General features: G+C 42.5%; 3 protein-coding genes across 3 annotated transcripts in view; all 3 read left to right on the plus strand.

Moving 5' to 3' along the window:
- LOC120930597 (extracellular calcium-sensing receptor-like) overlaps positions 1-4,288 on the plus strand; it is a 24,683-nt gene extending 20,395 nt beyond the window's left edge. Inside the window, exons 6-8 of the mRNA XM_040341772.1 lie at positions 1,543-1,706; positions 3,148-3,164; positions 3,215-4,288. Coding sequence (XP_040197706.1) covers positions 1,543-1,706; positions 3,148-3,164; positions 3,215-4,125 — 1,092 coding nt within the window. The 3' untranslated portion in view covers positions 4,126-4,288. The remainder of the gene's footprint in view (positions 1-1,542; positions 1,707-3,147; positions 3,165-3,214) is intronic.
- Positions 4,289-23,539: 19,251 nt separating this feature from the next.
- LOC120930598 (extracellular calcium-sensing receptor-like) lies at positions 23,540-57,107 on the plus strand. The gene is made up of 5 exons (XM_040341773.1): positions 23,540-23,820; positions 41,330-42,160; positions 50,207-50,434; positions 54,773-54,890; positions 56,095-57,107. Exons 1-5 carry the CDS (start codon positions 23,566-23,568, stop codon positions 57,003-57,005), a joined length of 2,343 nt encoding a protein of 780 aa, XP_040197707.1. The 5' UTR covers positions 23,540-23,565; the 3' UTR covers positions 57,006-57,107.
- A 12,827-nt stretch (positions 57,108-69,934) lies between these two features.
- Positions 69,935-72,089, plus strand: part of LOC120930599 (extracellular calcium-sensing receptor-like) — a 19,555-nt gene continuing 17,400 nt past the window's right edge. The window contains exon 1 of the mRNA XM_040341774.1: positions 69,935-70,161. Within this exon, the coding sequence (XP_040197708.1) occupies positions 69,935-70,161 (227 nt within the window). The remainder of the gene's footprint in view (positions 70,162-72,089) is intronic.

The following is a 72,089-nucleotide window of genomic DNA, read 5'->3' on the forward strand; positions in this document are numbered from 1 at the left end:
AGTATATGAGAGATGCTTTATCTATCAAAATATGTTGTTCATATAGTTTTTACAAACACAAAAATAGAATATAGGCTGGTCCCATGACCTGTCAAAGCCATGTGGCCGGCCTCTCCACTAAGCACAACACTCAACTCTAAGGCCGCGTACAAACGGTCGGTCCATCCGATGAGAATGGTCTGAAGGACCGTTGTCATCGGTTAACCGATGAAGCTGACTGATGGTCCGTCGCGCCTGCACACCATCGGTTAAAATCCGATCGTGTCAGAACGCGGTGACGTAAAACACAACGACGTGCTGAAAAAAACAAAGTTCAATGCTTCCAAGCATGCGTCGACTCGACTCCGAGCACTCGTGGACCGTTAACCAATGCTTTTGCATACTAACCATCGGTTTTGACCGATCGGTTAGGCATCCATCGGTTCAATTTTAAAGCAAGTTCTAAATTTTTGGACCGAAGGATAACTGACCGATGGGGCCCACACATGATCGGTTTGGACCGATGAAAATGTCCTTTAGTCCGTTTTCATCGGTTTTGACCGACCGTGTGTATGCGGCCTTAATGTCCACTGCAAAACAGATTTTGGCATCTGCTATGCATTATGAATGGAGATCAAAGTTTCTCTTTCTCCCCCAGTCCCTTCTTGTGACACAGGAATGCAGTCAACAGTTATTCACTCTAGAAGAATTTTGGTCATGGTATGCTAATAGAAAACTTTTATCATGCTCATTTTAGACTAAACTGCACTTTTAGGTAGGTGATTTCCAAGAACGTTTTGCATTACCTGAAGAACTCACACAGAGGCCTTGTGAAGATAAAAGTCTTCTTTACTGAAGAATTGCAATATTCAACAGTTACTCAGGCCTTGGTCCAAACATAGTTCAAAAGAAAGAGATTCTTACCAAGAATATTCTTTAGTTCCATAGGTTTGGTAAGGTGTCCAATGTGCCCGTCTTCAGGGGAACCCCTCCAGGGGAAATAACGGCATAAAGTCTCAGTTTCTAGATTTTGCTCCCCTCCTTGGCTCTTCTTCACATTGCCAGCAAGCTGCTCCACTCTAGGCTCCTCCCACCCTATTTAAGAGCTCCTGCCAGGAAGGAAGTGAAGTCACTCTCATTCTTGGAAGGATTTTAAAGGGACACACTCTTAAGTGGGCCATATAGAGGGTCCAACCCAAACCCATACATATAGATATATATATATATAAAAAAAATTCACTGCGGGACATTCTTTAAATTTGTCATTGAAGTTGTTGAGCAGGGGGGTGCCGCGGATTGAAGTTGTTGAGCGGGGGGGGGGGGGTCTTGCCGTGGATCGGATCAAAGTTGTTGAGCGGGGGGGGGGGGCCGCAGATCGGATCGTGTACACAGCCTTTGGTCATGATGTAGCATGTCTCCCCTCAGACCCCGTGCTCCTTCCTTCTTGCACAGCTTCCCGCAGAATCCGTGCGGGTTGGGAGGTATGCCAAACCTACCTAGACAAAGAATACCAAGAACTGCAACATTGATTTGATAATGATTTTGAATATTCTATTAATATAGAGTTCAGTCTGCAGTGAAAGCTGTCCACCAGGATTTCGTAAGGTTGCCAAAAGTGGAAAACCTGACTGCTGTCATGACTGTGTCCCCTGTCCACCAGGAGAGATCTCCAACCAGACAGGTAAAAGTGCAACCATCGAGTCTATTTTTTCCAAAGTCACAATTCCGCAATCTAATTAACCTGGAAAGCTTTTGAACTCCATTATGGAGATTATCAAGTTTGTCATGATTATTAATATTCTAAATATTTTTCAATTTCTAAACATGTAGTGCAATTTTAAGTGCTAAATAAATTATTAAATTTGAATGAAACAATTATTTACTGTATAGTCCCTTTATGTACCTTTAGTAATCCTCAAACTGTACTCCCAGGGAGCACCCTATCCTAATGATACCAGGATCATGGGAACTACGGAAACTTGATTTTTGTCTGCCTTGACACTTAGTACCAGTCTGGCACTTAGAACCCTCTATTTATAATTGATAATTGAGTGTTAAGGATTCTGTGATAATTAATGTGCTTATTTTAATTTGTTGGCACTCAGAACTTAAACTTTAAAATCAGGTGAACAGATGCAGTTAAGTTAAGTTGCTAAAATAATTATTGAAAATAAAAGGGATTACCGTATTGTCCAGCGTATAAGACGACCTTTTGGATGCAAAAAAATGCATCCAAAGTCTGGGGTCGTCTTATACGCCGGTACCTGTCTCCGTCAGGCTGCGGGCATCCATGATTTAAAAGCCGCGCCTCCTCCTAAAACTGTTCCGCGATTGGCAGAACACTAATTTTCCCAGCAGGGCCTCTGTTCAGTGTTCCGCCAATCAAGGATGCCTTTTTATCCTCGGACGAGAGGACATCCGTGATAAGCGGAACACTGAACAGAGACCCTGCTGGGAAAATTAGTGTTCCGCCTATCACGGAACAGTCTGAGGTGGAGGCGCGGCTTTTGAATCATGGATGCCCGCAGCCTGGAAGCCAAAATCTGAAAAGAAAGTAAGGTAGGGAGATCGTCTTGGCCGGCACAGTGGAGGCATGTGGTGGCACAGTGGAGGCATGTAATGGCACAGTGGAGGCATGTGATGGCACAGTGGAGGCATGTAATGGCACAGTGGAGGCATGTAATGGCACAATGGAGGCATGTAATGGCACAGTGGAGGCATGTAATGGCACAGTGGAGGCATGTAATGTAATGGCACAGTGGAGGCATGTAATGTAATGGCACAGTGGAGGCATGTAATAAAATGGCACAGTGGAGGCATGTAATGTAATGGCACAGTGAGGCATGTAATGGCACAGTGGAGGCATGTAATGTAATGTAATGTAATGGCACAGTGAGGCATGTAATATAATGTAATGGCACAGTGAGGCATGTAATGTAATGTAATGGCACAGTGAGATCTGAAAAAAGCCTGTTTCTGTCAGCGGTTGTTCTGGCTACCCCTTAGCTTCCAGAAAGACTAGAAGGAAGGGGGTAGTTTTATACGGCGAGTATATCCAAAAACCCAAATTTTTCCTGGAAAAATAGGGGGTCGTCTAATATGCCCAATCGTCCTATACGCCGGCAAATACGGTATTATTTTTTTTTTTTAATTGTTCCTTTCTAATAGTGAAATGAAGGAATACTGTATAATGACAACAGAAGTAACACTTTTTTACTTGTGAATTTTCTTTCAGACACCATCAACTGCCTGAAGTGCCAGTGGGATCATTGGCCAAATTCTCAGAAATCCAGATGTCTTCTAAAACCTATAGAATATCTCTCAAATGAAGATCCACTGGGACAAATATTAACTGCCATTAGTGTCATTTCCTCTTTGGTTCCAGTTGCCATTATGAACCTTTTTGTAAGGTTTAAGGCCACTCCTCTAGTTAAAGCTAACAATTATTATATCAGCTGTCTTCTCTTGGTCTCCCTCTCATTGTGCTTCCTCTGCCCTCTGATTTTTATTAGTTATCCCCAGCGTGAGAAGTGCCTCCTGCGTCAGATTGCTTTTGGAATGGTTTTTGCTCTCTGTATCTCATGCATTTTGGCCAAGACCTTGATTGTGATATTTGCTTTTATAGCTACCATGCCAGACAGTAATCTCAGAAAGTGGGCAAACCCAAAAGTGTCCTACATGGTCATTGCAATGAGTTCATTCTTACAATTTGCTTTGTGTGTACTCTGGTTGTGTATTGCTCCTCCCTTCCCAGAATACAACACACAATCTAAACCTGGAATAATTATTATTGAATGTAATGAAGGATCACCCGTTGCCTTCTGGACCATGTTGACCTACCTTTTTCTTTTGGCCTTCATTAGTTTTATTGTTGCCTTCCTGGCTCGTAGACTTCCTGACAGTTTCAATGAGGCTCAGTTTATTACCTTCAGCATGCTAGCTTTCCTCAGTGTCTGGATATCCTACATCCCAGCATCCCTCAGTGCACAGGGCAAATATATGGTGGCCATGGAGATCTTCGCCATCTTGGCCTCCAGTTGGGCTCTTATCACCTGCATGTTTTTCCCAAAATGTTTTATCATCTTGTTTAGACCCGACATGAACACTAAAGAATTTCTAATGAGAAACAACATTTATAAAAGATAGCTTATTCGGTGTGTACATGTAATGTGTTTTATTTCTTCAACATGCTAAATTGAGCTCAAGGTTTTATCTGCCTTAGCTTCTACTTAAGTTGTATAAGATTTATAGACTGGTTAATTTATATTTCTAAATAATTATGAGATCAAATATAAGTATGCATTGCAAAGCAAATATGGTACTTTGTCAATAAAATTGGATTAATAGAAAAGCTACCCATACCAGTGGCGTCTTAAGCTTTCATTATTAGGGGGGGGGGGCACATGGGGGGACAGGGACCAAAGTAGGGGGGGCAATTATAAAACGCAATTATATATATAATTGCATATACACACAGGGGCAGATCCACAGTGAGAGTACGCTGGCGTATCTACTGATACACCGGCGTACTTTCAAATTTGAAAGAACGCCAGGTAAGGTACGGCAGCGTAGCATATCTCTGATACGCTGCGCCTATCCATTTCTATGTGGATCTGGCCCACAGTGTCTTGAAAAAGTATTCATACCCCCTTGAAATTTTCCACATTTTGTCATGTTACAACCAAAACAGTAAATGTATTTTATTAGGATTTTATGTGATAGACCAACACAAAGTGGCACATAATTGTGAAGTGGAAGGAAAATGATAAATGGTTTTCAAAATGTTTTACAAATAAATATGTGAAAAGTGTGACATGCATTTGTATTCAGCCCCCTTTAATCTGATACCCACAACTATAATCTAGTGAAACCTATTGCCTTCAGAAGTCACCTAAAAATTGAGTCCACATGTGTATAATTTAATCTCAGTATAAAGTCATCTGTTCTGTGAAGCCCTCAGAGGTTTGCTTAAAACCATTAGTGAACAAACAGGCCAAGGAACACACCAGACATGTCAGGCATAACATTGTAGAGAAGCAGGGTTAGGTCATAAAAAATATCCGAATGTTTGAATATCTCACAGAGCATTGTTGGGGACAGCCGGAAACCCCTGTTGTGTCAGAGGAGGGCGGGGTCACCCGTCCACGTCACGTCCACTTCATGGGTGGCCCCGCCCTCAGTTATTTAAGAGCTGTCAGACGGGTCGCACGTCATTCGAAGGGTGCTTCCTATGGAGGCTGTATGGATCGTGTTAGCGGGTCGTAGTAGGATTACATCGCTAGAATTTAATTTTTTATTAAAGGACTTGTCCCAAGCTGTGTGTGTGTTTTTTTATTTTTTGTCACTTTTTTGGGTAAAACGGTAGGGGTACAGTGTACCCCGTTACCAATTCATATAGGGGGGACCAGGATCTGGGGGTACCCTTTGTTAAAGGAGGCTTCCAGATTCCAATAAGCCCCCACCTGCAGACCCCACAACCACCAGGCAAGGGTTGCGGGGATGAGGCCCTTGTCCCCATCAACATAGGGACATTCTCCCCATGTTGAGGGCATGTGGCCTGGTACGGTTCAGGAGGGGGGCACTCTCACACCCCCCCTCTTTCCCTGCGGCCTGCCAGGTTGCGTGTTTGGATAAGGGTCTGGTATGGATTTTTGTGGGGAACCCCTACGCCATTTTTTTTTATTTGGCGCAGGGTTCCCCTTAATATCCATACCAGACCTAAAGGGTGACCCCCACGCATTTTTTTTTATTATTTTGGTAATGGACTAAGGGGGAACCCATGCCATTTTTTTCAATTACTTTTCTCTGTATTGCCGGGACCCAACAATTCATTATAGCCGAGAGTAGTTTTAACTGACTTTTTTTCCTTTAGAAATTTCATTTTGTGCAGCGACTGTTATAAACATGGGAAACATGCGCTACTTTACGGGCATACTATAGACACCCCCCAGGTACGAAATTTAAAGGAATATTTCACTTTTATTGTTTCACTTTAAGCATTATTATAACCACTTCTACCGAAAAAACAGACGTTTTTAAAACTGTTTTTGCATTGATACATGTCCCCTGGGGCAGGACCCGGGTCCCCAAACACTTTTTATGACAATAACTTGCATATTAACCTTTAAAATTAGCACTTTTAATTTCTCCCATTAACTTTTTAAAGGGTGTTCCGTGGCTTTCGAATTTGCTGCGAACACCCCAAATTGTTCGCTATTCGGCGAATGGGCGAACAGCCAATGTTCGAGTCGAACAAAAAGCTCATCTCTGGTAGGGAAGGCATTGATCATGTGTTCCTGCAAAGCAGGGACACGGGTCTATGACTTCCCTTAGTAAAAGCACCTCCCCCACAGTTCTCAAGCACTGGCTAGGAACATTTAACAGTGCATATTTTTTTTAGCGCTGATCAGTGTATTAGTGTCACTGGTCCCCAAAAAGTGTCAGTTAGTGTCCAATTTGTCCACCACAATATCGCGGTGTCGCTATAAGTCCCTAAAAATATCCCATAGTCTACAGACGCTATAACTTTTTTGCGCAAACCCTACAAAAATACGCTTATTGGGATTTTTTTTTACCAAAAGCATGTAGCAGAATACATATTGCCCTATATTGATAAAGAAATTTCATTTTTATTTATTGGATGTTTTTTATAGCAGAATTAAAGAAATATTGTTTTTTTTTTTCAAAATTGCCAGTCTTTTTTTGTTGAGCAAAAAAACTAAAACAAAAAACACTGTGGTAGATTCAGAAAGCAATTACGCCTGCGTATCCATAGATACGCAGCGTAATTGCTAAGTAGCGCCGGCGTATCTACTTTCTGTATTCAGAAAGCTAGATACGCCGACTGTAGCCTAAGAGACGACTGGCATAAGCCTCTTATGCCGTCGTATCTTAGGGTGCAATCTGACGCTGACCGCTAGGTGGCGCACCCGTAGTTGTCAGCGTAGAGTATGCAAATTGCATACTAACACCGATTCACAAACGTACGCGTGGCCGGCGCTCGTTTTTTTTACGTCATTTGCGTACGTCGTTTTCGCCGTAAGGCTGCTCCTGCTATTAGGAGGCGCAGCCAATGGTAAGTATGGACGTCGTTCCCGCGTCGCGATTTTAAAATTTTGCATCGTTTGCGTAACTCGTTCGTGAATGGCGCTGGACGCCATTTACGTTCACGTCGAAGCCAATGACCGCAATGCACGTCAGGAAATGTTCCCGACAGGGCATGCGCAGTACGTTCAGCGCGGGAACGTGCCTAATTTAAATGATCCACGCCCCCTATGGGATCATTTAAATTACGCGCGCTTACGCCGGCCCCTTTTACGAGACGCCGCAGCAAATTACGGAGCAAATGCTTCGTGAATGCAGCGTAGCTCCAGTAATTTACGGAGACGTAGCGTAAAAACGATGCGCTGCGCCGCTGTATCAGAGCGCGCCCCTACCTGAATCTGGGCCATAGAGTGGTTCAAATACCACCAAAATAAAGCTCTATGTGTGGGGAAAAAAAGACATACATTTTGTTTGGATACATGAACGGGCATTTGTCAGTTAAAATAACGCAGTTCCTTATCCCAAAAAATGGCCTGGTCATGAAGAGGGGGGGGGCAAATCTTCCGGAGGGCAAGTGGTCAAAGTAGGTTTACAATTTTGTGTTGAGCTGCATTCATAGCTTTCTTGGGACGCAGGTTGGACATCCCTGGTGTAGAGCCGGGAAACTTTGTGTCACATCTAAAAATTATAGTTTTCCGCTAGGGAAATTTTCATCCTAGTGGCACCAATTATTTTCCAAGAGGGAAACGCAATTTCAGCTAAATGCTTGGAGTATAGAGACGACTGCATCTCATGTAGGTTACTTACTATACAGACAATTAAGATTAAATGACTGACTTCCTTATAAATAAGACTCCAAGAGACATTCAGGATTTATTATCGCTGAGTCTTGTTATCTTCTTATCTGCTGCCTACTTCTGAGCGATTTTATAAAAATAACAAATCGTATGCTATCCTAGATATCTGTTGATCCATCAATTATTTTGTTATTTTCTGCAGTTTATCTATTTATTTTTGTAGCATAAATCTAACCACTAACCTCTCTGTTAGAGTTTACCAGTAAAGTATTACTGGTATATATATATATAAAAATAAAAAAAAATATTATATTTTTACTGCTTTAAAGAGTTTTTAGCCAAACGCCTTTTTTTTTCTGAGCATCTTTCAATTCAATAATAAACTAAAGGCTGCTATCGAAATGCATTTAATTATCATTTATGAGGCAATTCATTTAATGGAATATCTCTGAAAATCTAGACTGGTGTAATGACAAGGTGAGGACAATTTTTTGCTTTACATTTACATACAGCACATTATGTGTTAATATTTAGACATTATTCCCCATGAGAAAGTAAAGAAACTCTAAAGATTTCTTAAATTAGCAAACATTTATCTGCATTTTATACAGTATATATCACAGCACAATATACAAGATTTATTGAAAGAAAATAACAGGTTATAAAGTGACATTGTTGTAGATATTAGTCAGGGCATATTATATGTGTATATATTTTATATATATATATATATATATATATATATATATATATATATATATATATATATATATATATATATATATATATATATATAAATATGTCATTGAATTCTATATTTATATGCTAGAAATAATAAAGTTAATTGTATATATTTAAAAAAAGAAAAACAGTTTGTGCTTTTTACTTCAATAGAAGTTATTTTGATCAGCTCTGAAAAAGAACCCAAAAAGATGAGCATACTGTACTTTTATTTTATTTAATTTTTTTCATGAGTCAGGAATTGAAAGGGAAATTCTAAAGAATTATTAAAGAGGAAGTTGTGGCCCAAGGTGACAAGCAGAGGACAAAAACTAGCCATCAACATGCAAAGATACAAAAACAAAGTATATAAAATAAAAAATAGTATTACATTTATATTGTATTAAATAATCTACACAAATAAAAAGTGGATAAGACAATATATCAATGCATAAATAAAGATATAAAAACATTAAAATAACAAATGGCAAAAATGCAGTTGAAATAAATATAGGTACAAAAAGCAAAAATCAATACATCAATAATCCATCCAACATTGGTATATTGCTTGATTTATGCATCTTTGTTGATTTGCACTGCGTATTTGTCATTAATTATTTTAATGCTTTTACATCTTTATTTCTCCATTGATATATTGCCTTTTTGTCATTAGATATTTTATTGTTGAAATATGTTCATTAATGCATTGATGTATTAACCTTTTATTTGTAAAGATTTTTTGCTATGATCAAGTAGCAACATGTGAGGTGGAGGAAGCACTGAACCCCAGATTGAATAAAGCAGGGATTTCCTTGCACTGCAGATCCTTCAATACAGCTTCTCCTCCAGCAAGGGGTTGTAAAGGTACAATTTTTCCCCCCCTAAATAGCTTCCTTTCCCCTAGTGCAGTCCTCCTTCACTTACCTCATCCTTCCATTTTGCTTTTATATGTCCTTATTTCTTCTGAGAAATCCTCACTTCCTGTTGTTCTGTCTGTAACTCCACATCGTAATGCGAGGCTTTCTCCCTGGTGTGGAGTGTCGTGCTCGCCCCCTCCCTTGGACTACGGGAGAGTCAGGACACCCACTACCACACAGCTCCTTTCTCTATCTGCAACGTAGAGAGTGTCCTGACTCACCTGTAGTCCAAGGGAGGGGGCAAGCACGACACTCCACACCAGGGAGAAAGCCTTGCATTACTGTGTGGAGTTACAGACAGAAGAACAGGAAGTGAGGATTTCTCAGAAGAAATAAGGACATTTAAAATCAAAAATGGAAGGATGAGGTAAGTGAAGGAGGACGGCACTGAGGTAAAGGAAGCTATTTAGGGGGAAAAAATTGTACCTTTACAACCCCTTTATGTTGACCATACACGGTCACATATTGATTGTCTTTGTATGACTTTTTTATCAACAATTAAAGTGGTTGTAAACCTAAGTTATGAAATATGAACACAAGCAAATCTCTCTATAGTGTGTACTTGTCTCAGTTAAGAGCACTAAGTGTAATTTCTGTCTGCTGTTTCGTTCCTCTGCTATCTGCATGAATCACTTCTGATACATTTTCCTGACACCAAGGAAAAAAAAGGTGAGGGGAGGGATCTCCAGCAGATTGACAGCCTCAGCTTTGTTCCTGTGTGCTGTGTGAAGGGGGATGTGTCCCTTCCCTCCAATCAGCTTTCGAGGTCTCCTCACTGAGCTCTGCAGAATGGAACTTTAGCTTTACGCCCCCTTTTTTTCTGCTAGCTCAGACAAACTGTGTTAGTTCCGGACTTTGAACGGATGTAGAGAAGAGAAGACTGCAGATAGACAAGTACTACTTATGTAGGGGAATTTGTTTCATTTCTGCGTATTACCTGAGGCCAGTCATTTCACTGGATATATGGAAGGGTTTGCAACCACTTTAAAACTATCTTGGACCATTTTATCAAATTTTGGTCTAATGACCCTTTCTGTATTTCTATGATTAACCACTTTACTACCGGCCGCCGTCAATTGATGGCGGCACAATAGTGCTCTTGTTCTGGGAGGACGTCATATGATGTCCTCACCTTGCAGAGCCACTAGGGGGCACGCGCGCGTGCTCACGCCGCGTTACTGGGAACACGATGTGCATGCCCGGCACCCGCAATGTCTGCCGGGCAACCGCGATTGCCCAGTAACTGAGCAGGATCGTCAGGGAAAGGAGACCGATGCTGTGTCCCTTGTACATAGGGACACAGATCGGTCACCTCCCCCAGTCAGTCCCCTCCCCCTGCAGTTAGAACCACTCACTAGGGTACACATTTAACCCCTTGATCACCCCCTAGTGTTAACCCCTTTCCATGCCAGTCACATTTACACAGTAATCAGTGCATATTTATAGCACTGTTCGCTGTGAATGGTCCCAAAATAGTGTCAAAAGTGTCCGGTGTGTACGCCGCAATATTGCAGTCACGATGAAAATCACTGATCGCCGCCATAACTAGTAAAAAAAAAAAAATGTTATAAATCTATCCCCTATCTTGTAGCCGCTATAACTTTTGCGCAAACCAATCAATATACGCTTTTTGCGATTTTTTTTTTTACCAAAAATTTGTAGAAGCCAAAACTGAGGAAAATAAATCATTTTTTTATATATTTTTGGGGATATTTATTATAGCAAAAAGTTAAAAACATTGTTTTTTTTTTTAATTGTCGCTCTTCTTTTGCTTATAGCAACAAAAAAAAAACTGCAGAGGTGATCAAATACCACCAGTAGAAAGTTCTATTTGTGGGGAAAAAATTATTAAAGTTTCATTTGGGTAAAGTGTACATGACCGCGCAATTGTCATTCAAATTGTGACAGCGCTGAAAGCTGAAAAATGGCTTGGGCAGGAAGGGGGTGAAAGTGCCCGGTATTGAGGTGGTTAAATCAATAACAACTTAACAGGGGGTTTTACACTTTCCCTACTCTAAACTTTACATATATTTTACCATTTTTATTGATAGAAATATAGATTTAATCAGCTTAAAATATACCATCCCAGTCTTATGCCGCGTACACATGACCGTTTTTCATGACGTGAAAAGTTTAGATTTTTTAAATTGTCATTTAAACTGATCGTGTGTGGGCTCCAGAGCATTTTTCATGACGTGAAAAATGGGCATTAAAAATTTAGAACATGCTCTAATTTTTTGTGTCGTTTTTCACGTTGTTGTTTTTCACGTCGTGAAAAATGGTCGTGTAATGAGAGAGTGGGTAACCGCTCAAAGAGAACCAGGTAATCTGATTCCTGTGGTCCGAGCCAAGGGTGCAGGCAGTGCAATCAAAATGCAGGTTAGGATGAAGGAAAAAAGCTGGGACAGCCGCACTCCAAAAAAACTCCTCCTTTAATTAAAAATCACAAAATACATGCCACAGCAAAAAACAGCACAACAAAAGAAAAGCTGACGTTTCGCACTATGCCTTAGTGCTTCTTCATAGCTAGTGTGTAAACAGTAAAATGAGTGAATATATACCTTACAACCCAATGAGTGGGAGGGGGCTCTGGAAACAATTAAAGCGGTAGTTCACCCCCCCCCGACACGATTTTACCATCGAGACAGGCATTGTAGCGCGAGCTACAGTATGCCTGTCCCGATTTTTTTAACCCCGGACTCACCTTGTAATCGTAGATTGTAGATTTCGGCTCCCGCGAGGAATGGGCGTGCCTATGGAGAGGGAGGATGATTGACGGCCGGCTCTGGCACGTCACTCTCCCCGAAGACAGCCGGAGTAGGTCTCGGCTCTTCACGGCGCCTGCGCACAGGCTATGCGCACGCGTCGTGAAGAGCCAAGCCTATTTCGGCTATTTCCGGAGAAGCGTGACGCGCCAGAGCCGGCCGTCAATCATCCTCCGTCTCCATAGGCACGCCCATTCCCCGGTATCTTCGATGAACGATTACAAGGTGAGTACGGGGGTAAAAAATTCGGGACAGGCATACTGTAGCTCGCGCTACAATGCCTGATTTTATGGTAAAAGAAAAAAAAAATTTTTTTTTCGTTGATAGGGTGAACCCCCGCTTTAAGTTAAACAGGGTCCCCTGTGAAGTTTGGATGTGTCTCGACAGACAATCAGAGAGTGTCTCATGTGGACTATGTCTCATGCAAATTCATGGTGAATAGTGAACATTGGATAAAAAATGGTCGTGTGTGGGCTTTAACGACGGGAAGAAAGCCTGCATGCTCAGAAGCAAGTTATGAGACGGGAGCGCTCGTTCTGGTTAAACTAGCGTTTGTAATGGAGATAGCACATTCGTCACGCTGTAACAGACTGAAAAAGAATGAAGACTGAAAAGCGTGAATCGTCTCTCACTAAAAACTTTTACTAACGCAAAATCAGCAAAAGCAGCCCAAAGGGTGGCACCATCCGAATGGAACGTCCCCTTTATAGTGCCGTCGTACGTGTTGTACGTCACCGCGCTTTGCTCAAGCATTTTTTTTTTCACGATCGTGTGTATGCAAGGCAGGTTTGACAAGAATCACGTTTTTTCTAGAACATTAAAAATGGTCGTGTGTATGCGGCATTAGTCTGTAGAGTTCAATATTGAGTTGGCCCACCCTTTGCAGCTATAACAGCTTCAACTCTTGTGGGAAAGCTGTCCACAAGGTTCTAAGTGTGAAGCCTTGTACACACAACCGAGTTTCTCGGCAAAAACCAGCAAGAAACTTGCTGGGAGATATTTTTTGTCGTGTGTACATTTTCGTCGAGGAAACTGTCGAGAAACTCGATGAGCCAAAAAGAGAGCAAGTGCTCTATTTCCTCGACGGGAATGGAGAAACTTGCCTTGTCGAGTTCCTCGACAGCCTTACAAGGAACTCGACGAGGAAAACGATGTGTTTCGTCCGTCGAGTTCCTCGGTCGTGTGTACGAGGCTTTAGAGCCAGCAACATAATCTGCATCGACCTAGGCAGTGGCAGCCTGTCCATTAGGGACGCAGGGGCAATGTCCCTCTAATCCAAGCGCCCGGCCCCTAATCTACATGCCGGGTGCCGAATGCATGGATTTCAATGTTTTTTGTTTGTTTATTGAGGCACATGATTAGAGGCTGAGGTTTTAATTGGACTGCCAGCCAAACGGGTCTCAGGACCCATTTCCTTTTCTGGTGGAAAAGCAATGGCCCCCATTTTTACCTCGGCAACCTGGAACGAGGAGCAGCATTTGGCCCTTCTAAGGTAAGGCCCTTATTGCCGCCGGCCATCTCCCACGGGGGGGGGGGGGGGCACTGATTGCCGCCTTTCGTCTCCCGTGGTGGGCTCACTAATCACCACCTTCTGAATTCCGTGGGCCACTACACCTAGGTAGATATGATTCTGCTGAAACAAGAAAAACATACTTCTATTTTAATTACCAGGTTTTTATTACTGATGTAGATATATTTGGAAATCTCTGTCAAGTTAATATAGCACAGTCCAGCTAGAATGACTGATTTGTCCCTGCAGAAAAACACAATTGAAATAATACCCTGACCAAAATAACAAAATAGTGTGATGTGTAATGCCGCATACACACCATCACTTTATGTGATGAAAAAAACCCAACATTTTCTGTGAAGTAAAAAACGACGTTTTTGAAACTTCAATTTTCAAAGACGAAGTTGCCTACACACCATCATTTTTCTCACAATGTTCTAGCAAAGCGAGGTTACGTTCACCACGTTTTTCCATTGAAGCTCACTTCATAACTAGCTTCTGGGCATGCGCGGGTGTAAAAACGTCGTTTTAAACGACGTTTTTTGCTACACACGGTCAATTTCTGTGAAGTAAAAAACGACGTTTTGAAAAACGACACATAAAATTGAAGCATGCTTCAATTTTTTTTTGTCGTTTTTCAGAAGACATAAAACAATGTTTTCCCCCACACACGGTCATTTAACCACTTACCCCCCGGACCATATTGCTGCCCAAAGACCAGAGTACTTTTTGCGATTCGGGACTCTGTCGCTTTAACAGACAATTGCGCGGTCGTGCGACGTGGCTCCCAAACAAAATTGGCGTCCTTTTTTTCCCACAAATAGAGCTTTCTTTTGGTGGTATTTGATCACCTCTGCGGTTTTTAGTTTTTGCGCTATAAACAAAAATAGAGCGACGATTTTGAAAAAAATGAATATTTTTTACATTTTGCTGTAATAAATATCCCCCAAAAATATAAAAAAACTTTTTTTTTCCTCAGTTTAGGCCGATACGTTTTCTTCTACATATTTTTCGTAAAAAAAAATCGCAATAAGCGTTTATTGATTGGTTTGCGCAAAAGTTATAGCGTTTACAAAATAGGGGGTAGTTTTATGTCATTTGTATTATATTTTTTTACTAGTAATGGCGGCGATCAGCGTTTTTTTTTTTCGGTACTGCGACATGATGGCGGACACTTCGGACACTTTTGACAAATTTTTGGGACCATTGGCATTTTTATAGCGATCAGTGCTATAAAAATGCATTGGATTACTATAAAAATGCCACTGGCAGTAAAGGGGTTAACACTAGGGGGCGGGGAAGGGGTTAAGTATGCCTGGGTGTGTTCTTACTGTGGGGGGGGGGGGGGGTGGCCTCACTAGGGGAAACACTGATCCACGGTTCATACATTGTATGAACCGAAGATCAGCATTTCCCCTGCTGACAGGAACGAGAGCTGTTTACACACACAGCTCCCGGTCCCCGCTCTGTACCGAGCGATCGCGTGTGCCCGGCGGTGATCGCTCCCGCCAGGCACACGCACGGGAGTCGGGGGCGAGCGGGGGGCGCGCCCCTAGTGGCGGCTGGGAGAGAGGACGTCATATTACGTGCTCTCGCCCAGCAGAGCCACCTTGTGGACGTATTTCGACGGTGCGCCGTCGGCAAGTGGTTAAAGTGACGTTTTTAAAAACTTCGTTTTTTTCATCACATAAAGTGATGGTGTGTACACGGCATAAGAGCTTTGTACAAAGTTTAGCAAACCATTGAAATCACCATCTGTACGTTCTACAGTATGTCAAAGTTTAATTGGTTACCAAAGACCATTGTACTTTTGCAAAATGCCTAATCATTGGCTACATTAAAAAAAAATTCTACTGTTTCTTGATAATTGTCAGAAAAAATTGTTGAAGAAGATATACGATAAATTACGGCACTGGTGTGCTCCTGCCATAAATGTTGAGTTGTTTAAACGAAGATGCAGAGTTTACATAAAGCCATTTGGATCCTCGTCCTGCATTATTTTATTCTGGCTTTTCATTCTAATGACTCAGCTGACTTGAAGTGCCAGTTGTTAACACCAAATCTCAAGGGGGTGACCCTACCAGGAGATGTCATAATAGGACTTTTATTCACGTTACATGTAGACAAAGTATACTATGAAGTCTCCTTCAAAAAACGGCCTCCAGAGACCACCTGTACAACGTAAGTGAAATAATTTTTGTAGTTTTCATATAATTTAAGACAGTATCTTTCAGATGCAAATTCTGAAGGGAGCCGCCTCAGGCCTCGTACACATGATCGGTTAAACAGAGGACAACGGTCTGATGGACCGTTTTCATCGGTCAAAACCGATCGTGTGTGGGCCCCATAGGCTATTTAACCATCAGTTAAAAAAAAGCCAACTTGCTTTAAAATTAACCGATGGATTCCTAACCAATAGGACAAAACCGATCGTTAGTAGGCACAACCATCGGTTAAAAATCCACGCATGCTCAGAATCAAGTCGACGCATGCTTGGAAGCATTGAACTTCGTTTTTTTCAGCACGTCGTTGTGTTTTATGTCACCGCGTTCTGACACGATCGGTTATTTAACCGATGGTGTGTAGGCGCGACGGACCATCAGTCAGCTTCATCGGTTAACCGATGAAAACGGTCCATCAGACCGTTCTCATCGGATTGACTGATCGTGTGTACGAGGCTTCACCCTTGCCTTTGCTAACCTCTCTGAAACGCACCAGACCGCCTTACTGCTTTTTGCGGTAATCTGGTGATCCTGGAACACACTTGCTGGGAATGCTGGAACACCCTGCATGCTGACTTTTACAAATAGATTTTTCTCATAGTCGACAATCATATTCAAAGCTTTCCTTAGACATGTAAATAAGATTGGTGAAGGAAGAAGCAGACAGAGGGAAGGCTACAAAGGCCTGAGAAAGTACATCTATAGAGCTGTATGTGCTCATTCTACAGGTGATTACACAGAACTTAGTTTAAAGGTAAAGGGCCAGATCCTCAGAGCGAGTACGCCGGTGTATCTACTGATACGCCGGCGTACTTTCAAATTTCCCACGTCGTATCTTTAGTTTGAATCCTCAAACCAAGATACGACGGCATCTGGGTTAGATCCGACAGGCGTACGGCTTCGTACGCCTTCGGATCTAAGATGCAATACTTCGGCGTCCGCTGGGTGGCGTTCACGTCGTTTTCCGCGTCGGGTATGAAAATTAGCTATTTCCAACGATCCACGAATGTACGAGCGGCCGGCGCATTCCTTTACATCGTCTCTAGTCGGCTTTTTCTGGCGTATAGTTAAAGCTGGTATTTTGCGGCGTATAGTTAGACTTGCCATGTTAAGTTTGGCCGTCATTCCCGCATCGAAATTTGAATTTTCTTTTTTTTTTGCGTAAGTCGTCCGTGAATCGGAATGTACGTAAGTCCCGTCTAAGTTAAAAAGCGACGTCATTTAGCGCAATGCACGCTGGGAAATTTTGGGACGGCGCATGCGCAGTTCATTCAGCGCGGGTACGCGCTTCATTTAAATGAAACCCGCCCCCTAATCGCCGTTTTGAATTCCGCCGCCAGAGATACACTACGCCGCCGTAACTTACGGCGCAAATTCTTTGAGGATTCAAAGCAGCCAAAAGTAAATTACAGCGGCGTAGTGTATCTCACATACGCTGCGCCGATCTATTTCTATGTGGATCTGGCCCAAAGTTTCCAGCTTTAGAAAAGTTGCAGTGTTTGATACAATCTGCTCATTAAATTAAGTTTCCCAAAATAAACTGTCCCTGCAAAAAAAAAAAAAGAATAAAAATGCATCTTTTCTGCTGCCTGCACTGCCACGTGCCATTCCCTTGAAGAGCTTGCACCCTTATGACGCGTACACACGACCGTTTTTCGGGTTCTAAATATTTTTTTTTTATGTCATTAAAAACGATCAGGTGTGGGCTCCAGAGCATTTTTCATGATGTAAAAAATGGGCATTAAAAATTTCGAACATGCTCGAATTTTTCAAGTAGTTTTTAACGTTGTCGTTTTTACGTCGTAAAAATGGTCGTGTGTGGGCTTTAACAACGTAAAAAACATGCATGAGATGGGAGCGCTCGTTCTGGTAAAACTAGCGTTGGTAATAGAGTAAGCACATTCATCACGCTGTAACAGACTGAAAAGCGCCAATTGTCTTTTACTAACACAAAATCAGCTAAAGCAGCCCAAAGGGTGGCGCCATCCGACTGGAACTTCCCCTTTATAGTGCCGTTGTACATGTTGTACGTCACCGCGCTTTGCTAGAGCATTTTTTTTCACGATCGTGTGTAGGCAAGGCCGTTTTAATGATCGGGTTGAAAAAAACGTAGTTTTTTAGAACCCGAAAAACAGTCGTGTGTACGCGGCATTAGATTTGTGCATAATCTGAGACTTCTCAAAGTGTAGATCTCCTGCTCCCTAGCTGCTCTCAGTGTTTCCTTCCTGTCAGTTTTTCAGGCGGACCTGAACAGATGCTCCATGCAGGTTTATGGAGTGACGGATGTCAGCGGTGACATGTCCGCTGACATCCGATCCCCTAAATTAAGATGAATGGCAATACGTTCACCATCCGTCTTGGCGGATCGGTTCAGATGAGATCTGATGAAAATGGACATGCTGTCTGTTTTCGTCCGATCTCTCCATAGGAATCAGCAGCACTCGATAGGCCCCTCCCTGCTCAGTGAGCAGAGACAGACCTGGCATGTGCCGGCTCAGCGGAGATCAGCAGGGAGATCTCCTGCTGAGCTGGTGGACTCCGCTGCAATGGATCCGCCTTGTGTGGAAGGGGCTTCTTCTACTTAAAGAGGATGTAAATCCTTACATATACCAAGTGAAGTGAACAGCCTCAGATGATACACAGAGATTAAACACATCCTTATACATATACTTTAATTTGCAGCACTCTCTTCCCTACTCCCCTTCAATAGGGCAGAATCATGTTAAAATCTTTCTTCATCTGTCAAAAGCACAGAGGAGGGGGCAGAGAGGCTGCAGTTACAGTGTGTGAGAGCTGATTGGAGGAAAGGAACATACCCTCTAGACATTTGTTAGTTTTCGTACATTCGGATCAATTCAAACATCCAAAAAGCTGAAAGAACCAAAATACGCAAATTACGTAATTACGAATAGGCAAAATAACGAACAAGCGAAAATATGAACGTACGATTGGACGAAAATGACATCTATAACGAACGATTTGCATTAATTATTTCAAATCATTTGTCTGTTCGAATTTTCATTTGTATGTTTTGTAAATCCGTTTCTTTGTCTGTTCGTCAATTTGTGCACTCGTATCGTTCTTTCGAATGGGCACTGGGCAGTGTAGTTAGTGAGTGATGTATCTTACTTAAAGGGGTTGTAAAGGAAACATTGTTTTCCTAAATAGCTTCCTTTACCTTAGTACAGTCCTCCTTCACTTACCTCATCCTTCCATTTTGCTTTTAAATGTCCTTATTTCTTCTGAGAAATCCTCACTTCCTGTTCTTCTGTCTGTAACTCCACACAGTAATGCAAGGCTTTCTCCCTGGTGTGGAGAAAGCCTCTTGAGGGTGGAGGGGGCGAGCAGGAGGGTCAGGACACCCACTAACACACAGCTCCTTTCACTATCTGCAAAGTAGAGAGTGTCCTGACTTGCCTGTTCGCCCCCTCCCCCCTTAAGAGGCTTTCTCCACACTAGGGAGAAAGCCTTGCATTACTGTGTGGAGTTACAGACAGAAGAACAGGAAGTGAGGATTTCTCAGGAGAAATAAGGACATTTAAAAGCAAAATGGAAGGATGAGGTAAGTGAAGGAGGACTGCACTAAGGTAAAGGAAGCTATTTAGGAAACATTTTTTTTCCTTTACAACCCTTTAATATCTTAGCCAATTAGCTTATCTCTTTTGTGCTGAGTCGACATCGAACATTGTAAAGCCTTGTACACACGATCAGACTTCAAACAAACTTTTCCGTGGATTTTATTACGAAGGGAATTGGCCAGACTTTTGAAACCGAAAAAGTTTGTCCGATGGTGTGTACACACGGTCACATTTTTTGGAAAATGCTCATTTTGAAGTTTGTTGGGAAAAAGTCAGACTCTGTGTACGGGGCCTAAGAGAAAGTCTATCTTAATATGGATTAGCCGCATGTTGAAAATTTAACTAAAATACGAGATTGCAAATGACCGCGCCGCAATGTATTTACTAAAGTCCAAAATTACAAAACCATTAAACGAAAATTATTATCTAACAAAATTGCGAATTTTCCAATTTAACGAAAATAAATTAGACAGAATTAAGAATCATTCAGTATAAACGAAAATAAAACTGTTACGAAAATACGAACGGGTCCGAATAGGAAAACTTGCGTCTTACGAAATTACGAATCTTTACGAATCTACGGGAACGAGACGAAACGAAACAAAAAATAAATAAAAAAGAATTTTGTTATGCAGATGTCTAAAGGCTCGTACACATGGTCAGACATCCAACAAACTTTCCCTTTGATTTTTGTCCTAATTGATTTGTCCGGTCACACCCATAGCATACACACGCTCAGACTTTTCTGCAAACTTTTCTAAAAATTACCTAACATCACGTGGTTTTTCTGCTCTTTTCTGCTCTTTACCGCCACCCTTTGGTTAACTTCTGCTATTGTTGGTTGATTTTAACATTGGTTCTGAGCATGCGTATTTGCATGCGTATTTGCACTTTGTACAAAAGTTGGTTGGCTTGCTGTACACACGGTCAGACAAGGCACCATTGGACTTTTGTTGCCGAAAAGTTGGTCCGTTTGCAGACCCAACTTTTTGTTGGTCCGATGGAGCGTACACACGGTCGGACAAATTAGAAAACTTGCAGATTTTGAAGTTGGTTGGCAAAAAGTGTGACCGTGTGTAAAGGCTCATACACACGGTAGGACATCCAACAAAATTTCCCTTGGATTTTTGTCCTAATTGATTTGTCCGGCCACACCCATAGCATACACACAGTCAGACTTTTCTGCAAACTTTTCTAAAAGTTTCCTAACATCACAGGTTTTTTTTTGCTCTTTTCTGCTCTTTACCGCCACCCTTTGGTTAACTTCTGCTATTGTTTGTTGCTTTTAACATTGGTTTTCAGCATTTGTATTTGCACTTTGTCCAAAAGTTGGTTGGATTGCTGTACACACAGTCACACAAAGCACCATCGGACTTTTGTTGCCGAAAAGTTGGTCCGTTTGCAGACCCAACTTTTTGTTGGATGAAACCCGAAAAAGTTGGTCCGATGGAGCGTACACACAGTCAGACAAATTAGAAAACTTGCAGATTTTGAAGTTGGTTGGCCAAAAGTCCTACCGTGTGTACAGGGCTTATGAGGCTTAATACCCTCCTCCATACAGCAGAAGAACTGTGTTGTGAATAGACAAACTGTGTGCTGAGCTCCCTCCCCGACACAAATTTTATCTCATGTGTCGGGAAAACTTCTCAGAAGTGACTCATGCTGATACTTTTTCGGTTTTCATCGGAAAAAATTTCGCTCTGCTAACAGACAAACTTTTCGGCAACAAAAGTCCTATGGTGAGAAGTCCTATCGTGTGTACAGGCATCCACCTGACTTTTGTTCGAAGTACGAATACGCATGCTCAGAACCAATGTTAAAATCAACCAACAATAGCAGAAGTTGACCAAAGGGTGGTGTTAAAAAGCAGAAAAGAGCAGAAAAACCACGTGAAAATTCCTGCCGTGTGTATGCTATGGGTGTGCCCAGCCAACTCCCTTCAAACAAAAATCCACGGAAAAGTCCGATCATGTGTATGAGGCTTGATAGTGTGTAGGCAAGACTGATAAAGGTTGGCTTCAGCGGAATTCCGATGAAAAATTCCATCTGATTTTATTCCAACGGAAATCCGATTGTGTGTACGCGGCATTAGAGCTTTGGAGAGACATAAGTAAACACTACAGATATATGTGCTTTGCTCAGATTTCATGACTGAGAACGGACTGATGGACAGTTTTCATCGGTTAATCGATGAAGCTGACTGATGGTCCGTCGCGCCTACACACCATCGGTTAAAAAAACGATCGTGTCAGAACGCCGTGGCGTAAAACACAACAACATGCTGAAAAAAATCCATTGGTTAAATTTAAAACAAGATTGCTTTTTTTTAACCTATGGATAAATAACCGATGAGGCCCACACACGATCGGTTTTGGCCGATGAAAACGGTCCATCAGACCATTCTCATCGGTTTAACCGATCGTGTGTACGCGGCATTACACTTTGAATGAAAATTGCACAGTCATGAAACTCTGTACCTTGTTATATATTTTTTTAGGCTAAACAAACGAAAAAAGACCAAACTTTTTGGAAAAAATAAATAAAACATTTCTTAGTTTCTGTTATATATATTTTTTGTAAATAAGTATTTTTTTTCTCCCTCGCTGATGTGCGCTGATGAGGCTACATTGACGGGTACTAATAGGCTGCACTGATGAGGTGGCACTGATAGGAACTGATGAGGCAGCACTGATGAGCACTAATAGGTGGCACTGATGGGCACTGATATGCAGTGCTGATGGGCACTGATAGGCGGCACTAATATGCAGCACTGATGGGCACTAATAGGTGGCACTGATAGGCATCACTTAAGGGGAACTAATAAGTGGCACTGATGGCCAATGATAGGCGCTGACAGGCAGCACTGATGTGTGCATGTCTCCACTGAGGAAAACCACTGATCAGCTCTCCTCTACTCATGCGCTGTCAACGTGAGGAGAGGCATGCCGATAACCAGACACAAGTGATCACATGGTAAGGAGCCATAGGCTGTTTACCGCGATTGGAGGGACACACCGCACCACAGTTCGCCCCTCTATGCACCCCCGGGGGCATGCACACAAAAGCGACCTGTTTTGAAGGACATCATATGACATCCACTCAGAACAGTAAAGCCAAAGCCTGGCCGTCAATCTGCTATAGACTGAATGGGAAGTAGTTAACAATCCCAATTCTGAAAAAATTATATGCAGTGATCATTTCATGCTCTATCCAACGCCTAAACCCTATAGGCAGCCATCACACAAACATACAAAATAAAAATAAGAAAAATAACTCTTATACAATGCAGCGCTAAATAATAATACGCCTAACCTAATGTCATACAAGGTCAAGTGACAAAATGCCCAAAAAAATATAGTGAATTTAACAACAGTGCCTAAGTACTTAAAATACATGCTTAAGATTCACAGAAATTCTAATAAAAGTCCAAATCCATCTGTGTCAGTGGGGATACATACTGTATTAAGCCTTCGTACACACGGTCGGACATCGGACAAACTTTCCCTTGGATTTTTGTCCGAAGTGATTTGTCCGGTCACACCCATAGCATACACACGCTCGAAATTTTCTGAAAACTTTTCTAAAACTTTCCCAACATCACATGGTTTTTCTGCTCTTTAATGCTCTTTATCGCCACCCTTTGGTTAACTTCTGCTATTGTTGGTTGATTTTAACATTGGTTCTCGGCATGCGTGTTTGTACTTCGGACAAAAGTCCGATGGCTTGCTGTACACACGGTCGGACTAGGCACCATCGGACTTTTGTTGCCGAAAAGTTTGTCCGTTTGCAGACCAAACTTTTTGTCCGACGAAACACAAACAAGTTGGTCCGATGGAGCATACACACGATCGGACAAATGTGAAAACTTGTTGATTTTGAAGTTTGTTGGCCGAAAGTCCGACCGTGTGTACGGGCCTTAATAGCGTATGTATTTATTTTAGTAATCATAAGTCTGTTGCTGAAGTTGGTTAAAGTTTTTGTTTTTTGGTCATAAAGGTTCTTGTTGGAAAAGTTTCAAGCACTCCAGGCTATAATGTTCGCCATTGAGGAGATTAACAATAACTCCAACATCTTACAGAATGTAACCCTCGGCCTCCAAGCCTATGATTCGTGTGACGTTCTTCAGCAGAATGTGAAGGCAACGCTACAAATAGTAACAGGACTTGATACAGCTGTTCCCAACTATCGATGTCTTCCAAATTCTCCTCTCACTGCTGTTCTCGGTCCCTCATATTCAACGCAGTCAATGACAATAGCTCATATTCTGGGGCTCGGCAGATTTCCACAGGTAATGGTTTTTCTTATCAGATGGTTCATTTTAAAGCCCAACTCCAGGCTAAACTTTTTTTTTAATTTTGAAGAGAGGACGAGAGATGTAACCTATGTCAGGGGTTTCATTTCTATGTTCCCACCAGGGATGGACTGGCCATTGGCACTACAGGGAGTTTCCCGGTGGGCCGATGGCTCAGTGGGGCGGCTTCAGTGACAGCGGACTGCTGCCCCCCTCCACTCCTCTGTCTCTCCCTCCCCGCAGCGCTCACCTGGGGGGAACAGAGGAGCAGGGGGGACGACAGAGGATCATGAGGGGAGGGGACAGACAGCTGGCTCAACAGCTATCTCACTTCTACCTAATCTTGTGCCATGGGGGGGGGGCACCGAATTGATTCTTTGCCCCGGGTGAAATAATTTCTAGCTTCCCCACTGGTACTGCCTATAAAAGGAGCAGTACCAGCCCTTCTACTCTAATAAAGTAGAATGGCTAGTGGCTAGTGAAGAAGGAGAGGGGGCTTGTGCGGGAGTTGTCCGGCCGCCATGGGAGAGACCTGTCAAAGTGGGCCAGACTGGATGAAGTCCAGGGTCAACTTTCTGTCCCAGTCCAGCCCTGGTTCCCACTGGGATGTTTGCCCTTGCTTTCTGCCTAGGGATGAAGTGATAGCAAAGCTATCCAGTGGGAAAACAGACTGCAGAAAAATCTTTTAATTCTGTAAATTGAGGAATATTACACAGGCCTAGTAATTAGCTGCACGACCCAAACACTTAGGTAGAAGGAGGTCACATGTTCTCCAGTACCTGGAATCACCAGTTATTGTTGCCAGCTGCAATAGAGGAAAGAATGACAGGGGTACGTTGGTGAAGTGAGTTACAATGGGTCAGGTTTTTTTTGTCTTACATATGCAAAGACACCCATTCACTTACATGGATTGGGGGGATCCGCGCTTAGGATAAAGAGATTTTTTTAAGCTGCTGCCTCCCTGACAAGTCTCAAAAAAACCTGAATATATTAATTAATTAGATTAGGGGGTAATGGCGCTGCTTATACTTTGTGTTTGAGTGTCCACAAGATGTCCTATGTTATAAGACGATGTTATATTTGTAGGGGAGCTCCAATTACTAGGAGAGACCAATGAAAGTGGGTCTCCTAGACCTTCTTATCGTTTATCCAAACGACCAGGTGCTACCCTCTGTTATTGCTTATAATCAACACTGGTGACCCAATGATCCGTTGGTTCTTCCAGTGAAATTGGTGCGTGTGTTTCAAAAGGAGTGTGAAGGCAGCCAGTAGATTAAATTGCAGTTCTGGTAATGTCCTATGTGCTAGGTGTCATAGGTGGTTCCAAAGTGTAACTTCAGGGTGATGATATGTGCAATAGGTGCACAGATCCAGTGTTCCGTGATATCCAAATTAAAAAATATATATATAAAACACAAAAAATATATATAAAGTGTCCCCCAGGGCACTATAAGTGAAAGTTCAGGGTTTACCACCCTAAAGTGACTGTAAGGCCTTGTACTCACGACCGGATCTGTGCGCTGGAAACTGTCTGCCCGACAGTTTCCGGCGTACAAGGCTGATTTTTGTTTGGTTCCGCTGGCTTGTACACACCAGCGGACCAAATTACCGTCGTACCGGAACGCGTGCACGTAAACTACGTACGACGTCACTATAAAGGGGAAGACCAAACTTAATGGCGCCGCCCTCTGTTCCTCTTTTGCTAGTTACGGGTTTGCTCGTGTTAGTGAAGGTTTGGTTAGAGCTGATTCGCGCTTCTCGGTCTCCAGGCTTTGACAGCGTGTATTCACGGGTTCAGTGCGTGTGCTTGCGGTAACGTAGTTGTCATTCGGCTATAGGCTAGCAGGTTGTTTCTGCTTTAGCAGTTGCATCCTGTGCGCTCGTATCTGTTTGTCACGCGTTTGTCGCAGGTAGTGCTGGATTTGCGAGTGCTTTCTGTTTGAGTGTGTTCTTGACTGACCAGCCGGCCGGTTTGAAGCCATGATGGAGCAGCAGCGTCAATTTTCGCGAGTTGGTGCTGTTTATGGGATGGCTGCTGGATATGTTCATTTTTCCAGTACTTTGGCCAGAAACAGGGGGCGGAGGCGTTTCTGGACCAAGAATTGGTTGCGCCAGCGTGACCAGTTCTCACATATGCCTCTGCTTAGGGAACTCCAGGAGTATAATCCTAATGACTTTAGGAATTTTCTCCGCATGACGGACCCCGTATTCAACAGTCTGCTGGAACTTCTGTCCCCCTATATCACGAGGCAGGACACTGTGATGCGCCAAGCCATCACGGCCGAGCAGAGGCTTATTGCCACGTTGCGGTACCTGGCGACTGGGAGGAGCCTGCAGGACCTCAAGTTCTCAACAGGCATCTCTCCGCAGGCGCTTGGGGTCATCATACCGGACACGTGTGCTGCCATCATTAAAGTTCTGCATGAGGAGTATATTAAGGTAAGTTTCCTGGCTGTAATAATGTTGCCAACTAACTTTATTTTTAATTTCCCAGATATGCTGTGTGTTTAACTAACGTTCCCTTTTCTCCCTATGCATGTTGATATCAGCTTTACATGTTTTTTTCTTGGCCTACCTGCATATTTGTCCCTTACCCAATATTAACCTGTCCAGCATGCTATCCTAGGGACAAACCCACCTTGCCATTTTTTAAAACAGGACTTTTTGGTTTTTGTGTCCCCCCCCCCCTTCAAACTTTTATTGTCCCCATCAGAGGGCTGTGGAGTCTCTTAATGAAGTGGCCCTATATATTTCATTTCCCAAATTCTCCATGCACATTTTTCAAATGCGATTTTAATACTTTGAAGTGTCACAAGAATGCTTGTAGGGTGTTTTTATTCCAAAGTACTAAATCTCTTTTTTTGTTTGTCCCCACAGCTACCCTCCACACCACAGGAATGGCAGTCTGTGGCTTCCCAATTTGCCCAGCGGTGGGATTTTCCGAACTGCGGTGGAGCAATAGATGGGAAACACGTCCGCATTGTGCCCCCACCCCACTCGGGGTCCTACTATTATAATTACAAGGGTTATCATAGTATTGTGTTGATGGCGGTGGTGTCGGCACAGTATGAGTTTCTATATGTGGACGTGGGGAAGAATGGCCGGATGTCTGATGGGGGAGTGTTCGCACGGACTGATTTCTATGATCGTCTCCAAGCTGGTGGTCTGGCATTGCCACCAGATGAAGATAATGTGGAAGGACTTCCGTTTGTGTTCCTAGCGGACGAGGCTTTCGGGCTTGGTCCTCACCTCATGCGGCCTTTTCCCCAGAGGACCCTCACCTCAGAGAGGAGTGTGTTTAATTTTCGGTTGGCCAGGGCTCGGAGGGTAGTCGAGAATGCCTTTGGGATACTCACCAACCGGTTCCGCCTGTTCAGGACATCGATACATCTGGCGGAATATAAATTGGACACCGTTGTATTTGCCTGCTGCATTTTGCACAACTTTTTACGCAGGCACTCCCAGACGTACCTACCCGACATCGGTTCTGAGGCAAGACTACCCTCAGATCCCCTTCCCGGGCTGGACACTGGTCGCGCTGGCTTGGCCCCCCAATCAGCTCGTGAGGTACGCGACAAATATGTTGAGTACTTCATGGGTCGGGGGGCCATTGCTATGCCAGATCATATTTCTTTCTAATTCGGCCCCCAAAGAAAGGAATATTCTCTCAAATAATAAATAATTAGACCATTGGACTTTATACAGTTGTTTGTCATTAATGCTTTTTCTCTTTTTATCTGTCTTCCTGGTTCTCTAACTAACTTCTTCAATTTTAATGCATAATTGATTTCTCCACTTTTAGTAAATAACCACATTTAGCACAGTATTCACTCATCTACAAACAGGGTATTGAGTCTAGAAATAAGAAGCAACTCCATTTGTCAATTTTGAGGTCAAGTTTTTTAATTTTTGCTTGTTCATGACCCCAAAAATTATTTTATATTTTTTTCATTACTCCCTGCTTTTGTACTTAGGAGTCTACAAAACTTTTTTAATTTTTTTTTTTTTTTTTCAGGTAATTCAACCAAAAATATTATGCAGATTATACATTTTTTAACAAGTTCACATTTTTGTTTATCAAATATAGTTAGATTTATTGTTTACATATATATATATATATATAGAATATTATTGGTGGGGTGTTTACCGCCTTAGTATTTTTTATTTTCTGCATATTTTTGATGCACAAAAACCAATATTTTGTTAACCAATTTTTTTTTTTTGGTGTGTTTTTCAATCAGAAAATTTGTTGTTGAGATTTAGGAGTCAAATCTCGACTTCACTAAATTCAGTGATTAGAGAGATTTATAATTCTATATATATATCTATTTAATTTTTTTTCGGTGTTTATTCTTTATGGTCTAAACTTTATAGTATCCAAAAATGTTCAACATGGTCAAAAAGTAAAAAAATACAATTATAAAAATATAAAAACTCACAACAGCAGTCAGTCATGGTGTGCTTTCACACTGGAACACGCCAAAATTTGAAGATACACACATTCAGTGCAAACTCGCCAAATGTCATTGGTTCAACAGACAAATGGCCACATGTGCTATCTGACATCATGGGTGATCAATGTCTGTGTTCTGTGGGAGCAAACCCTTCCTCTCAACTACTTGAGGATGGAGGAGGGGGTTGGACCCACAAAGCACAGACACTAGATATTCTGTGATGGCAGATAGCACATGTTGGCACACTGTGTGTGTATCTTCAAATTTTGGCGTATTCATTATTAAAACAGTAAAAATGTTTGTGGGGGCGGGGGATGGGCGGGGGGTGTTTCAGTCTTTGACACGGCCCATCATGTCAATAATATTTTTAAAATTAGATTCGATGACCATCATTCTTTGCCGCATATTGTCCATTTCCGTGCAGCATTCCAAAAGGACATTTGTTAAATTCTCTTCCATGACAACCATCCTTTCACGCATATTGTGCATTTCAGTGCTGCACTCCATTACCTGCTGAATAATTATAGCAGCACTTGCACGTGAAAATATTGGCACACCATCCTCCTCCCCTAAAAAAAAAAAAAAAATGGTCATTTACAAAATTATTTTTCGATGAGGCCTATCTACATATGTTTTTTTTAATCAAGCTAGGGTGACACTGACCTGATGGGCTTCTCCTTTCCACCTCTTCGACATCTTCTATCACTCCTCCTTCTTCCACCACCTCCCCATCATCTTCTATCACTCCTCCTTCTTCCACCACTTCCCCATCATCTTCGACTCCTCCTTCATCCATCAATCCACCTTCTTTCAATTCGCCAAATTGTTCTTCCGCCACTTGCCCTTCATCTGCTATAAATTCTAAGTCCAAAATTACTTCTTCCTCCTCTCTTCCTTCCTCCTTTCTTCCTTCCTCCTCTCCTTCCACATCCTCTTCTCCTTCCACATCCTCTTCTCTATCCACATCCTCTTCTCTATCCACATCCTCTTCTCCTTCCACATCCTCTTCTCCTTCCACATCCTCCTCCTCCTCCACATGTTGAGATGGCAGATTTTGGCCTTGTCTGGCCCTCTCTGCCTCCTCCAAATGCTGGCGACTTCTTTCCCCTGAAATAAACAAAAAAAAATGTAGACTCATCAGCACACAGATATTGGAGAGCAGAAATCGCACACATTGCTTAGAAGAGGCTTTCATTTAGTTACTTTTATCTTTCACCAAACCTACATTTTGCAATTACTTCTATGGCAAGCTCTGATCCTGCCCCTTTTTAGCAAAGTGACACACATGGATGTCCCCCCTAAACTGTATTTTTGGGAGACCCTACCAAAACCCATTTTTGATTTGGGGAGACACAGGTGCTCTGCATTGCAGATGTGAAAACATCTGCTTTATTACCACTGTTTTTAGAATGAATCCTGTTTGCCTTTCCCATTCTCCTAATTTTATTTTTTTGAACTAGCTTTTACACAATGTTTACAAACAAAGTTTTTGGCCAGTGAGCCATGTCCAGGTGTGTTGTTCCTGGAATAACCGAGCCTTTCTGAGAAACTATGTGATGTTACGTGGTTTACTAAGAAGACTATTTGTAAATATGTAGGTATTTATGTCATAAAAAATAAATGACAACATGTCTTTAAAATTACAAGCAGGCCAAGGAGGCAGATGGTGAAATATACATGGCAACACATTATTGCAGACAATCAATATATTTACTTACTTTTACGCAGAATTTTAAGTATTTTCTTCATCTGATGTGGCTCCCTCAATTTTAAGTCTGACCAGCGTTTCCTCAGCTGTTCCTTGGACCTGGTGATCCCAAACATCCTCTGCATTCTCCTCGCCACCTTGTCCATAATATGTGCCTTTCGGCGGTTAGGGGTCTTGTATGGGCCTAATTCCCCATCATAGTCCTTCTTTCGCATGATGTAAACTAACTCCACCATTTCCTGGAACCGCATATTAGTGGCTTTGTATCTTCTTGGCCTTGATCGGGACGTCCCTGCCTCTGTCCCTTCACTTGTGGCATGAGAGCATCGTGCCCGCTCGTGTGACATCGCCATCTTTCCTTTCCCACAGAGATTATGGGCGTGGAAAAGATGAATTCTTACGCCATGGGCGGAGAAGAGGGCGGCGTTTAATACATACGCGGAGTGTAGAGAATGCAAACAACGTGTTTACGTCGGTTACGCGGAGACTCTTCGAGCGCATCCAGAACATACACAGTTAACGCCATATTTCCTAAACTCATTGATTAGGGGCCTCGCAAAGGTGACGAGGGCGGGGTTTAATAAATACGCGGAGTGTTTAAAAGGTGCACGCCGTGATTACGCATCTTACGCGGTAATTAGGCGAGCGTGAGAAACGAGGAGCGAGAGACAGGAAGGTAAGGAAATTAAAAATGTGATCAGCAGAGGCCTTGAAAATGTAGACACATGGGATGGGGGTTTGGGCTGTTGGTTGCACCCTTTTTAAGCTATTCTGTCTATGGGGTACCACAATGTTATTTTGGTATCCAAATGCTTTTGGACACCTCACAAAATAGAGATGTGAACAATGCTGTACCTCATTGACAATTTTTTGAATGGTGTATTCAGATCAGGCAAAGTATTGTTCAAGTGTTGGTTGTACAGAGGTCATTAGGAAGTGTCTTTTATGTCATCCATTGTCAGGGGCATGAGATTTACACATGAAAGAGTGCCTAGATGAATACTGTCATTTGTAAGCATTGTTTATTTTTCTATCTTAAAAATATTTACTGCAATGTTAACAATGGCTCTGCATCTAGCAAATCAATGTTTGGTACAACCAATGCGGCCGAGCTGCCAATCATTGTTTAAACAAGAGAGACTGTGTTTGTAATTAGATATAGGTAATACATTTCAAGACACATATTATATCAAGGTCAACGCTGATCCTTTTGAATATTTATTTTTCTTTGGTTTATGTTTTGCGAATCTAGACTCCAAAAGAAATATCATTTTTCAAAAAGTGAAATGGACCAACTACAAACCAAGGAAGCTATAGAGGCCTTACTTCAAAAATATCAGGACACGCCCATCCTGTGGAATTCAAAACACGCATTATATTGCAATAAAGATGTACGAGCGGCAGCACTAGAAGAGCTAGCAAACTATATGCAAACATGGGTGCCAGGATGCACTGCCAACATGGTGAAGGATAAACTTGCCAACCTCAGAAGCACATACAGGAGAGCATACAAAGCTAATAAAAGCAAAAAATCGGGAGCAGCAGCAACACAAGCAAAGGAACCCAAACTGTGGTATTATAAACAGATGGCTTTTTTGCGGGACGAAATGGAAGGCAGGAAAACGATGTCGAGTCTTTCTTCCAACCTTTCCTCCATGCTACCTTCCAGCGGACCTTACCCAGATGACCACAGCCCTGCAGAGTCGGAGGAAGAGGGCCTGGCTGACAGAGATGCAGATCTGCCACCCTTCGATGAGGAGGTATAGTAGTTTCCTCTATATTTCTGGCGTAAATAATTATTGGTGGATTAATGATTTGATATTGTAAAAGCAAAGCCAAGCTGGGAAAAAGCCAAAAAAAAGGTGTACAGACAAATAGGTGTCAGGGATGACAACTGCAGGGGTCAGAAGTAGAATGTATTCAAGTAATAATGAACAGAAAATAGTAAACGAAAAACATGAAAATGAGTGTGGTTTTATTTAGCGAAATTGTAAAAAATGTCCTTTTTTTTCCACACAGGAAGAAGAGATCAGCCAGGAGGTGGCAGATCCTCAGGTGTCTATCAGCCAGGAGGAGGCCGGGGTCAGTGGCAGCCAGGAGGAGGCCGGGGTCAGTGGCAGCCAGGAGGAGGCCGGGGTCAGTGGCAGCCAGGAGGAGGCTGGGCCCAGTGGCCTGCAGCAGGTCCCCCCGGCCAGGAGAACCACCACCAGCCAGTCTTCTCCCCCCCAGGTGAGGCCATCAGGCCGAAGGAGGCAGTTGAGGCCTGTGGAGGAGGCAAGCCTCCGCATGATACAGGAGGCAAGCGCCATCATGAGGGCCCCCCTCAACCCCACAGAGGCCTTCAGTGCCTCATTGGCCCACGATTTGAATGAAGGGGAGGAGGACCAGAGAAGACTGGCAAAGGCCCTGATGAACCAGGTCCTTTGGTGGATGCAGAAGGGCCTGCTGACCCCAGACACTGGGCTATGTGACCCGGCCCGGCTTGCGGAACACCATCCTCCTGCTGCCACATCGACCCCACCTGCAAGACCCCGTGTTAGATCCGCTGGAAGGCTGCCTGGAGGGAAGGCTGGAAAGAGGAGGAAACGTTGATTCTCTGCCTTCCATTTCCTTCCACATAAAGGACATCTTGTTTGGACTACCACAGTTTGGGTTCCTTTGTTTCTGTGCTGCTGCTTCCTATTTTTGGGTTTGGCTCCTGAGGCTTGGAAGTTTATCCTTCACCATGTTGGAAATGCAAGTTTGCATATAGTTTGCTATCTATTCTAGTGCTGCCGTTCTGTTTATTTTTTGTGATGACATTTGCCTGAATAAAAGGCTTTTTGCTTTCATTTGAAAACATGTCTATTGTTTGTTATACTGTGGGGATTATTAGGCAGCAAACCTTTAATAAATATACAATGGGTCATTTACAAAGGACACACTCCTTGGGGGGGGGGGGACATTTGGTGTGCCAACATGGTTTAATATTCTCAAATGAAACACAAAAAAAAAAAAGAAAATAAATAAAAAGAAAAAAACATGTTAAAAAAAAAATAAACTAAATGGTGACATAACTAGAAACAACAAAAAACAAAAAAAGATGCACATTCCTTTACAAAAATGACTACTATAAATTATGGAGGACCACCAACCAAAACACACGTCTGGCATATAAAACATTCTTAAAGGATTACATCACAAGCAAGAAATGTGACATTTCAGTATGGGACAACTCTATTGAAATTGCATCAGCAAGAGAACGGGGTTATTCTAGCAAGAGAAGAATTAATAAAACGAGGCAAGAAAATGTGGTTTAGTGCGCCTTTTTAAGACATTGTTCTCTTGCTAGAATAAAAGCTTTCAAATGACGAATGTGCCATATCCCAAACAAACGCGAGTTTTACCTGAACGAGCGCTCCCGTCTCCTCATTTGGACTGAGCATGCGCGGGGTTTTTGTACGCTGCTTTTGTGTACAGACGACCGAACATGTCTGACGGACACGATTCCAGCAGACTGTTTTAAAGCAAGACCAGGAAACAGTTGTTCGTTGGAAAACGGTCTGGCCGACGATTGTTTGCTGGAATCCTGTCTGTTACTGCCTACACACGAACGAACATGTCCGCTGAAACTGGTCCGCGGACCAGTTTCAGCAGACATGTTTGGTCGTGAGTACGGGGCCTCAGATAAAGTGTCAACCAAATTATATATGAATTGTTAGTGCCTTATTCCAGGACACTGTGCAGGCAGGAAGTAATGGTTGTACTGTGAGCCTTAGTGTGAGTCACCTCTACCAAAAGATGAGTTAAAAAATGAATGTAAAGAAAAAATAAAGAAAAAGAACAATACAGTCTGGTTGTGACCAACAACAATTATTGTCAAGTCCTAAACCAGAAATTAAATATAGAGCGACAATTGATTGATATGAATATATACCATCCCTCGATAGGGTGCATAGAGTAAAATATATATATATGCTTGCTGTTATTACTTAAAAATGAAAAAGGACCAGCAACAGTAAAAAGTGAACATGTGAGGAGTGAAGTTGAACGTCCGAGCTCACATATACAATTAATCAAAAATAAACAAACACCCCTCAGTGGGTATAAGCAATGGATTTGCTAGAAAGACCTCTTGATTAAACAGGATCTCAAGGACCAAACAATTGTTCAGTTTGGAAACAATGTATCACTGATGACAAAAGTGCATATTTAGAAAAACAAAATAGTGACTTCATGTGATTTTCTTCTTGATCGATTTTAACGTGACTTTTGTGCTCCCCCTGTTGGGTCCCCACTCACCAGATGTTGGCACCCCTAGGGGCAAAAGGCAATGGTGGTGGTACCTCGGTAATTGTTGTTGCGCTGGTTTATATTCCTAAACAGCAAGACAATACTTTTTCACCTCTCCAGAGGGGGAGGGAAGGGAATCCAAGCAGCTTCCAGGTGTCCGAAGGATAATAATTAAAAAAGAAAAAAAGAAATCCACATAGCGTGACACTGCGTTTGTAAAAGAAAAAGACCATTCGTCTTTATTTAAAAAATATAATCATATATGAATCTGCTAGTTGTTAGGTGGTATAGCAAACCAACCAATAATCCCAAATCCCCGTGGGATATATGTACAAGTATGCAGAGAAAAATTAGTTTAAGAAGACATTTCCAGGGAGTGAAAAAATATAATGAAATTAAAATTGAAGATCAGAGGACCAATCAAAAAATAGGCTTGTAAAAATAAAGATAAAAATAAAAATGAGCTACGATGGCACAATAAGCCCTGTTATCCGTTCCTACTCACGAGCTAACAAGCGAAGCCTGTGTCACACGATACCGCCGTGCAGACAGCAGAGAGCGTTCGTGTCTTCCCGTTCAGGCAAATCGCGGCTCGGAGGACAGCGATACAGTCAGCTGGTTGGCCGTGCGTACGTGTGTGCTTGCGTCTATGGTCACCTAAAGTCACATGAAAATCACATGAAGTCACTATTTTGTTTTTCTAAATATGCACTTTTGTCATCAGTGATACATTGTTTCCAAACTGAACAATTGTTTGGTCCTTGAGATCCTGTTTAATCAAGAGGTCTTTCTAGCAAATCCATTGCTTATACCCACTGAGGGGTGTTTGTTTATTTTTGATTAATTGTATATGTGAGCTCGGACGTTCAACTTCACTCCTCACATGTTCACTTTTTACTGTTGCTGGTCCTTTTTCATTTTTAAGTAATAACAGCAAGCATATATATATATTTTACTCTATGCACCCTATCGAGGGATGGTATATATTCATATCAATCAATTGTCGCTCTATATTTAATTTCTGGTTTAGGACTTGACAATAATTGTTGTTGGTCACAACCAGACTGTATTGTTCTTTTTCTTTATTTTTTCTTTACATTCATTTTTTAACTCATCTTTTGGTAGAGGTGACTCACACTAAGGCTCACAGTACAACCATTACTTCCTGCCTGCACAGTGTCCTGGAATAAGGCACTAACAATTCATATATAATTTGGTTGACACTTAATCTTACAGTCACTTTAGGGTGGTAAACCCTGAACTTTCACTTATAGTGCCCTGGGGGACACTTTATATATATTTTTTGTGTTTTATATATATATTTTTTAATTTGGATATCACGGAACACTGGATCTGTGCACCTATTGCACATATCATCACCCTGAAGTTACACTTTGGAACCACCTATGACACCTAGCACATAGGACATTACCAGAACTGCAATTTAATCTACTGGCTGCCTTCACACTCCTTTTGAAACACACGCACCAATTTCACTGGAAGAACCAACGGATCATTGGGTCACCAGTGTTGATTATAAGCAATAACAGAGGGTAGCACCTGGTCGTTTGGATAAACGATAAGAAGGTCTAGGAGACCCACTTTCATTGGTCTCTCCTAGTAATTGGAGCTCCCCTACAAATATAACATCGTCTTATAACATAGGACATCTTGTGGACACTCAAACACAAAGTATAAGCAGCGCCATTACCCATTCACTTACATGGCTGCCCTATACAATTTGTATTTACCGATAAATCCTTTTCCTGCTTAAAGTCATTACTAGACATGTGCGTTCCCGTTCGTAACGAATAGATTGTCGTACGAATTTGTTAGTATTCGTACATTCAGATCAATTCGAACATCCGAAAAGCTGAAAGAACCAAAATCCAAAAATTACGGAATTACGAATAAGCAAAGTAATGAACAAGCGAAAATACGAACGTACGATTGGACAATCTTACTAAAATACGAAACACCGAAACAGCAAAAGAACAAAAATGACATCTATAACGAACGATTTGCATTCCGCATTTTAAATCCTTTGTCTGTTCGTATTTTCATTCTATGTTCGTATTTTCATTTGTGCGTTTTGTAAATCCGTTTCTTTGTCTGTTCGTAAATTTGTGCACTCATATCGTTCTTTTGAATGGGCACTGGGCAGTGTAGTTAGTGAGTGATAATCTTATTTAATATCTTAGCCAATCAGCTTATCTCTTTTGTGCTGAGTCACATTGTACAGTGTAAAGCCTCGTACACATGATCGGACTTCAAACAAATGTTTCCGTGGATTTTTGTTGAAGAGAGTTGGCCAGACTTTTAAAACAGAAAAAGTTTGTCCGATGGAGCGTACACATGGTCGGATTTTTTTGGAAAACGCTCATTTTGAAGTTTGTTGGCAAAAATTCCGACTGTGTGTACGGGGCTTAAGAGAAAGTCTATCTTAATATGGATTAGCCGCGTGTTGCGATGTATTTACAAAAGTACAAAATTACAAATCCATTAAACTAAAATTATTATCTAACAAAATTACGAATTTCGAATCAACGAAAATAAATTAGACAGAATTACGAATCATTCAGTATAAACAAAAATAAAACTGTTACGAAAATACGAACGGGTCCGAATAGAAAAACTTGCGTTTTACGAAATATGAACGGGTCCGAATAGGAAAACTTGTGTCTTAAGAAATTACGAATCTTTACGAACCTACGGAACGAGAAGAAAGGAAACAAAAAAAAAAACTTTTTTTTTTGTTGTGCACATGTCTAGTCATTACTCAAATTAAGGCATTTTAAAGCTTGATCAGACCTACTAAACTCATGTTCTTGGCATCTGTATGTTTGAAGGTTACTGTCCATTAATGGGTGTTTTTGGTATACAATGATGGTGAAATCCAATTGGTGGGCTTGTCACACATTAAAATTTCAATAAAGTAGAGTCCAGGGTATTAGTGAACCAGTTACTTGATCCAAACGGATCCCTTTAACCACTTCCCCACCGGGCCAGTTCTGGCATTTCTCTCCTACAAGTAAAAAATCTTCTTTTTTTGTATTTATTTTTTAAGAAAATTGGGCCAAATTCCCAAAAGAGATACGCAGACTTAACTGCTGTTCAGCCTGCGTATCCCTGTGCCTAACTTTGGAAACGATTCTCAAATGGCTTTTTCCAAAGTTAGGCAGAAAATCTGACATGTGTAAGACACTTACACGGTCAGATTTTAGGATGCAGTACCGCATCCGCCACTGGGGGCATTTCTCATTGAAATGCAGCTTTGCGTATGCAAATGAGGACTTAAGCAGATTTTCAAAGCATTTGATCACTGTGATTTCTGCCTAAGTTCCGAATTTGCCTGCGCAAAACTAGGGCTGGTTTTATAATGTGGAAAGTTAGTCACACATTGTAAAGGCCCATTCCAGCGACGACATTTGGTATGCATTCCCGAGGGAGAACTCCACGCCAATTTTTAAATTCAAAACCGGCATGGGTTCCCCCCCCAGGAGCATACCAGGCCCTTAGGTCTGGTATGGGTTGTAAGGAGACCCCCCCTCCGCCGAAAAATCGACGTAGGGGGTCCCCCTACAATCCATACCAGACCCGTATCCAAAGCACGCTACCCGGCCGGTCAGGAAGGGAGTGGGGACGAGCGAGCGCCCCCCCTCCTGAGCCGTGCCAGGCCGCATGCCCTCAACATGGGGGGGTTGGGTGCTCTGGGGCAGGGGGGCGCACTGCGGGCCCCCCCACCCCAGAGCACCCTGTCCCCATGTTGATGAGGACAGGACCTCTTCCCGACAACCCTTGCCGTTGGTTGTCGGGGTCTGCGGGAGGGGGCTTATCGGAATCTGGGAGTCCCCTCAAATAAGGAGGCCCCCAGATACCGGCCCCCCACCCTAAGTGAATGGATATGGGGTACATCGTACCCCTATCCATTCACCTGGAGGCAAAAAGTAAAAGTTAGTAAACACACAACACAAGGCTTTTTAAAATAATTTATTATTCTGCTCCGGATGCCCCCCCTGTCTTCTTTATTAGCTCAATTACCAGGGGGGGCTTCTTCTTCCACTCTCCGGGGGTCTTCTTCCACTCTCCGGGGGGGGTTTCTTCTTCCGCTCTCCGGGGGGGGGGGGTCTCCGGACTCCGGGGGGCTTCTCCCATCTTCTCCCCTCTTCCGCTGTTGACTCGGCGAACCCCGGTTCTTCTGGAGATGTCCGGTGCCTTCTTCTTCAGCGCTGGCTGCCTGCTATCTGTGTGTGTTAGCTCAATTTCAAACAGGCAGCCGGCGCGGTCTTCTGTGACGTCAGGGTCTTCTGTTCTTCTCCCCTCTTCCGATGTTGCCTCGTCGCCTGTTGTCACTGCAATGATGGAAGCGCGCCTTGCATCCCATTTATATAGGCATCACCGTCCCATCATGCTCCGGCAGGTACCCACGTGGTGGGTGCACGTGGGTAGGCACCCACCACGTGGGTACCTGCCGGAGCATGATGGGACGGTGATGCCTATATAAATGGGATGCAAGGCGCGCTTCCATCATTGCAGTGACAACAGGCGACGAGGCAACATCGGAAGAGGGGAGAAGAACAGACGACCCTGACGTCACAGAAGACCGCGCCGGCTGCCTGTTTGAAATTGAGCTAACACACACAGATAGCAGGCAGCCAGCGCTGAAGAAGAAGGCACCGGACATCTCCAGAAGAACCGGGGTTCGCCGAGTCAACAGCGGAAGAGGGGAGAAGATGGAAGAAGCCCCCCGGAGTCCGGAGAAGCCCCCCCCCGGAGAGCGGAAGAAGAAACCCCCCCCGGAGAGTGGAAGAAGACCCCCGGAGAGTGGAAGAAGAAGCCCCCCCTGGTAATTGAGCTAATAACGACAGGGGGGGCATCTGGAGCAGAATAATAAATTATTTTAAAAAGCCTTGTGTTGTGTGTTTACTAACTTTTACTTTTTGCCTCCAGGTGAATGGATAGGGGTACGATGTACCCCATATCCATTCACTTAGGGTGGGGGGCCGGTATCTGGGGGCCCCCTTATTAAAGGGGACTCCCAGATTCCGATAAGCCCCCGCCCGCAGACCCCGACAACCAACGGCAAGGGTTGTCGGGAAGAGGTCCTGTCCTCATCAACATGGGGACAGGGTGCTCTGGGGTGGGGGGGCCCGCAGTGCGCCCCCCTGCCCCAGAGCACCCAACCCCCCCATGTTGAGGGCATGCGGCCTGGCACGGCTCAGGAGGGGGGGGGCGCTCGCTCGTCCCCACTCCCTTCCTGACCGGCCGGGTAGCGTGCTTTGGATACGGGTCTGGTATGGATTGTAGGGGGACCCCCTACGTCAATTTTTCGGCGTGAGGGGGTCTCCTTACAACCCATACCAGACCTAAGGGCCTGGTATGCTCCTGGGGGGGGAACCCATGCCGGTTTTTTCTTTGAAAATTGGCATGGAGTTCTCCCTCTCAGGAATACATGCTGAGCGACGCTGTCATTTTTTTTTTAAATTATTTGTTCTCCCGGCGCGTCTTTTTTTTTTCACCCGTCGCAACTTTAGTGTCCCGTCGAAATTCTCAAAGCCGCCCGGCGTTAATTACGTTTGCGCGCTGCACGTCGGGAAAATGACGTCACACGCATGCGCAGTACGGCCGGCGCGGGAGCGCGCCTCATTTAAATTTTAAACGCCCCCAGGAGAGGAGGACCGCCTTACGACGGCGGCACTTAAGTTACACGGCATGTAATTTCTAGGTAAGTGCTTTGACGATCAGGCACTTAGGTAGAAATTTTAAGTCAGTGTAACTTAACTGCTGAAATTTAAGTTACGCAGCTTTTTTGAGAATTTGGCCCATTGTTCAGAACCCCCAAACATTATATATATATATATATATATATATATATATATATATATATATATATATACATATCTATTTTTTTCTTTTTTGCAGAGACCATAGAGAATAAAATGGCAGTTGTTGCCATTTGTTTTTGTACCAAGCTATGGCACTTAAAAATCTCCATAGGCGACACAGGTTACCAGTTTAGAGTAACAGAGTTTAGAGTTACAGAGGAGGTCCAGTGGTAGAATTATTGCTCTTGCTATAAGGTTTAAAGTCTCCAGACTCCAGACCCTGATCCAGGAATTACAAAACCTGTAAAAAAACAAAAACACATTTTTTCTACTCGGAACACTACTCTGAAACCCCTTTCATATATCTTGAATCCCAGGACTACAATTGAAAAAATAAATAAAAAATTCTTCATCAGTTTAGGCCGATATACTGTATATTCTTCTACATATTTTTGGTGAAAAAAATCGCAAGAAGCGTATATTGATTGGTTTGCGGAAAAGTTAAAGAATCTACAAACTATGGAAAAGATTTATGGCATTTTTATATATATATTTTTAACAAGTAATGGCGGTGATCTGCAATTTTTAGCGGTACTACGACATTACGATGGACAGATCAGACACTTTTGACACATTTTTGGGACCATTGACTTTTATACAGCGATCAGTGCTATAAATATGCACTGATTACTGTATAAATGTCACTGGCAGGGGCGATCAAGAGGTTAAATGTGTGTTCCCTAGGTGTGTTCTAACTGTATGGGGATGGGACTGACTAGGGGAGGAGACATATCATTGTCCCTACTTAGTAGGAACAAACAATATGTCTCCTCTCCCCTGACAGAACAGGGATTTGTGTGTTTACACACACAAATTCCTGTGCTGGCTCTCCTGCTGCGGGCGCAAGCTTGAGCGGAATTCCGTCGGAAAAAGCATCCACCTTTTTTTCCAACGGAAATTCTGCTTGTGTTTACAGGGCATAAGAGTCATAAATGCTATATTTTTTTATTTGTTGTCTGTGTCCTCCTTAGGGAGATTTCTTATATCTTCCTATTCTGGTGACCCCAGGACAAGAAATAAGAGGGTCCTTTTGCTATCGGTACTGGAAGACACTGAAGCAAAAGAAACCTGTCAAAGTGTCTCCATTATATGTATCAGCTGGCATTGAGCTGTAAAAAGAAATCTGAAAAGTTACAATATTTCTCTTCTCACTATGACTATCAGCTTAAAGTAATCTTTGCTTGTAGATAAGCCAGTGGTCAACCAGTCCTCTGTTGAGCGATCGGAGAAAGTTCCCGTCCTTTTTCAGGACAGTGCCGAGTGATTCATTCCAATCTCGTGGACTTGCACAACTGGTCTTGTATTTTGGTTGGTCATGGGTTGGAATTATTGCTACAAATGATGACTATGGCCAACAAGGAATCCAACTGATCAGACAAGATATAGTCAAGGCTGGGGCTTGTGTGGCGTACAGTGAAAACATTCTAATGAACCAACCAGATCGTAATGCTCCACATATAGTAAATGTGATTAAAAGGTCTACTGCCAAAGTCGTGGTGGCCTTCTGTAATGAAGCTGATCTGAACATTATCTTGGGTGAATGGTCAAGACAAAATGCTCCCAAGAAAATACTAATTGCCAGTGAAGCATGGTCAACAATGAACCTTGTTTCTTTTGAGAAATATACAAACCTTCTTACTGGTACCATTGGACTGACTTTCTCTAGTGGGACACTGCCAAACTTTAAAGAGTTTCTCAACAAGATCAATCCTTTCACTTCTATCGGTGGAGACTGGATTAAGGTATTTTGGGAGAACACTTATAAATGCACATTTGCCCATAACTTTACCTTAACATCAGCTTTGGAGACCTCAGAAGGAGAATGCACGGGATTTGAAAAACTAGACAAGATACAAAACAGCTTAACGGATTTCTCTACGCTAAGGTCCCCCTATAATTTCTACACTGCGGTCCATGTGGTGGCCAAAGCTTTGGAAGATCTTCAAAAATGCCCTCAAGGCAAAGGCCCATTTGCTGATGCAAACTGTGCAGATGTGTGGAATTTAAAACCTTGGCAGGTATTGTTCTCTCAGTTTTTTTCATTTGGTGTCTATTTTGTCTAAAGCTTACCTTGCATATAGGTATTAATAGCCGGATTCACAAAGACTTACGCCAACGTATCTTTATATACGCCGCGTAAGTCCATGGATGCGCCGTCGTATCTATGCGCCTTATTCTTGTAATGAGATAAGCCTGAATTCTGGCTCCATCTGACCGACGTAAGTCTCCTACGCCATCGTATCTTGGGCGCATATTTACGCTGGCCGCTAGGGGCGCTTCCAATGATTTACGCGTCGAATATGTAAATGACCTAGATACGCCGATTCACGAATGTACTTGCGCCCGTCGCAGTAAGCTACGTCGTTTACATAAGGCGTACTTCCGGCGTAAAGATAAACCACCAAATAGCTGGTCTAAGTCATGTTAGGGTATGGACGTCGGAACTGCGGTCGGATTTTACATTGTTTACGTAAGTCGTACGTGAATGGGGCTGGGGGTAGGTTACGTTCACGCCGTTGCCATTGAGCCGTCGTATCTTAGGGCGTAAATTTGACGTGATTCTGAGCATGCGCGCGCATGCGCCGTTCGTTCGGGAATTCATTTACATGGGGTCACGGCTAATTTTAATACAACACGCCCACTACCTTCCTAATTTGAATTAGGCCGGCTTATGCCGGCCCATTTACGCTACGCCGCCTTAACTTAGGGAGCAAGTGCTTTGTGAATACTGTACTTGCCTCTCTATATTACGTCGGCGTAGCTTATATGAGATGCGCTACGCCCGCACAGAGATACGCCGCTCTCTGTGAATCTGGGCCATAGTTTCTATGTGACCCTTTTTGCATTTTGTTTTGTGTTACTAAATTTACAAAAAAGTGGAAAAAAAGGATATCTACAGAGAGAACTCTCCAACTAGTTCCAGTAAACCTGGATCAGTTGTCTGGAAGTTATCAGAACGATTGTTGTGTTTGAGCATACTTGTGAGCTCTCTGTAAATGTATAAATATTTTGTATATTCCTTCAAAAAGAATATACCCCTCCTGGGGTGGGGGGGTATTTTGAGAGGAGCCAACTTTTAAAGACTGTGGGCTAGATTCAGAAAACCCACCGTAAGTTTGTGCGGGCGTAGCGTATCTCAGATACGCTACGCCGCCGTAACTAAGTGAGGCTGGGGCTGGATTCACAAAGAACCTGCGCCCTAAGTTACAATTCAAATTGTCAAGAGGTGGGCGTGTTTTATGTAAATAAAACATGACCCCACGTAAATTACGTTTCTCACGAACGGCGCATGCGCCGGCTGTGAACGCATCCCAGTGCGCATGCTCCTAATCACGTCGCAAATAGTCAATGCTTTCGACGTGAACGTAATTTACGCAAAGCCCTATTTGCGAACGACTTACGCAAACGACGTAAAATTTTCAAAATTCGACGCGGGAACGACGTCCATATTTAACATTGGCTATGCCTCATATAGCAGGAGTAACGTTACGCCGGAAAAGCCTTAAAAAGCCGGAAAAATCCGCCGTGCGCACATACGTTTCTGAATCGGCGTATCCATCTCATTTGCATATTCTACGCTGAAATCGACGGAAGCGCCACCTAGCGGCCAGCGTAAATATGCAACTAAGATACGACGGCGTAAGAGACTTACGCCAGTCGGATCTTAGCCTAATTTTGGCGTATCTTGCTTTCTGAATACAGAAAGAAGATACGCCGGCGCAGGTTTGAATTTACACGGCGTATCAATAGATACGCCGTCGAAAATTCTTACTGAATCTAGCGCTGTGTGTGGTTTTAAGATACAGTCATGACCAAACATCTTGGTACCCCTACATTTCTGTCAGATAATGCACCACTTTGCCCAGAAAATTGCTATTATACATTTTTAGGCATTCTCGTGTTTATTTATTTTGTTTGTATTGGTATGACGCAAAAAAGTGGAGAAACAAAAAGACAAATTTGACACATTCCACACAAACTCCAAGAATGGACTGGACAAAATGTTTGGCACCTCCACAAAATTGCAAGAAATAATTGCATTCCAAGTTTGTGATGCTCCTTTAATTTGTAATTAAACTCACCTCTATCAATTAACAGATGCTGACAATATAGAAATCACACCGGCAACCATTTAAAATTGTAAAAAAATGACTCAACCTTTCTGTTGTGTGTCTCTGTGTGCCACATGGAGCATGGGAAAGAGAAAGAGCAGCAAAGAATTGTCTGAGGATTTGAGAAGAAAAATTGTGGAAAAGCATGGACGATCTCAAGGTTACAAGCAGGGCTTGAGTCCTACGAGAACACATGGGAGCATCGTTCCTCTACTTTTTGCACAGCAGGAACGACATTCTCATTAGCAGCATGGCCCAGACCTGGCTGTGGCCGGTATGAGGTGTGCGGCCGCTCCTCCTATAAACGGAACACTTTTGTGTTTGCCCCTATTTATCATGAGCTGAAAACATCCCAGTTCTTGCATGGCCAGCATACTCACTGGACATGACACCCATTGAGCCATGTCACCCATGTTCGGGATTCTCTGGATTGGTCTATATGACAGTGTGTTCCAGTTCCTTCCACTATCCAGCAACTTCACACAGCCATTGAAAAGGAATGGACCATCATTCCATAGGCCACAATCAACAACCTGATCAACTCTATGCAAAGGAGATTTGCTGCACTGCGTGAGGAACATGGTGGTCACACCAGATACTGACTGGTTTTTCGGACCCCCCCCCCAATACAGTAAAATTGCACATTTTAGATTGGCCTTTTATTGTGGCCAGCCTAATGCACACCTGTGCCATAATCATGCTGTCTAATCAGCATCTTGATATGCCACACCTGTGAGGTAGATGGATTATCTCAGCAAAGGAGAAGTGCTCACTAAGGCCCCTTTCACATTGAGGAGTTTTTCAGGCGGTACAGCGCTAAAAATAGCGCTGCTATCCCGCCTGAAAAACTCCTGCACTGCAGACTCAATGTGAAAGCCCGAGGGCTTTCACACTGAGGCGATGCGCTGGCGGGAGACAAAAAAATCTCCTGTCAGCAGCATCTTTGGAGCGGTGAGAGGAGTGGCATGTATACCGCTCCTTCACCGCTCCTTCCCATTGAAAACAATGGGAACCGCGGCAATACCGCCCGCAATGCGCCTCTATAGAGGCGCATTGCGGGCGGTATTAACCCTTTATCGGCCGCTAGCGGGGGTTAATACCGCACCGCTAGCGGCTGATACCCGCGGCAATTCCGGCGGTATAGCGCCGCTATTTTTAGCGGCGTTATACCGCCACCGCAGCTCCCGCCCCAGTCTGAAAGGGGCCTTACACAGATTTAGACAGATTTGTGAACAATATTTGAGAGAAATGGGCCTTTTGTGTACATAGAAAAAGTTATAGATCTTTGAGATCTTTGAGTTCAGCTCATGATAAATATCGGGTAAACACAAAAGTGTTGCGTTTATAATTTTTCATAGTGTATGTGTGTGTATATATATATATATATATATATATATATATATATATATATATATGTATATATATATATATGTATATATATTATATATACACACACATTTTTTTTTGAGCTGGGGGAATCCTCCGGGTACTCCGGTTTCCTCCCACACTCCAAAGACATGCTGGTAGGTTTATTGGCTTCTGCCTAAAATTGGCCTCAGTATATGAATGTGAGTTAGGGACCTTAGATTGTAAGCTCCTTGAGGGTAGGGACCAGGGGCGGACTGACCATTGCGGCACTCGGGCATTGTCCGAGGGCCCCATGCCACTAGGGGGCCCCATCAGGGTTGCCAGGCTCAGGTAAAACCAGGGAAAATATGTAAAAATCTCTGTTTTTTTACATCTGTCCCTGATATGTCCGAAACCAGTGCCGATCCTGACTTCCCTGGGGCCCTAAGCAAAATGACATGTCACATTAAAGTTGAGAAGCGGGGGGGCTGCCAAAAATGACATGTCACTGCCGACGGGGGTGTTCTGCTGTCGGAAATGATATCTTACATTAAACTGAGAAGCGGGGGGTGCAGACTTCTTACCTCTTCTCCCATGCAGCCAGCAAGTTGAGAAGCAGGGTGAGGGGCTGAAAATGACTTCTCACCAGGCGGGGCCTCTAGTAATTTGGAGGGCCCTCCGCAGCTTTGCGGGGCCCTAAGCGGCTTGCATAGTGAGCCTATAGGGCGGATCGGCCATGTCCGAAACTGACATGCTTTTGATGTGAAAATCACGAGATTTTAGCTGCCCTGCCTCTGCACTGCCTCCTGGCGTGGTGGCGACCTGTAAGCCCAGGGGCCCCATAATCTTGTATTGCCCGGGGGCCCCATGAGTTGTCAGTCCGCCCCTGGTAAGGACTGATGTGAATGTACACTGTATATGTAAAGTGCTGCCTAAATTGACGGCGCTATATAAGTACCTAAATAATAATAATAATAATCTTGGGTGAGTTCCCACACTTTTTCCCCAGGACTTGACCCCTTGTTACAAGTTCATCTCCAGAGATCTTAATGTTCCTGTGTCCACTGAGCAAAACATTGTCAAGAAGTTTACAGTCCATGGCACTGTAGCTAATCTCCCTGGGCGTGGACGAAAGAGAAACATTGATCAAAGATTGCATTGCAACAAAGGACTGTTGGAAAGGTGGATAAAGAACCTTAATCAACTTCCAGACAAATTTAAGCTGACCTTCAGGCACAGGGTACAACTGTGTCAGCTCGCACTATACGTTACCATCTGAATGAGAAGGAATGCTATGGTAGGAGACCCAGGAGTACCCACTGCTGACACAGAAACATAAACGTATATGAGGGAGCAAAAATCCTTTTAGGACAATGCGCTATGGACAGATAAAATAAAATTACATATTTTTGGTACAGCCCATCATTCTACTGTTTTCAGAAAAAGCAAATGAGGCCTTTAAAGAATAAAGTCCCTAAAGCATACTTGCCAACTGTCCCTTTTTTAACGGGACAGTCCAGTCAAATAGGAAAATAGGACCTAGTCCCGGCTAATTTAGCCTGCTGGGACTTCTCCCGGCTAGTGGGGAACGCAGACCGAAACAATGGCCGCCGCAGCTGTCCGCGATCCGTCCGCGGCGCTGAATGACTGAATCATGACTGTTATTGTCATGTGACGTCGCGTGCGCCGCTATGTATTATGGGAGTTGTAGTCTGAGAGTCTCTGCGGCCGTGCGGGTGCGGCGTTGGCTACGTGCTCGAGTGACAAGCTCCAGGCACTCAGCCTGCTCCCAGGGGGTGGAGTCAGTTACTGTGAAAAGAGCAGCGCAGCCAGCCAAGCCACGTGCTAGACCAGACCTGACCTCCTATTTTCCCGCCGACTCCAGTCACAGTGCCTGCCTCTGCTGCCACAAGGTAGGTCACTTGTTTCATAAATATAAACAGCACAAAACCGTAATTTATTAATTTGGTTATTGGTGGTGTCGGACAATTGAGCTTTTCTGTTAGCTCCCTCCATGTTACCTCAATGAGAGCTCATTTATATATACAGTATATATATATATATATATATATATATATATATATATATATACTCTCATGGAGGTAACAGAAAAAAAACTAATATTAGAAAAACATGATGAAAGATTAAGTAATATTGACTTAATATTAGTATCATTGACCCCCAATATCTATATATACAGATATCGGGGGTCAATGATATATATTTTAACCTCTAGAACACACATTGATTTGGATTTTGCAAAAAGAAAAACAAAGTCTCCTATATACTATATATGAATATACAATCGTTTTACTATTTATTCAATAATACGTCATCTTTTCATCATGTTTTTCTAATATTAGTTTTTTTTTTAGTTACCTCCATGAGAGCTATATATATATATATATATATATATATATATATATATATATATATATATATATATATATATATATATATATATATTTTTTTTTTTTAATTGAGCTTTTGTAAATCGTGTTATTGGTATCCCAGTTTACTAGTGCAGTGAGATACTTCTAGAAGTTAAAAAAAAAAAAAAATCTGCAAAATTAAAGAAATTAAGTTTGTGCATGAATATGAGGCCTATACATTTAATGGGAGATAGAGCGTAATGAACCACAATCATATGTTAGGGCAGGTTCACACTTGTGCGATGCCAGACATTGCATGTAATTTGCAGCACACTGCTGTTCACATTACATGTGATGTCTGTGTGGTGTGACTTTTTTTCTGTTCGGACCACAATCGGATCACATGTGTGTTCACACATATGCAATCTGATTCAAGTCTGAACTGTCAGTTGGAAGTGCGATACGCAAGCTGAACTGGGGGTGTCGTTAACATATAATGACACTCCCTAGCAGTTCGCATATGGCAGTGTGAACTGCCATGCGTGTCAGGTGCGATGCGGGAACCCGCAGTGGATTCGCAGGGTTCTCGCATTGCACCAGTGTGAACCGGGCCTAAGAAATATTTTTTTTAGTTTACAAAATGCATGCATGCAATGACAGTTGATAAGGATTAACCGCTTGCCAACCGCTGTACGGCGACAGAATGGCACGGTTGTGCACATGGGCGTCCAGGTATGTCCCCTTTAAGATGCGGAGCCATTGTTCGCGACTTGGTTCGGGAGCTTAATAGCTGTGCTGCAAAGTGTCCCTGGAATTTTTTTTCAAATGTTGGCAAATGTTGGCAACTATGCTAAAGTCACACATGGTGGAGGTTCACTGAGGTTTTGTGGGTTGCTTTGCTGCTTTAGGAACTGGATGTCTTGATTGTGTGCATGGCATTATGAAATCTAAAGACTACCAAAATATTCTGGGGTGCAATGTAGGGCCCGATTTCAGAAAGTTGTGTCTCAGTCAGAGGTCAAGGTCAAGGACAATGACCCAAAAAAAATATAAAAAAGAACCCAGAAATGGTTTAAGGCAAAGCGCTGGAGAGTACTGAAGTGACCAGCAATCAGACCAGATCTAAATCTCATAGAGCACTTGTGGAGAGATGGGAAAAGGCACCCTTTAAATCTGAGAGACCTGGCGCAGTTGGCAAAAGAAAAGTGGTCCAAAATTCCTGTAGAGATGTGTACGAATCTCATTGATGGTTACAGAAAGAGATTGATTTCAGTTATTTTTTCCTAGGAGTGTGCTACCAAATATTAAGTTGAGGTTTGCCAATAACTTTGTTCAGTCAATTTTTTGGAGTTTTGCATGGAATTTGTCAGATTTGGCTTTTTGTTTCTCCACTTTTTGTGTCATACCAATACAAACAAAACACATAAACATGAGAATGCCTAAACATTTGTAATTGCAAACAATTTTCTAGGTGAAGTGGTGCATTATCTAACAGAAATGCAGGTGTGCCAAGATTTTTGGCCATGCCTGTAGGTGGTCTCCACGGTTGGAGAAGACTATCAGACAGATGGAAATATAGGATCAGTCAAGATGTCTTGCAGACCCCAGTATGGAGATGATTCTGCTATTATATGTTTGCTAGTCCTGTCAGATGACCAGCTATACACCTTTGTTAAGTCCCATACACACGATTAGACTTTTTGACATAAAATGGCCGACGGATCTGTTTTATCTGATGATCCGACCGTGTGTACGCTCCATTGGACAAACTTTTTATGTTTTTCATCGGACAAATGTTTGCTGTGCAAACAGACAAACTTTCCGGCAACAAATGTCCTACGTCGGCTAATCCAATCGTGTGTACACAAGTCCATCAGACTTAAGTGCAAAGTACAAACACGTATGCTCAGAACCAATGCTAAAGATCAGACAACAATAGCAGAAGTTGCCAACAGGGTGGCGGTAAAGAGCTGAAAAACCACGTGATTTGGTGAAAGTTGACAGAAAAAGTCCTGCCATGTGTACAGTATGTAGAACAAGTTCACGGCCAATGCCCATTCGGAGCAAAATCCATGTAAAAGTCAGTTGGAAGTCCGATCGTGTGTATGAGGCTTTACACTTACCAAAATGGCCGCAACTAGTATGCAAAACCAGGAACCATAAATGTGGCTTAAAAAAAATATAAAATAAAAATGTTTTATTCTTTTTTTTTTTCTACCCTACCATGCAACAGCTCCTGTACTATATGAAAACGGTGAGATATATGCAAAGTAATGGAAGGGAACTCTACTTTGATGAAAATGGTGACCCACCTGCCGCATATGACATAGTGAACTGGCAGCTGAGCCCAGAAGGTAAAATACAACAAGTCAAGATTGGAAGTTATGACACCGCAGCACCTCCAGGAGAAATTTTTACCATAAACACAAGTGCCATTGTGTGGTCAATAGAAGATCACCAGGTATGAATAAACATATAACTAGAAATTGCCATTCCTTTTATATATATATATATATATATATATATATATATATATATATATATATATATATATATATATATATATATATATATATATATATATATATATTTACATAGTAGGTGAGATTGACAAGTCCATCAAGTCCAATCAAGTGTGATTATATGTCAGTATTACATTGTATATCCCTGTATGTTGTGATCATTCAGGTGCTTATCTAATAGTTTCTTGAAACTATTTATGTTCCCCACTGATACCACCGCCCGTGGAAGGTTCTCTTTTATATATCAAAAGACAAGTTTCTAAAACTTATACAGGGTACCCTCATCTGGACACTGGATACTGTTAAATGTGAACTCAGGCATAAAATAATACAGATCCGGTCCCTTGTAAAGCAGAGCGCAGACTGGAATAAAGAGAAGCAGCACAAAGAGCCAATACATCGGGCTGCTGTGCTCATGTGCAAAAAAAAATGCTGATTGGAGGAGAGAGGAGCTGCTTCCCTGTCCAATCCCAGGTACTTAAATTGGAGGTTTACCCGGAAATATGAATTTTTAACCTTAGAATAATGCTCATTTTGTCTAGGGGAATCAGCTATTTTTATTTAAATCGAAGCTGTACTTACCGTTTTAGAGAGCGATCTTCTCCGCCGCTTCCGGGTATGGGCTGTGGGACTGGGCGTTCCTATTTGACTGACAGTCTTCCGACAGGCTTCCGACAGTCGCATTCATCGCGTCACGATTTTCCGAAAGTAGCCGAACGTCGGTGCGCAGGCGCCGTATAGTGCCCCACCGACGTTCGACTTCTTTTGGCTACTCGTGACGCAATGTATGCGACTGTCGGAAGCCTGTCGGAAGCCTGTCAATCAAAAAGAAACGCCCAGTCCCAAAGACCCATACCCGGAAGCGGCGGAGAAGATCGCTCTCTACAACGGTAAGTACAGCTTCGATTTTAAAAAAACTAGCCAATTCCCCTAGACAAAATGAGCATCAATCTAAGGTGAAAATTTTTTTATAGGGTGAACTCCCGCTTTAATTGTAACTTAATTGCAGCAGATTAAAAGTAGGTCACAAAAAGCCAAATATGCAGATGCATAGATACAGTATATGAGAGCTGCTTTATCTACCAAAAGATTTATTTAGCCAGATTCAGGTATAGATACGCCGGCGTATCAGTAGATACGCTGTCGTAACTCCGAATCTGCGCCGTGGTATATTTAAGTGTATTCTGAAATTGAGATACGCTTAAATGTAGCTAAGATACGACCTCCGGCGCCATCGTATCTTAGCTGTCTATTTACGCTGGCCACTAGGGCGAGTAGGCTGATTTACGCCTAGAATGTGTAAATCAGCGAGATACGCCTATTCACGAACGTACGCTTGCCCGTCGCAGTAAAGATACGCCGTTTACGTAAGGCGTTTTCAGGCGTAAAGATAATCCACCAAAAAGATGGCGCAGCCGATGTTAAGTATGGACGTCGGAACCGCGTCTAATTTTTAAATTTTTACATCGTTTGCGTAAGTCGATTCAGGGCTGGGCGTAGGTTACGTTCACGTCAAAAGCATTGACTATTTGCGACGTGATTTGGAGCATACGCTCTGGCATACGTCCACGGATGGTGCATGCGCCGTTCGTTCAAAACGTAATTTACGCGGGGTCATGCTTTATTTACATAAAACACACCCACCTCTTCACAATTTGAATTAGGCGCGCTTACGCCGGCACATTTACGCTACGCCGTCGTAACTTAGGATGCAAGTGCTTTGTGAATACAGCACTTGCCTCTCTAACTTACGGCGGCGTAACGTAAATTACATACGCTACGCCCGCACAACTTTAAGCCGCCGTACGTGAATCTGGCCATATAACTTTTGCGTAAACCAATCAATATACGCTTATTACATTTTTTTTTACCAAAAATATGTGGAAGAATACATATCAGCCTAAACTGAGGAAATTAAATATAAAATAAAAAATGGGATATTTATTATAGCATAAAGTAAAAGCTATTGGGCTAGATTCAGTAAGACTTATGACGGGCGTATCAGTAGATACGCCGTTGTAAGTCCGAATCTGCGCCGTCGTATCTTTAAGCGTATGCTCAAATTGAGATACGCTTAAATGTTGCTAAGATACGACCGGCGTAAGTCTCCTATGCCGTCGTATCTTTGGGTGCATATTTACGCTGGCCGCTAGGTGGCGCTTCCGTTGATTTCTGCGTAGAATATGCAAATGAGCTAGATACGCCAATTTAGAAACGTACGGATTTTTTTTACGTTGTTTACGTGAGGCTTTTTCCGGCGTAAGGTTACCCCTGCTATATGAGGCGTAGCCAATGTTAAGTATGAACGTCGGGACAGCGTCGAATTTTCCGTCGTTTATGTCGTTTGTGTAAGTCGTTCACGAATAGGGCTTTGCGTAAATTACGTTGATGTCGAAAGCATTGACTATTTGCGACGTGATTAGGAGCATGCGCACTGGGATACGTTCACGGACGGCGCATGCGCCGTTCGTTAGAAACGTCATTAAGTGGGGTCATGTTTTATTAACATAAAACACGCCCACCTCTTCACAATTTGAATTAGGCCCGCTTACACCGGCACATTTACGCTACGCCGCCGTAACTTAGGGCGCAGGTTCTTTCTGAATACAGAACCTGCCTCACTAAGTTACGGCGGCATAGCGTATCTGCGCTACGCTACGCCCGCACAAAGTTACGGCGGGCTTTATGAATGTAGCCCATTGTGTTTTTTTCAAAATTGCCACACTTCATTTGTTTATAGCGCAAAAAATAAAAACTTTAGACTTTATTAGACACAACACATTAAACACATCCAGCAAGCTGTAGTTTGATAAGCAAATAATGGAGGTTATAAAAAAATGTATGCAAGAAGGCCAACAAGTAATCTCGATTTACAATAATGGTGTTAATGGGCAACACATCAAACCTTGGAGAGGACAAGCCACAACAAAAGAAAACTGGCAACCAAGTTCCGCTATGAAAGGGAAATGTAAGCTACAGGTGACCTAAGTCACCAACACTGGACTAAATATTACAATTTTTGATGCTGCGAAATGTAGAAGTTAAGGTTAGAATATGGTACAGTATATATACAGGGAGAATTGTATTGCTCATTTTCCACTCTATTGTTCCCTTACCTGGTTTAGTTTTCCTTTATTTTTCTTACAAACAAGTTTAACCAATCAAAACAAGGGTCATCTGAGATAGTTAGGAATATAACTTAATCTCCAGATAACGCCAATTAGCTGGAACTTGGGCCTGGAATAGTTCATTCATTCCTTCTAACTATTTTAGGTTATTTTGACCCGCTATATCGAGCAAACGCTATCTTCTTCCATTTTCGCTATAACTAAATATTACCTTGTATATTCTCCTATCTTGATTATATATGATTGTTATTATTGAGAGCTAGAATAACATCACTAAATTGTTATGATAATTGAAATGTCGCACTAAGGCAGCGTACACACGATCGGTCCATCCGATGAGAACGGTCTGATGGATTTTTCCATCAGTTAACCGATGAAGCTGACTGATGGTCAGTCGCACCTACACACCATCGGTTAAAAAAACGATCGTGTCAGAACACGGACACGTAAACCACATACGACGGCACTATAAAGGGGAAGTTCAAATCCAATGGCGCCACCCTTGGGGCTGCTTTGGCTGATTTTGTGTTAGTAAAAGACGTTTCGCGCTTTTCTGTCTGTTACAGCGTGATGAATGTGCTATCTCCATAACGAACGCTAATTTTACCAGAACGAGCGCTCCCGTCCCCTAATTTAGTTTGAGCATGCGTGGATTTTTAACCGATGGTCGTGCCTACTAACGATCGTTTTTTTTCTATCGGTTAGGAATCCATCTATTAAATTTAAAACAAGTTGGCTTTTTTTTAACCGATTGTTAAATAACCGATGACGCCCACACACGATCGGTTTGGACCGATGAAAACGGTCCAACAGACTGTTCTCATCGGTTTAACCGATCGTGTGTAAGCGGCCTTAGGAATACTCCTTACATTTGGTTCTATATACTTCACGAGAGAAGCATAGTTTTAACTGCTTTTTTATATTTTATTATTTTCATTGTGTTGTACTAATATGAATGGTACTATTCTTATGAACTTTTGTTATGCCTTATGAAAACATAATAAAATATTCAAACACGAAATTAGAAATTTCGATACCTCCTATTCTTAGAAGGCTTTACTTTGTTAAATAAACCAGTTTTTATTACTCAAAGCACACCAGGAACTGCAACGTGTACTAATGATTTTGTATCACATTCTATTAATATAGAGTTCAGTCTGCAGTGAGAGCTGTCCTCCAGGATTTCGTAAGGTTGCCATAAGTGGACAACCTGTCTGTTGTCATGACTGTGTCCCCTGTCCACCGGGAGAGATCTCCAACCAGACAGGTAAATGTGCAATGTTCAAGTCTATTTTTACCAGAGTCATACTTTACTAATCTATTTAGCCTGGAAAGCTCTTGGACGCCATTAACCACCTTAATACCGGGCACTTTTGCCCCCTTCCTTCCCAGACCAATTTTCAGCTTTCAGCACTCTCGCATTTTCAATGACAATTGCACGGTCCTGCTACACTGTACCCAAATGACATTTTTATCATTTTGTTCAAACAAATAGAGCTTTTGGTGGTATTTATTCACGACTCCGTTTTTTTTATTTTTTAAAAAAAAAGAGCGGAGATTTAAAGAAAAAACAATATTTTTTTATTCTATTTTAAAAGAAATCCAATAAAATCGTTTTTTTTTCATAAATTTGAGCCAAAGTTTTTTCTACTACATGTTTTTGGTAAGAAAAAATACCGTTAAGTGTATAATAATTGGTTTGTGTGATCACGGACATATTTACGCAAATGATCATGTACAGATGTGCGCAGGTGATCACGGACACATGTGTGCAAATGATCATTGGGACATGTGATTTTACTCTTACATATGTGGGGGACAGGTGTTTTTACTATATCGGGACATGTGTTTTGGGGACATGTGCGTTTACTTTGTGTGATTTATATTGTGGGGACACTAGACTTGTGATCAGTGAGTAAAAAACTGTAAAAAAACAGCTCACACTCACTGATCACCAGCCGGCTGCAGCGATCCACTCTCCTCACCGATGACTTCTGTGTGAGGAGAGGAGAGTCGATCGCCTAGCAACCGGCTCTCTGTTTACATCACATAACGACTGTGATTGGCCAGGCCGTCATGTGATCAGGAGGGCCAATCACAAAGCCCGCCTGCCGATCTGAGATGCACCGTGTCCGGGTGACACACGTGCATCGGGATTGCACCGCTGCGCGGGAATGCGCGTGCACGACCCCCCTCCTTCTGAGGGACGTTCCTGAATGTCCACTCAGAAGGTCAACTTCATCGGATATCTGACCCATCGGTCCATTTTCATCAGACGAACCGATCGTGTGTACAGGGCATGAGGGATTCAGTGACCATTGCAGGCTCTTTATTAATTTATTAGCACTCAGAACTATTAAACTCACTTACACTTTAAAATCAGAAAATTTAATTCTGTTGTAATGGTGAAATGATGCTATACGCTAAAAACATAAGTAACATTTTTTTTTTGCCTGTAAATTTTCTTTCAGACACAATCAACTGCCTGAAGTGCCAGTGGGATCATTGGCCAAATTCTCAGAAATCCAGATGCCTTCTGAAACCTATAGAGTATCTCTCAAATGAAGATCCACTGGGACAAACATTAACTGCCATCAGCATCATTTCCTCTTTGGTTTCAGTTGCCGTTATGAAACTTTTTATACAGTTTAAGGCAACCCCTTTAGTTAAAGCTAACAATTATTATATCAGCTGTCTTCTCTTGGTCTCCCTCTCATTGTGCTTTCTCTGCCCTGTAATTTTTATTGGTTATCCTCAGCGTGAGAGGTGCCTCCTGCGTCAGATTGCTTTTGGAATGATTTTTGCTCTCTGCATCTCATGTGTTTTGGCCAAGACCTTGATTGTAATATTTGCTTTTATAGCCACCATGCCAGACAGTAATCTCAGAAAGTGGGCAAACCCAAAAGTGTCCTACATGGTCATTGCAATGAGTTCATTCTTACAATTTGTTTTGTGTGTAGTCTGGTTGTGTATTGCTCCTCCCTTCCCAGAATACAACACACAATCTAAACCTGGAATAATTATTATCGAATGTAATGAAGGATCACCCGTTGCCTTCTGGACCATGTTGGGTTACCTCTTTCTTCTGGCCTCCGTTAGTTTTATTGTTGCCTTCCTGGCTCGTAGACTTCCTGACAGTTTCAATGAGGCCCAGTTTATTACCTTCAGCATGCTAGCTTTCCTCAGTGTCTGGATATCCTACATCCCAGCATCCCTCAGTGCACAGGGCAAATATATGGTGGCCATGGAGATCTTCGCCATCTTGGCCTCCAGTTGGGCTCTTATCACCTGCATGTTTTTCCCAAAATGTTTTATCATCTTGTTTAGACCCGAAATGAACACTAAAGAATTTCTAATGAGAAACAACATTTATAAAAGATAGCTTATTCAGTGTGTATGTGTAATGTGTTTTATTTCTTCAACATGCTAAATTGAGCTCAAAGTTTTATCTGCCTTAGCTTCTACTTAGGTTGTATAAGATTTATAGGCTCATTATTGATATTGTGTCATACATATTATTATTATAATTCTTATTATTTTATTCAGAATTTATTTAGTGGCAACAGTTTGCACAGCACTTTACAATGCAAGGTCAGACAGTACAGTTACAATACAATTTTATCAGGAGGTATCAGCGCCTTGCTTGTTGGAGCTTACAATCTAAGAGGAAGAATAAGGCGGTTATAAGGTAGTACCTGTGGGGGTAAACTTATAGAGATAGTGGAAGTACAGTTATTAGGTGGAGGTGGGATAGGTGTTATTGTAAGCTGGATGTAAGATTGGTGTTATGAGTAAGTGCTGTTGTTTTCGTGAAACGCATTGACATTCATCTCCTTATGCTCGAAGTGCTGTCATAATTGTATCTCTTTATATTTGATATGCAACAATAAAGTTTTGACATCTATTCGGTGTGTGTGGTCATCAACATTTCTTTTGTACTTGCTGATCTTGGAGGTCATCCTGGTGTGCAACTCTGGTTTGGATGCTGGACAAGGCGTTCAGCACAAACACCTTGACCGGTGTTTTTATTCATTATTGGAGTTGCGATTGGCTTCTCTGAAGATAACGGTTTTCGGGATCACCTAAAAGTGGACAGAGTAGGAGATATAAAATATCTAAAGTATAGATATTCAACGCACAGCATGTAATGTCAATCAAATTGGGTTAAAAGAAACACAAAATGACCTCACATAAAATAAAATTTAGCCAAAGTACTCTTCAAAAAATTGTATTTCCTTTTATTTCAGGATGAAGCATAAACCTTCTAAAAAGCTTCTCCACTGTACACTATTTGCTTGTGGGTCTCTTTTGTTTCCTTTAGGGCCCATTCACACTTTTGTGTTGTGGTAATGCACATGCTAAATGTGTTGACGCAATATGGTGCCAATCATTCTGAATTGCACTGCATTGCACCTTTCCAGCATACTGTATGTGTGTATGGTGCACTTCCAGAAATGGTACAGGCACTTTTGGTGCTTTAGGCAGCCCATTTAAATGAATGTGTGTGTTCTAATACACCACAGTGAAATAAATGGGCTTAATTTCTTTGTTTTAATGGTCCTAATCTTTGAAATTTGCCTATTCTTTTTCCAAATCAAGTTTTTACCTTGTTGGGCTGTTTTAGAGGATGTGCCCTATAAAACCACCACTTCGTTCTTTGATAATTTTTCTCTCAGTTGATGATATAACATATATAATTCAACACTGAGAGTTAAATTTCACAACCTCCATGATTAAGCTCAGGGTAGCAGGGTAAAACACATTGGGGGGGCGTGGCCTGGCAGGAGCCCAGGCTGAGGTTGGAGCATTTCATTACGAGTGGGCTTTCTTCGATGTACAATATAAGGGATATTCATACTTCCACACGTTGACATCAGGAGCCATGATGGGCTCCCTCCCCAGCCAGCACTCACAGCAGCGAACCAGGACTAACACCCTTATCTAAGCCTGAGCTTGCACACATGGTTTTTGGTTACATTTGACAACCTGATGTCAGCGATCTACAAAACAAAATTTAATTTTTAACAGGAGAGACACCAATCATCTTGAAATCAAAACATTATCATTAGAGTGCATTATTTCATCAAAACAAGTCAGCAAAATATTTTCCAGGCCCAAGGTGTGCTGAGTATGTAAGCACTCTTACTAGCCCACAGTTTATTGTGGAGTGACCAGGCGGGTTTTAAGTCAAAAATCACGTGACTGTTTAAGAGACAATAACCACAAATGAATAGAGTAAAAAGTGGGGGACAAATTTGCAACCTTTAATAATTGTACAAATGAAGGAAAATAAAAAATGGTACAAGGAAAGTGTCTATAAAAAAATGATATTAGAAAATAGACAAAATAAATATGATTAAATGAGACAAGGATTCATATTTGCACTGCCTAAACCATAGAGACCAAGTTGGTTTTACTCAGGGATGAAAGACCGCTGAAAATTTTCACAAAGCTGTTCACCTTCTTTTACATCTACGGAAAATTCGGGGGTTCCTGACCTCTTTAGATCTCTACAAAGCCTATCACTCCCTGTCATGGGAGTACTTGTTATTCATACTATCCCACTGGGGTTTTGGAGAGTCCATATTAGCTTGCATCCAGGCTCTATACTCGACCCCCTCTGCTTTGGTGAAATATGCAGGGTTTAATTCATCCTCTTTCTCAACCTTCAGAGGAACAAAGTAGGATGTCCTCTATCCCCAGCTCTCTTCATTTTGGTGCTAGATCCTCTGGCAAAGGCCCTACAGGCCGATCAGAATGTCTTGGGAATCCCTTACGTGGGCCACGAATATAAACATAACCCCTTTGCAAATGACACCCTCTTGACCCTGACCAACCCCCTTACTATCCTTTCCAATCTGCAGTGGTCCCATTTCTCATTGATTTCGGTCACTCTTAATGTCACCTTACCCCCAGACCTGGTAACTCACTTACAGGTTCACTTTACCTTCCATCAGTGTCCTCCCATATTGATTACCTGGGCATTAGGCTGACCCCTTTCTATTCTTCGCTTTACATCTAATTATTATTCATTGCTTCGCTAATTATCGGCGCTTATGCAGTCTTGGCAGTTCCCACATTTGTCCTGGATAGGCCAGATTCATTTCATAAAAATTACAGGATCCCCCCGAACATCATTTCAGCCCTCTATGCTTCTCTGAATAACCAATCTTCTTCCACCCCTCTCACCTATGTTGCTCAGTGGGAACAGGACTTGTCAACTAAGATTGCCCATGCCAATCCATCCTACAGTAATCGCTGTTTTACTGGGCTGTGGCCATAGGAGTAATGTCGTTCACACATGGTGGATGTGCCCTAGACTAATTCATTTTTCGGTCCTGTGTTTTTGATCTTTGTGATGAACCCTCTGTCCTTGAACAGAACTTGGTCCGCCGTCAATGCTTCCTCTGTCCAGAACCAGCACCATCTAAGACTCTCCAGCCCTTCCCAGTCACCAGACAACACCTCAGTGTAGGGTAAAAACCAGCAGACTCCTTTATTTTTTCACATGTTACACAGATATCCCAATTCAAAACACTTCACCCCACCCTTGAAAAAAAGGACGGGTTAAACTGTCCAATGATCATAGACACACAGGTCAGGTGTGTTCAAACTTCTCATCAGTAAACAGTCTTATCAGCAGGAGGGCTGCTGGAGGAATCCCCCCTCCCTCTTTCCTAACAGCAAGACACTTACACATACCATAATAGTTGAGGCAGACAGCCACAATAGACAATAAAATACAGTTACACCCCAAACCATCACAGCAAATAGTACACAACAGCATGCGACAACACACAATACACACATATATACAGCATTGAGTCTGACTAGCACAGATCAGACTGGGGTTCTCATTCACCTTGTGCCCCTATTAGAGGTGCTCCCTTCCCCAACCACTGTCCCCCGCTAACAGAACTTCACCACCCAACTGCCGACCCCCAACTACTTCTGACTGATCCCCAACCCCCCACATACCACCCCTCCCTCCACTGACAGACCCCCTACCTCACCCAATCTTCATGTTACAGCCACCCTGAAATCCTGTAGCCCTGTGTATCCCCACTGTTAATAATGATAACTCATGACTGTGCCCCCACTCTTCTGTCAAGGTGCCAGAGCTTGTGTCATGCTGACTATTCAGCAGGTAAGGTGCTCAGTTACCTCTTTGGGTGAAGCTTGGTTCTCGGAATCCAGCACATGCGCAGTTGAGCGGTGAGTGGTAACCGTGGCCGACAGCCTGCATCAGCCCCGTCCTAGCTGCGGCTGCCAACCACCTCCCGTAACCCAGCCGGGTCACCATCAGGCCGCTTCTGCCAGGACATGCAGCCGGTGGCCTCAACCCACCAGGCAAATACCCGGTGTGCCCTATGGCTAGTCAGCTAGTACAGCTTACAACAGGGTTGTGGCCTATGGGTGACATGCTGCCCAAGAAGTCTATGAATGCAGCCTTACACAAAATTATAAACTTACTTAAAAATTTTGATTTTTGGGGGGGATTTTTTTTGTAAAAAATGCATTTACACTTAGACCCCTTTCACACTGAGGCAGCGGTCTGTTAGCGGCAAAGCCCTGCTAGTTTTTTTACCACTTGCGGGGCGATTTTAACCTCCGCTAGTGGCTGAGGAAAGGATTTACAGCGCCCATTTGTCTGCCGAAGCGCTTTGCAGCGCTATGTATTCACCCTTCCCCCACCACCCCAAAGATGCTGCTTGCAGGACTTTTTTCCTGTCCTGCAAGCGCACCACCCCAGTGTGAAAGCACTTTCCAAAATAAGGCTCTATTTGTGGGAAAAAAGGACATACATTTTATTTGGGTACATCGTCCCACGACTGCGCAATTTGTCAGTTAAAGTGACGCAGTGCTGTATAGCAAAAAATTACCAGGTCATGAAGGGGGTAAATAGTGGTTAAAGTACGTTTACAATTTTTGTGTTTGGCTGTATTCATAGCTGTCTTGGGCTGCAGGTTGGTGTAGAGTCAGGAAACGTTGTGTCACATATAAAATTCATAGTTGTCCACTAGGGAAATTTTCATCCTAGTGGCACCAATTATTTTTCAAGAGGGAGATGCAATTTCAGCGAAATCCTTGGTGTATAGAGCCGACTGAATGTCATGTGGGTTACTATACAGACAATGAAAATGAAATCACTGACTTCCCTATAAATAATACTCCAAGATACATTTAAGGCCCATTATCACTGTGTCTTGTTATCTTCTACTCTACTGCCTGTGAGCGATTTTATAGAAATAATAACTAATGTTATGCTATCTTGGATATCTGTTGATCTGTCTATTTTTTTTTTCTAAATTTTTGTCTTCACAAGTTCATCTATTTTTTATTTTATTTTTGTAACATAAAGCCAACCACTAACCTCTCTGTCTCTGTAAAGTATAACTGGTATATTAATAAAACCAATAAAATAAAAATAAAATCATATATTAACTGCTTTAATGAGTTTTCAGCCAAAAGCCTTTTTTTTCTGAACATCTTTCACTTTATTTTACTAGTCAATGATAACCTAAAGGCTGCTATTAAATTTATTTAATGGAATATCTCTAAAAAAAACCATACTACTTTAACGAGAAGGTAAGGCCAATTATTTTTTTCATTATTGGTTTACATTTGCTTTAGGGCTATAAATACATACTGCACATTATGTGTTAATATTTATCCATTTTTCACCAAGGACAAGTAAAAAACGTAACTGATATCTTCAAAATTAGATAAGAGTTATCTGCATATATATATATATATATATATATATATATATATATATATATATATATAACAAAGCAGATGAAAGGAAAATAATGGAACAAAATATTATTGGCATTAAATGCTGATTTCTATATTTATATGCTATAAATAATAAAGTTAATTGAATATATCTAAATGAAAAAAAGTTGGTGCTTTTTACATCACAAGAATTAATTTTGATCAGCTCACAAAAAGAACACATAAAGATGAGAATGCTGTACTTTTATTTTATTTATTTTTTTCACAATAAAGGTTTATTGAGTCATATAAAAAAAAATTGGAACAAAGCAGTATATGTACTTTATTCAATGTCAGTATTTTTAGCTAAAGATCTTTCCATACTGAATACCTTCCAGCAGGCAAGATAAAATCTTCAAATTTAGAAGTGTAATGTCGCGTACATACGATCGGACATTCAAACATCAAAACCGTGGATTTTTTTCCGACAGATTGATCGCTCAAACTTGTCTTGCATACACACGGTCACACGAATGTTGTCGGAAATTCCAAACGTCAAGAACGTGGTCACGTACAACACTACAGCGAGCTGAGAAAAATTAAGTTCAATGATTCCGAGCATGAGTCAAATTGATTCCGAGGATGCGTAGGATTTTTGTGAGTCTAAATTGGCTACAGACGATTGGAATTTCCGACAAAAACTTTTGTTGTCGGGAAAATTGAGAACCAGCTCAAATTCCGACAGCAAATGTCCGATGGAGCCTACACACGGTCGGATTTTCTGACAACAAGCTCACATCCAACATTTGTTGTCGGAAGTTCCGACCGTGTGTACGCGGCATTAGAATTCAGGAAGAGGATTTGCATTGAAATAGAGAGCTGTGAATGGACTTGAATTGGGAATTGTAAGGGTGAGTCTAAAGAATTATTAAAGAGGAACTCTGGAAGTTGTGGGCCAAAATTACAAGCAGAGGACAGAAAAAATAGTCATCAATATTTTATATGCAAGATACACAAACAATAAGTATATATAAAAAAAAAACTAGTATTACATTTATATTGTACCAAACAATCTACACAAATAAAAGGAAGTGTGCAAAAGCAATACTTTTTTTATCAATGCATAAATAAAGACATAATCATTAAGATAATTAAATTTATGACAAAATGCTGTGCAAATCAATATAGGTGCAAAAATCAATACATCAATAATTCATCCAACATTGGTGTATTGCTTGATTTATGCATCCTTGTTGATTCGCACTGTGTTTTTGTCATTCATTATTTTAATGCTTTTAAATCTTTATTTATACATTGATATATTGCCTTTGTGCATTTTTTTCATTACTTATTTTAATTGTTGAAATACATTATATTACCAAAAGTTTTCAAATCTTTTATTTAAGCAAACAAGATCCATAGCACCAAAGCAGTGAAAAATGGAAGCACTTACAGTACAAACAAAAACAAATCTCCTGCACTCCGGTATTTTTTGAAAAGTGCTATGAGGTGGTGTAGTTCAATTAAAAGGTATCTTCCAGAGTCTTGCAGCCCTCCTCAGAATCGTGGGAATTCATGAAACTAAGAAAAAAGAGAGAAGAACAGAGGGCGCACCGACCTAATGTGATACTGCTTAAATGAATTTTAATAAAATGTTAAAATCAATCATTATACTCACAATATGGAGTTTAAAACCAGGCCTTAAAAGACAGTACAGCAGAAATCCAGCAACATCAGCAGAACACTATAATCACTTGAATCTACAATCGATGTTAGGTCTGACGCGTTTCGGGGGCGTACCCCTTTCTTCAGAGCTTAGTGGTCTGCAGTGCTCCCTCGCCGTGGGACTCGTGAGAATATATACACATATGCGCAAGTAAGTGGGCATGTGCTGAAAGGTCGGGGTCATGGGTCACTCCTCCCACCGAAGGGGAGGGGCTCACCCGGAACACCCCCCCCCCACATACACACCCCACACTCATCCCCTCAAAAAGCCCACACCTCCCGTGAGGGTGGTCTCATCTTCAAAGTTGCACCCAGGGGTCTATGAATGATAATATCCAACCTCAATGTAAGGCGGGCGTCCCCATGTACAGAGGTGCCGCATATCATTGGCTCCAGATGTGCATAGTGACTATAGACCCCTGGGTGCAACTTTGAAGATGGGACCACCCTCACGGGAGGTGTGGGCTTTTTGAGGGGATGAGTGTGGGGTGTGTATGTGGGGGGGGTGTTCCAGGTGAGCCCCTACTCTTCGGTGGGAGGAGTGACCCACGACCCCGACCTTTCAGCACATACCCACTTACTTGCGCATATGTGTATATATTCTCACAAGTCCCACGGCAAGGGAGCACTGCAGACCACTAAGCTCTGAAGAAAAGGGTACGCCCCCGAAACGCGTCAGCCCTAACATCGATTGTAGATTCAAGTAATTATCGTGTTCTGCTGATGTTGCTGGATTTCTGCTGTACTGTCTTTTAAGGCCTGGTTTTAAACTCCATATTGTGAGTATAATGATTGATTTTAACATTTTATTAAAATTCATTTAAGCAGTATTACACTAGGTCGGTGCGCCCTCCGTTTTTCTCCTATAAGAGACGTATCAAACTGCATTATGTGGTTCTGGCCTGTATCTCTAGAAGACATAACAATATATCTATACAAAGATGGGAGGAGGCCATTTGTTGGAGGAAAAAATAAAAAAGGTTCTATGAATCTTGCCCCGACTAGTTTTCTCTTTTTCCCAGAGTCCAGAGAATTAGAGAGTAGAGCCGTAAAGATACAGAGAAAAAATAGAAAAGGAAGAGAGCAAAAGAAGAAAGAAGAGTAATTAAAAGGAGATGAGGAAAAATGGGGGGGGGAGGGGTAAAATGGAGGAGGGTGGGGGGGTAGAAAACAAAGGAGGGGGGGGTAAAAGGATGTCAATGCGCAAAGTGTCTGAAGTTATCTTGAAGTTATGGAATGTAATCATTTTCGTCAGAATTCATATGTCTCACAATGGAGGTTCCAGACGAATTCAGTCAGCTGTATCGTTTGCCAAGAGCACTTGCCCCTCGCCAGAGATGACTAGCAGATTGCATAAGGTGCAAGTTTTGGAAAATCGGTCATGTTGGTGTCTTAATGAGAGGACAAGGTCTTCCATTTTGTTTATTTCTTCTACTTTTCTAAGCCAGAGGTCAATGGTCAGTCGATGTGGCAATTTCCAGTTAAGAGTGATACACGCTTTAGCAGCATCAAGAAGGTGGCGGATGACGGACTTCTTGTAAATTTTCTCTGTAATAGAGGAGGCATTAGGAAGAAAGAATGCTGGGTCATCTTGGATGCTCCGTAAATTTTTGTATGATTTGGCGTACCTCTTTCTGAAATTGTTTGAGATGTACAAGATTGTTCCTCGGTCCTCCTGGCATCGCCAGCAAAGGTCAGACATTAAGGGAAAGATTTCCTGTAATTGTGATGGTGTGCGATACCACTTTGACAGGATTTTAAAATTATGCCGCGTACACACGACCGTTTTAATGTCCTAGAAAAAACAAAGTTTTTCTTAACGTGATTCATGTCAAGCCTGCCTTGCCTACACACGATCGTGAAAAAAAATTATGGAGCAAAGCGCGGTGACATACAACACGTACAACGGCACTATGAAGGGGAAGTTCCATTCAGATGGCGCCACACTTTGGGCTGCTTTTGCTTATTTTGTGTTAGTAAAAGTTTGGTGAGAGACGATTCACGCTTTTCAGTCTTTGTGTTTTTCAGTCTCTTACAGCGTGACGAATGTGCTATCTCCATTAAAAACGCTAGTTTTACCAGAACGAGTGCTCCGTCTCATAACTTGCTTCTGAGCATGTGCGTTTTTTCCCGTCGTTAAAGCCAACACGCGACCATTTTTCACCACGTGAAAAACGACAATGTGAAAAACAAAGCGAAAAATTAGAGCATGTTCTAAATTTTTAATGCCCATTTTTCACGTCGAGAAAAATGCTCTGGAGCCTACACAAGATCGTTTTCAATGACATTTAAAAAAAATTGCATTTTCACGTCATGAAAAACAGTCGTGTGTACGCAGCATTATTCTCTTCTGTTCTTCTGCAGATGGAAGAATGTGGTGTCATTGGTTTGCACTGAATTTAAGGTTTGAGTCTCATTCCCAACTAGTCAAACCGGAAAGCTGGTGGTTTTCTGAGGGAGTAATCAACAGGTTATATGCGATAGAGAGTGCGTGTGGCAGAGCTCCGGTGTCCAAACAATACTCTTCAAGAGTAGTGAGGAGTTGACCAAAATTCCCAGGTGGTGGTATGGATTTAAGAAAATGGTGAAGTTGGAAGGCTCTCCAAGAGTCTAACCAAAATGTTCCTGAGGAGTCTGTAAGGACTGACATTGATGGCCAGTTTCCCGCTATCAGAAAGTGAGAGGCTTGGATATGGCCTGTGTGTAACAAATTTTGAAAGATTACATCATGAACTCCCCAGGGAATCAGTGAGTTTCCTAATATGGAGAATAACGATGAGTTACGAGAGGAGACATATTTTACATAGGAAAGGTTCCAGAGATAGGGAAAACAGAAGGGCTGAAGTCCGCTGTCTGCTGACGTCACAGAGTCAGTCCAGGCTTGGTCAAGATCGAGTCCATATGGTCAGTATCTGACCACATGCCTGGACCTCTCACCTAGCTTAGCCTCTTAGTGAGCTGCCGAGAGTCTGAGACGGCTGCTCCCACCCTCTCCACAACCCAGTGCTCCAGTGAGTGAGGCGGGGCAGAGCAGAGAGTCGCTAACAGACAATCACCAGCTCTCTGCTCAGGGAGCGGTGGTGTTTGATCACTCGGTTCTCAGTGTTAGAGCCTCGGACTGATGCTGCATCCACCTAGGTAAGTATGAGTCTTCAAAAAAAAAACACTTCTCTTTTAAATACCAGGGCCCAGATTCAGATACAATTGTGTATCTATCGGTGGGCGTAACGTATCTCAGATACGTTACGCCGCCGTAAATTATGGCGCAAGTTCCGTATTCAGAAAGAACTTGCGCCCTAAGTTAAGGCGGCGTAACGTATGTGGTCCAGGTAATGATGGCTGACCCCACGTAAATGACGTTTTTGGCTAACGGCGCATACGCCGTCCGTGAACGTATCCCAGTGTGCATGCTCCAAATTAACCTGCAAAAAGCCAATGCTTTCGACGTGAACGTAAATTACGCCCAGCCCTATTCGCGAACGACTTACGCAAACGGTGTAATCGACGGAAAATACGACGATGGCCCGATGTCCATACTTAACATAGGATACCCCTCATATAGCAGGGGTAACTTTACGCTGGAAAAAGCCTAACGTAAACGACGTAAAAAAATGCACCGGGCGGACGTACGTTTCTGAATCGGCGTATCTACCTAATTTGCATATTCCTCGCGGAAATCGACGGAAGCGCCACCTAGCGGCCAGCGTAAATATGCAGCCTAAGATACGACGGTGTAAGAGACTTACGCCGGTCGGATCTTAGGGAAATCTATGCGTAACTGATTCTACGAATCAGTCGCATAGATACGACCCCGCCACTCAGAGTTACGACGGCGTATCCGGAGATACGCCGTCGTAACTCCTATCTGAATCAGGGCCCAGCTCTTTATTAGTGATGCAGATATATTTAGAGATCTCTGTCAAGTTTATATTGCACCGTCTAGCTAGGTTCTCAGCCTTAGATTGACTTCTTTGCCCCTGCAGAAAAACACAATTGCAGTAATAACCAGAGCATAGATCATTAACCACTTCAGCCCCAGAAGAATTTACCCCCTTCCTGACCAGAGCACTTTTTGCAATTCGGCACTGCATTGCTTTAACTGACAATTGTGACGTTGCACTCAAACAAAAAAAAAAAAACAATTTTGAAAAAAAAACCACTATATTTTACTCTTTGCTATAATAAATATCCCACATTTAAAAATAAATAAATAAATTCTTCTCAGTTTAGGCCGATACGTATTCTTCTACATATTTTTGGTAAAAAAAATCGCAATAAGCGTTTATTGATTGGTTTGCTCAAAATTGAGAGCGTCTACAAAATAGGGGATCGTTTTATAGCATTTTTATTAAAACATTTTTGTATAATGGCATCGATCAGCGATTTTTATTCGGACTGCAACATTATGGCGGACACATCGGACACTTTTGACACTATTTTGGGACCATTGTCATTTATACAACAATCAGGCCCCGTACTCACGAACCAAACATGTCTGCTGAAACTGGTCCGCAGACCAGTTTCAGCAGACATGTTTGGCCGTGTGTTGGCCCGAGCGGACCATTTTCGGGCGGATCGGACAGGTTTCCAGCGGACAACTGTTTCCTGGACTTGCTTTAAAACAGTCCGCTGGAAACCTGTCCGCCCGGACATGTACGGTCGTCTGTACAGACCTACCGTACATGTCCTGCCGCCCGCCATCCCTCGCATGCGTCGAATGACTTCGATGCATGCGTGGAAGCATTTTAAAGGCAGGCCGCCCACGTCGCCGCGTCATTGTCACAGCGACACCGCGTCATCGACGCGGCGACACCGCGGACACGCCCCGCGTATTGTTTACGCGCGGACTTCTGTTCGATGGTGTGTATAGCCATCGAACAGAAGTCCCCGGGCAGTCCCCGGCCAGACATGTCTGATGGAAACGGTCTGCAGACCGTTTTCATCGGACATGTCCTGCCGTGAGTACAAGGCCTCAGTGCTATAAAAATGCACTGGTTACTGTGTAAATGACTCTGGCAGGGAAGGGATTAAACACTAGGGGGCGAGGAAGGGGTTAAAGGGTCACTAAAGGAAAAAAATTGTTTAGCTAAATAGCTTCCTTTACCTAATGCAGTCCTGGTTTCATGTCCTCATTGTTCGTTTTTGCTGTAATCCTTCTCTGTTCTGCATACTTCCTGCTTGTCTGTTTCCTTATGAAATAAGTACTGGGAGCTTCTCTCTGTGGTCTCTAATCAAGAAGGTGTGATTACTGTGTGTCTAAAACCCCTCAGAACCAATCACTTTCTTTAAAAAAAAAAACACTGCCCTGTATTGGCTCTGTGTCTCTGTCCTTCACACAAGCATGAAACTAGATGAAAACAAACTGAAAGTGCAGGCACATTATATGATTGATGTGTATCTATTTTTAATAATTTTTAAAAGGAATCAGTTAACTATTATGTCTCTATACCCTGTAAACAGTCATTTCAGCAAAAACATGTTTTCCTTTACAACTCCTTTAAGTGTGTCCTAGGGAGTGATTCTAACTGTGGGGGGGACGGGCTACAAGTGACATTACAGTGATCACTGCTCTTGATGACAGGGAGCAGTAGATCAGTGTCCTGTCACAAGGCAGAACAGGGAAATGCCTTGTTTACATAGGCATCTCCCGGTTCTGCCTCCCTGTGAGACGATCCTGGCGGACATTGTGCTCAATCTGTACGGCTAAAGTTTAATTGGTTAGCAAAGGCCGTTGCACTTTTCAGAAAACTTTTTCACATTACATTAAATAATTCTACTGTTTCCTGATAATTGTCAGAAAAAATTGGTGAAGAAGACATACGATAAATTACGGCACTGGTTTACTCATGCTGCGTTGTTAAAAGCAAGATGGAGAGTTTACATACAGCCATCTGGATCTTTGCCCTGCCTTACTTGATTCTGGCTTTTTACTCCAATGACCCAGCTGGCATGAGGTGCCACCTGGAAACGCCAAACCTTAAGGGGGTGACCCTACCAGGAGATGTACTAATAGGATTTTTATTCACTTTACATGTGGACCAAATTCACTACAAAGTTTCCTTCAGAGAACGGCCTCCAGAGACCACCTGTACAACGTAAGTAAAATAATTTTTAAAGTTTTCGTATAATTTAAGACAGTATCTTTCAGATGAAAATTCTGAAGGGAGCTTAACCCTTGCCTTTACAAACCTTGCCGTACCACTCCAGACCGCCCTGCTGCCTTTTGGGGTAATGCAGTGATCTTGGAACAAACTTGCTGGGAATTCTGGAACACCCTGCATGCTAACTTTTCAGGCCTCGTACACACGACCGAGAAACTGGACAGAATCCATCAAGAAACTTGGTGGGAGAGCTTTTTTGCAGAGGAAAACGGTCATGTGTACGTTTTTCATCAAGGAAACTGTCGAGGAACTTGACGAGAAAAAAAGAGAACAAGTTCTCTTTTTCCTCGACGGGCGTCTCAATTTCCCCGCCGTGATCCTCGTCGGGCTGGTTTTCGACGAGAAACTCGAGTGTGTGTATGCTAAGAAACCCTCGCATGTTCAGAATAAAGTATGAGACGGGAGTAAAAGTAGAATTTGTAATGGAGATAACACATTTGTCATGCTGTAACAGACTGAAAAGTGCAAATTGTCTCCGACCAAACTTTTACTTAACACGCAGTAACATGAGATTAGCAAAAGCAGCCCCAAGGGTTGTGCCAGTGGAATCGAACTTCCCCTGCCATTGTATGTGTTGTACGTCACCGCGTTTGAGAACGAGAAGATTTTGTCAGTGTGTACGCAAAGCAATCTTGTCGAGTTTCTCGACAAGCCTAACAAAGAACTCGTCGAGGAAAACCATGTGTCTCGCCCGACGAGTTGCTCGGTCGTGTGTACGAGGCCTTACAAGTAGAATTTTCTCATAGTTGACAATCATATTCAAAGCTTTCCTTAGACATTTAAATGGGATTGGTGAAGGAAGAAGCAGACAGAGAAAAGGCTACAAAGTCCTCAGAAAGTGCACTACTATTGCGCTTCTACTGACCCCCTATAGAACTGTACCTGCTCATTTTGCACATGACTGCACAGAACTCAGTTTATAGGTGATGTTTCCAGCTTTGGCAAAGTTGCAGTGTTTAATTGAAACAATCTGCTCATGAAATTAGATTTTCGAAAATAAACTGTCCCTGCAACAAAAAAAAAGAATAAAAACGTATCTCTTCTGCTGCCTGCATTGCCAAATGCCATTCCCCTGAAGAGCTTGCACCCTGATGCCCTTTACACACGATCGGTTCGTCTGATGAAAACGGACCAATGGATTTTTTCATCCGATATCTGATGAAGCTGACTTTCATCAGTCTTGCCTACACACCATCGGTTAAAAATCTGATCGTGTCCAACGCGGTGACGTAAAACACAATGACATGCTGAGAAAAATTAAGTCTAAGGCCTCGTACAGACGGGCAAACATGTACGATGAAAACGGTCCGCCGGACCGTTTTCAGCGTACATGTCTGCCCGGAGATTTCTGTATGATGGCTGTACACACCATCATACAGAAATCCGCGCGTACTCGATACGTGGCGACAAGGCCGCGCCGCGACGATGACGCGCCGACGTGCGCGGCCCTGGCAGTTCAATGCTTCCACGCATGCGTCTAAGTTATTCGACGCATGCGAGGGAAGCCGGCCGCTCGGACATGTACGGTAGGTCTGTACAGACGACCGAACATGTCCGACGGACAGGATTCCAGCGGGCATGTTTCTAAACATATTTAGAAATATTTGCCCGCTCGAAAAAGGCCCGGCGGGCAAATGTACGCTGGAATCCTGTCTGCTCGGCTGTACAGACGACCGAACATGTCTGCTGAAACTGGTCCGCGGACCAGTTTCAGCAGACATGTTCGGTCGTCTGTACGGGGCCTAATGCTTCTGAGCATGCGTTGACTAGATTCTGAGCATGCGTGGATTTTTGACCGATGGATTTCCCCACAGACAATCGTTTTTTTTCTATCGTTTTTTTAACCATAAGATAGAATAAAA

This window comes from Rana temporaria, chromosome 3, assembly GCF_905171775.1.
Source record: "Rana temporaria chromosome 3, aRanTem1.1, whole genome shotgun sequence".
NCBI lineage: Eukaryota > Metazoa > Chordata > Amphibia > Anura > Ranidae > Rana > Rana temporaria.

Coding starts and splice junctions, on each gene's coding strand:
- LOC120930598 (XM_040341773.1), top strand. CDS start 23,566: ATGTTCGCCATTGAGGAGATTAACAATAACTCCAACATCTTACAGAAT. Junction 50,435..54,772: donor GGTCAATAGAAGATCACCAG/GTATGAATAAAC, acceptor CTATTAATATAG/AGTTCAGTCTGCAGTGAGAG. Junction 54,891..56,094: donor AGAGATCTCCAACCAGACAG/GTAAATGTGCAA, acceptor ATTTTCTTTCAG/ACACAATCAACTGCCTGAAG.